The following is a 72089-nucleotide window of genomic DNA, read 5'->3' as shown; positions in this document are numbered from 1 at the left end:
TTTACATCTCCGATCACTAAATGCTGCCAAATTATGCCAAATAGATTTTCCTGCTATTATTGGGAAACTATTCATTGATATAGCTTATACCAACATTCCAGATTAACGGTGTGAAATGAACTTAAGAATGCAAATCCTTTTCCCAGGAACAAAAAGTAGACTAGGCCAATGGGTGAAGAAAACAAAGACAAATATAAACCTAATGTCAGTGTATTGTCATTGAGGTTTTGTACTCAGGCACCTCGCTGTAGACAAAAACAGAGACAGAAGTAAACACTGAGGCTCAGAGAAATAATCCTTATTCTTAGATGGACATCAACAGAGTTTGCCTTTCAGCGGGTACAGATTTATTCATACTTTATCCAGCAATGTAAAATATCTGAGCTGTGTCTTCAGGTGCACATTCATCCAGCTTCTAGCCACTCAACAACACACAAACACAGAACTAATACAACCTGCTAACGCCAATGGACACTATGGACACTCTCATGCACATCTACACTCACATCTGACCTCACATGGTCATGTTTACATCTGGACCCTTGCACAAAGTCACTTTAATAAGGCATCTTAAGGCACTTTTTTCATGCATACTTGCACACCATACTTCCTCCACCTAATTTCAATGTGAAAGAATTTCTATTGTACAGCACATTTCTATTTTTATTTCTATTATGTACAGTACACTTCTATTTTTATGTAAAGAATTCTCTTTTAGGTCACTGGCGGTCGTGTAAGCATTTCACTTCATATCGTACTGTGTACGACTGTGTATGTGACAAATAAAATTTGAATTTGAATTTATGCTTGTCAGGGTTTTGAGGTGCTGGAGTCCATCCCAAGAGGCACAGCACTGGAGGACAGGATGCAGGTCCACTTCTAGGCTATTAAAGGTACCACGCAGCCTGTGTACATGCCATTGGACTGCCAGAGGAAACCCACGCCACGGTCAGCAGAGGTGGAATTTTAACCCTTTTAACTTGACTGGTGAGGCAACAGTGTTACTGTTGCCTAGTTTATATACAGACGAAGATAGAGATGCTTTATTGTCATTGTAAGTACAATGAGATTTAGTTTGGAACACGCCAGCAGATGCACAGTAAACTTACATTTAAATAGAATCCGAGGCATAAAACAGAATCAGAAAATAAATGATGTACAGACACTGTACATGTATACAATCACACACACACACAATAAGGTGCTGGTAAGTTGGTGGGTGAGCAATTCACAGAAGTTGAGCTTATCAAGTGTTTTAAATGCACATAAATATGGATATTGCACATGTGGGGTATTGCATCAGAATGTTTGAGATCAGTGCTGTGAGTTCAGAAGTGTGATGGATGTGAGGTAAAAACTGTTCCTCAGCCAGTTTGTGTCTGCGTACAGGGTTCTGCAGCATCTACCAGATGGCAGAGGTGTAACAAGTTTGTGTCCAGGGTGGGTTGGGTCGAAATTGTATTGATTTTCTCAACTTTGTGGTATTTATGAGAGCATCGAACAGGATAGTGAAACCCAGCTCTGTAGTTACTGTGATACCACCCTAGGGGGCACTGTTGCACTGTTACCACTGTTACTGTATACAGAAAATTAAACTGCACTTGGAAGGAATGTTTTTATGGTTTTATATACTGCCACATGTCATTGCTAGCGGATGGGACAAAGACCTGCCGAGGTCACCCTTGACAAATATAGTGGCCTTCTGTTTTACAGGTAGATGGAGGCTTTCTGTTTAATAAATTGGGGGCAGTTCTTTGTTTTAGAGGCATGCAGGTAAAGGTTCTGTTTTAGAGGTAGATGGAGGCTCTCTGATTTATAGGAAGGCGGAGGATGTTTTATAAATGGATGGAGGCTCTCTGATTTATAGGAAGGCGGAGGCTCTGTTTTATAAATGGATGGAGGCTCCCCGTTTTAGACGCAGGTTGAGGCTCTCTGTCTCAGAACCTGACTCTCTTTTACCTGACAGTCACGCTGGCTTCCATCTCACCAGGAAGCAGAGTGACAGAGTGACACCCACTATATAAGTGACCCACAATCGGAGCCCGATGCCAGGGTGACACAGCCAAAAAGGGATGTGTCAGTAGAGGCAGAAATCAAATTAAAAATGAGCAAATTGTGTGCCGTGCGACACAGTGCTGCCGGCAAGCTTATGTTTCCGGTTTCATAGGAATTTTCATTTCTATTTATAAGCTTCATAATTATTTTGTGCTAGTCTAATACATCATACATAGACAGGTGCAGTAAAAGATGGTCTTAGAAACTCGATTAAGTGACAAACTTCTGATATTTGTTGATAAAAAAGTTTGTGAGAGAAAGCATTTTTTGTGCTTCCGGATCAAGGCGTCACTTAACTGTAATAAATCAACAAATATTTTAACCAGTAAGGTATAATTTAAAGCCGTATACGTAAATGTTAGTGAACACCTTAGTAACTGTTAATTAGGTAATACTTGCTGTTATATGTGTACAGTAGCTTTGTAGCTTGTGTAGCTGTACTTAGCTGTCCCAGTAAGATTACACAGTAAGACATGAATGTTCATGCGATGTTCCAGTGAAGTAAAAGGGCATCTTAATTTACGTAGCAAATTATTTTATACAAAATAACAGCTTTTTCTGAGTTAGCAAGGGCAGCCCGTCCCTGAGCAGTATGGGGTTAAGGGTGAAGTCATTTTGCCAGCAGTGAGAGTTGAACCAACAACCTTCTGATCACAGGCATAGCATCTTGACCCACTGAGGTGCACAGCAGCACACCCCTCGACGGTCACCTTTCACACCAAGAGTTTGTGCTGTGACTTCATATCACTGGAGGAAAATTGTCCCTCTGTTCTCCTCACTCTGAGATCTGAGATGTACGGTAATCACATGAAGCTCACTGCCGCTGTCCTCCTGACCCACCATTAATCAGCACACATAAGAAATTAGGAAAAAATGAGGATTTGCCTTTAAAAGGCTTGTGATGAGATACTATTTGACGGACAGATAATTGACAATAATGACTTTCAATGTCTTTTTTATTGATTTTGAAGACAAAAAAAATCTAGAATTTAATGTATTACCTCTTGCTCTATTTTCACACTGTACTCTCTCATATTGGCACATTAGTGATACACACACACAAACACTGTTTCCCGTTCCTTTTGAAGGTTACTTGATGTCTTCCTACGATTCATGAGAACCTGTCGGATAAGTTGACGGTCATCTCTGCCATTAGAATGTCGCTTCCGCCCTTTACCTGGCTGGTTTCTGGTCGTTCCCAGTGTCTCCTCAAATTGTTCCTGGGTACTGCTGTCTCAGAAATTTTGAACCTGGAAGCAACCTACTGCTCAGCGTAGCCAAATCACACAGATGTTACAGCACGTTCTTCGCCACTGCAACAGAAAGGAAAGTCCACTCACCTCTCTCGTGGCCCTTCTTGCCTTCAGAGTCAGTATTGAGTGATATGTCTGCTGTCTGAGGTTGGCCTTTTTGGGTTGCTGAGTAGTAAATACTTTGGAGGGCAGGGGGTGGTTTTTGTGTGTGGGGGTGGGGGAGCATACACATGATTCTGCAGTTTGAGTATGCTTCCCATCACAACGCCAACACTGTAATAAAGCTTACTGCCGTTACACTGCATTGATGTGATTGAGGAGCAGGGGGCCAGTGGGCATGGGGGAATTTATTTTTATCTGGCATTATTTGAAAATGAACCGCTGGCTTTAACTCAAAGCCCAGGGTTCCCTCGGAAAGTTCACAGAAAGCACAGTGTCTTTGTTGAGAGTTCAAGTCTAAGACTGGGTCTGTTTTAAGGACTAGTAACTCAGGTGGCTCAACTGCATTTTATTTATATATGTCTTAAAATATCACGTTTATATGTCTCTATTTATATTCTATTTATCATTCCATTTGCTCTATAACCAACGAGAACGATATTTCACCTCAGTGGATCATACAGCTGAAGAACAGAATAAAAATACTTTGCTGGGTGTTTGTTTTATCAATGACTGTAGTGACTGAAATCCCACTGTGGAGAGAAATGCAATCCTGAGGCCCCGCCCCCGATCATGTGACCCAGTAAAATCAGTTAAATGTGACTGAAATGTCAGGCCTAGTCACTGAAAACCTGTAAACTTTGACAGGTAATAGCACTGCTGCATTCGTGTGGCAACATTTGAAAAACCCATGAAAGCCACGTTTCGCTTTGACCTCACAGTAAGGCAGCTGGGGTCTCCATAATTACAACGTGAATGAAAAGTGACACCTCGACAGTGAATATTACACCTGTGCCATTCCGCAGGCTTCAGGCATCGTTCGTCTGAGAATAACAATGTCAGGTTTATGTGTCGTGTCAGAAGGGTGAAGCTTATAATGAAATGGAATATTAAATCCCTATGCTCTACTGTTTAACCTTCAGGCAGAAAGTGTGCAGCATCTATAAAATGTCTGAAATATGCGTTTGTGTAACGACCAAACAACAACAACAACAAAAGATCAGTTTATTGATAGCAAAAGTTTTTGCATATAATTAGCTTACATATAAATCCCATGGGGGCAGCATGCTGGTGTAGTGGTTAGCACTGTTGCCTCACACCTCTGGGACCCAGGTTCGAATCTCCACCTGGGTCACCTGTGTGTGGAGTTTGCATGTTCTCCCCATGTCGTTGTGGGGTTTCCTCCGGGTTCTCCGGTTTCCCCCCACAGTCCAAAGACATGCAGAGGCTGATTGGACTTACTAAATTGCCTGTAGGTGTGCGTGTGAGAGTGAATGGTGTGTGAGTGTGCCCTGAGATGGGCTGGTCCCCCCATCCTGGGTTGTTCCCTGCCTCGTGCCCATTGCTTCTGGGATAGGCTCCGGACCCCCCACGACCCAATGGGATAAGCAGTTTGGAAAATGGATGGATGGATAAAACCCATACTTATGGAATGATTAAAAGATGAGGTTCTGTATGTTTTCATTAGACTAATGCTGTTTGACTTTCCACACTTGGCAGCAGCCTTTGCAGGGAATATGCACACACTATCCTGGGCAAAGTGGAGACATCCTCACCATCATCACCATCACCATCAAAGGCTGTGTTTGAAATGTCCACTCGTCCACTATATAGTTAGTCATTTTGAAATGCTGCTCAAATTCTCAACTATATATTTCACCCACTTTACAGTGCACTGCAAAACAGTGTGAGGCACACCAAAATGCAGTGTATAGAAACTGTACCCTACGTCTGTCGACCATCATGCATTGTGGCCTGTCACGTGAGTGTTGAAACCATATTTGAGAAACTTTTCACGGTCTGAATTATAACCATTAACCGTTGTTAAGTAGCTTGCACATTAAATACTTGCATGTGTGCTTACATAGTGGTAGGGCTACCACTGCCTTAAAAACTCATTTTATTGTATTTGATTGCTTTACATGGGCAAAGCTAACACACAATAAATATAGTGTTGAATATTAATATAAAATACCATAGTTACAGCTGCAGTCCCCATCGTGCTTGTGTAGGTGGATACAGTGCAGTCAAGTACATTAATAACAGAGTTACATGTACAAATTTGCATTATAAAGTTTTGTTTTATTTTTACTTAAGCGTTGTGAATGAATGTCAATTACAATGAGGACTTGTCCAAAAATAGCAACGTTGGTGCCCATGTTCTGGTGTGTTTTGTATTACAATTAGTACAACTAGTACTATCACAAAATATATAACAAATCAACAAGTACATTTTTCAGCGTTGTAGTTTCACACTATATATTGGGATATTCTGGGATTTCTTTCTGTGACAGAGATAGCAATTACAAATTTCTGGTGCATAATTATGTAGCAAAATTACAAAATAACATCCCCCTAGTGTACGAAGTACATCCACCGTTATCTGCCTTTATCCTCTAGCGAATGTTCTATGTAGCGAAAACTATAGAGTGAGTGAATGAGCAAACAAGCGGACGTTTTGAACACAACCGAAGTCCAATTTGAGTATTTTCTGGAAAGAGGCTCTTGTAGTTCTTCTTGTTCTTTAAAGTGGATCATTAATTAAAATCATTTAGAAATTGTGTCTGACAATAACTCATTTTATTTAATGGCTCTCCCCCATGACATAGCTATGACATAAACACTGTCTTGCGGAGCATGACTCCCTGGACGGCCAAGGTGCATATTTTAGGTCCTGGAATGAGACACTGGGTACTTCACACATGACCATGGGGTCAATGCGTTGAATTGGGGAGGTGGGGGGTTAGACTTGGCCAAGTATAGGAAGAACAGAACAGAGATTCTTGTCATACCAGCCACTGTGTCACCAAGGAGGGTCGGGGTCAAGGGCCGTGAGTCTAGTACAGACATTGTCACCAGGCAAGTCGTTACAGCCAGTACTACACGCATGCAGCTGACACGCATGGCAATGGTTTGGGCTTGGTGGGGGGGGGGGGGGGGGGGCTTCTGTATATCAGAATCAGAAGGCTCAGGATTCGTAGCTCTGTTACATACAGTGTTCAAAAGTTTGGACACACCTCCTGTTCTTTGTTAATCAACAGGACAGTGACCCAAAACACGTCTCCTGGCTATGTGAGGAGAGTGATGGAACCAGCCAGCACAGTCACCTGGGCCAAACCCAGCTGACACAGTTTGGGATGAGCTGGATTGGAGAGGAAAGGAAAAGCATCCAAAGAGTGTCCAGAATGTTCTGGTGGCTGCCAATCCTGGGTTGTTCCCAGCCTCGTGCCCATTGCTTCTGGGATAGGCTCCGGACCCCCGGCGACCCAGTAGGATAAGTGGTTTGGAAAATGGATGGATGGTTCTGACTGACACCAGGTGAAGTGGGAGGTACGACCCACTTTGGTTTCAAATGAGACGGCAGAACGAGTGCAGACACAGACGGATGGATTTTTTTGGCCATTGTACCATTTTGGGTATGAACTGCTTTCCAATCACAGCTTGCTTTATATATGTATTTAGAACCCTGTTAAAAGTAAGACACTGAATTTATCACTGTTAAGTACTTGCTTACCTTTCACCAGTGATGCACATTTCTATCAATTAAATGAATGTTAGATTTAACAGACAATTTCATAAAAAGCGACATTTTTGAGAAAGCAGGGCCAAACAGTGCCTGGAGTAACGGGGGGTTAAGGGCCTTACGGAGGGGCCCAGTAGTGACATTGAACAGGTGACCTTCCCATCATAGACATAGCATCCAAACTCAATGAGCCAAACAGCGCCCCCACTGGATTGCTATGTGTTTTGCAGCTCAGGTGATTTTTTTTCCTACATGTTGATTTAAATGTGGCTGGTATTACTACACCATGAAGCTTCTCCTCTTCCTCAACACCCTCTTCATGGCATCAGGATGCTGGTTACCCATGGAGACCCTAGAAGTTTGGATCAGGAAGGAGGCAAAGGGCCAAGCATCCTATGGCATATGCAAATCACTGCGTGCAGTGTGCAGAGGTTAGGTGACACATACCATCCTGTAGCTCAGAGATGGAGGAAGGGAGACAGCTGTTTGGTCCTGGAGAGGAAATACATAAAACCTCACAGGAAGCAGGAGTATTTATCAGGGTCTCACAGCCTCATTCTGCCCTCCTAGACATGTCTATCTACCTGCCTGTCTGTCTGCTTGCCTGTCTATCTACCTTCCTGTCTCTCTATTTCTCTACCTGCTTGCCTGCCTGCCTCTCCATCTGTCTGTCTATCTATCTGCTTGCCAGTCAGTCTGTCTGTGTACCTGCCTGCCTGTTACACTGTGGACACCTGCTGCATTCACAGCCAGAGCGCAAATACCAGAGTAAACGACTTTAATATCTAAGAATGTTCCTTGCTGATCATGACTATTGACACAACATTGGATAGTGAAGTTGACTGAAGGGTAACAGCTTCCCGCTGTTACCCTTCAGTTACCAATAAGGGTACACTCACTCAGTGTGGTCTTTTCCAGTGCAGACCTCCTCACAAAATATATAAATAGATAGATTATCATAACTAAGACTGAAATAACAAAAAACCCATAAAATATTACAGTAAAACGAAAGTGATGGCGATGATGATGATGAAAACCCTTTATTGCTGTTGCAATATACCATGTCACTAGTCACGAGTACCAGCGAAAAACAGGCCATCAACCCGACCATACATATACACAAACATCACAGTAGGGGGTAGACAGGTCGGGAGACAGGGGCAAACAGAGAGAAGAAAAGAAACAGAATAACGTGAGGAGAGAGGAGGAGAATTAAAAAACAGCCCCCAGACTGTACTCCAGTGGGGAGGACATTGTAGGAACCGAAAAAAACACCTCAGCAACATAAGCACATGGTCACTACACCTTACAACATAAAATGACACAACTTGCAACAGGTGAGGGAAATGGGGAGGTGGAGGTAGTCCAGCACAGACAGACAGCCATCCGGTCCTGCAGCCACGAGGGCGCTGGTCACAGACCCGCCTGTTCACACTGGGGGTATGAAGCGGCGAAGGCGTCGGATGGGGGGGAGGGTGCAGTCAGTCCTTGGGATTGGGGGAGAGGAATGCAAGAGAGTCTCACTGTCTGGTTCTTCTGGGGGAGTTGTTAGTTCAGCAGCGGCCTTGGCCGAGGCCGGTGCTGATTGGGGGGAGCCAAAACCTGATAGAATAGGGTTGTTTGGGTTTCCGGGCGAGAAGCTGTAATTTCCAACTCCCCTAATGTCCACGCTGGTCTCCGCCATCCAATAATTTTTGCAAAGCTGTGAGCTTCTCCATGATGTTATCCAGTTTCACAGTCTGAGTGCTAACAGCTCTGCCCACTCCATCAATCATTCCGGCCAGCCTAGTGGGGCTTTGAGCGGCTGTCACCGTCTTCTTCAATCTTTGATAAACCAGGGCAATGCCTAATCCAATCAGCATAATACCTGTAATCATGGTTCCGAATAGGTAGATGTCTTCAATGTCCTCCACGGAAAGAGCTGCCAGGCACACGACCCTCCACCGCTCCCATCCGTCCATCGTGTAGCCAGCAGCATACGTTCCTGCCAGACAGGTTCCCCCGAACCTAGGCTTCTCATCGAGAAGATGGTGTCAATTGCGTTGAGAGACCAGCTGATCAAATCCATCGTTTTACGTAGTTTGGAGAGCAGGGCTGAGAGAGTCTCTCAAGTATACTAGACGAGACGAGAGGAGCGAAGCAGGGAAGATAAGGGGAGGGAGAAGGAGAGAAGTGCGACCGCCTCCGCTGAGAGCCATGCATGTTCTCCCCATGTCGCTGTGGGGTTTCCTCCAGGTACTCCGGTTTCCCCCCATAGTCCAAAAACATGCTGAGGCTAACTGCACTTGCTAAATTGCCCATAGGAATGCATGTGAGAGTGCATGGTGTGTGAGTGTGCCCTGCGATGGGCTGGCCCCCCATCCTGGGTTGTTCCCAGCCTCGTGCCCATTGCTTCCGGGATAGGCTCCGGACCTCCCGCGACCCAGTAGGATAAGCGGTTTGGAAAATGGATGGATGGATGGATGGAATGTGTATACATAATATTTAGTGTAGTAACTGCTTCTGGCCAACAGGGGGCCACAGGCAAACGTGTGATTTGAGTGGTGACAAATGCTGCTGCTACAGGTCATGGTCGGGCTCCTGCAATCATCCATCCATCCATGCATGGAGGAGAGCACCAACTTTTATGGAGGAATAAGAATCATTTCCTCTCTGCCCGCTTGACTGGGCTTGATAACTGGTCACTAGAACTGGCATTGAGGAGGTACCACGGCTCATCTGACATGCCCCTGCACCCTTCTGTGCCATCTGTGCAAGGCTGCGTTTTTTTATAACCTCTATGCAATATTTCTGAAGCCTAACCAAACCCCACTTCTTCCTTCCTACCACGGAATACAGTGCAGCACTACACACTGGACTACAGTCTATCAGGCAACACAGGGCACAAAGCTGGGTTCACCCGGGACCATCATGGGGCAAACCACCCTCCAGGCACTTTGGAGATACCCATCAGCCTCACTGTATGTCTTTGGACTGCAGGTGGAATCTAGAACTGCCAGATCCGTGCGTGAGAGAGAGAACATGCAAACTAGGAACACACAGGTCAGAAACAGGAACCAAGGTTCCTAAAATAAACTGGAGAAATGGCTCAGTGATTTCTTCCATCAGTAACTGGCATGCTGTATAGACAGTCCTCTGTATCGAAACTCAACCATAATCTGCGCCAAACATCCAGAAATATCCGCACTAATCACATCTCTTGTTTGCATCACTGACTGAGCTTGCAGGAGAGACCGCTGGAACGTACCAACTCCAATGAGGAACATAAAGTATGCTTCAGTTGTTAGTATGGCTATGGACTAGCTTCAAGTAGTTGCAACTTTTCCTCCTTAAGAGTAATATTTCTGGTCCTCACGCTGTGGGTGTCTTCAGGGAAGGATCTAAATCTATATTTTCTGGGGGTGCCACTGAATGTCCATAGCTGGACAAATAATCATGCAAAAGCATTTATTTCCTATTATGAAATTGCTCAGGTTTGTTTTATTAATGTATTTACGAAAATGAAATTGTGCAACTTTTAAAAGAATAAGGGCATACATACATGTGGTAGTAAATATTCAGTGATTCTCATTTAGCATTTTGAGTCCCAGCTGTGAGCCTCAGAGCCCCATGTGTCTCAGGGTAAAGCAGATGCTATAAATCCTTTGGCTGTACAGCTGTCATGTTCTATTTGTGAGAATAATGTGTACAAAGAAGAGTGGAGTCAAAATCAACAAGCATGCAATGACATTAAACACCCAGATTACCTGCTAATCGCATACAGAAATGCCTCAAATTTAACCAAGGACGACATGTTCCAGGTCATTTTTCTGTCTGAAGAAATGCATGTAGACGCATACACAGTACTGAAGAAAAGTCGTAGGCAGTCAAAGAAAATGTTTAAAGCTATTTATGTGGCTAGAAAGTGTAGTAAAATGCTCAGAAAAAAAAATAGTAAAACAAAAACTAACAAGAATTTGTTCTGTTCTCCAAAAAGTTACTGATATCTTGTTGGATGGCTAAATGGACACCACTTCAGTTCCTAAACCTCTATGAAGTTAAATTTTACCAGACAATTGAACGTTTGCGCCAGTACCTGTCCGATCCTGTCCTGTGTGTCTTGTGTCCTTTTGATCAGCAGGTGTCGCTCAGTGGGTTGAGTACATGGCTTAGAGGCTAAACCCCTCCAGTCATGAGTTCACCTCTTAAGGTTTTATTGGTTTTTGGTTTCCTTAGTATCTTTTGTCTCTCTTTGTTTCCCTGTTTAAGGTGTAACCTGCTTGTGCCTTGTCTAACTTTGTTCTGCTTAGACTCTTATTCCAAGTCTTCTCTAGCGTTATTAACCCTTAGTGTTTAAGGTTTCTTACTTTCGATCCTTGTTACGCCGTCTGCTTCTTGTTGTCCTGTGCTGATTGGTTATTTTAGTTGTTCCACACTGTTATGCCCTGGTACAGTGGAGATAAAAAATGTACACATCCCTGTTAACATGCCAGGTTTTCATGATGTAAAAAAAAAAAAATTGACCACAAGTCATTTCAAAACTTTTTCCACTTTTAACGTGACCTAAAATCTATACAATTCAACCGAAAAACAAAAATGTGTTTGGGGGGAAAAAATTTTAAACAAGAAAAGTACATAAGCTAGCTAAGTGCGCACACCCATAAACTAATATTATGTTGGAGCACCTTTTGATTTAATTACAGCATTCAGGCTTTTTGGGGACACACCTGCCATCAGTTAAGTGACTGATTAACCCCAAATAAAGCTCAGCTGTCCAGGTAGGTTCTCTCATGACCTTTACTCAGTTGTATCTTACACCAAAAGTCATATTTCACAGAAAGCTTAAAAAAAACATGAAAAGGATCATATTGCAGAAAGGTGTGTCAGCAGGAAGGGCAAGTTTCCACGGCCTTAGATACCATGAAACACACCGCAGAGTCACCAAGAACTGGAAGTCCCTCCAAGATTGATAAAAAGACAAGAACTGGTCAATATATGTTTTATTATAGCATCTGGTCCTTTCACTCAGTCATACTGTTTAATGAAATACCGAAATAAAATTATATACATTTATAAAGAACAAACCGTATCATTAAAAATATCTCGCGTTATCAGAATGAAGCACGTACTGTAATTGAAGGGACATTTGGATACTGAAACCAACTGTGCAACACAGAGACGGCTGTGCTTCAGGTACCACCAGACTTGTCTTTGAAATATTCCTGCACACACACACTATATTATATATACATACATATAAATACACACATACATAGATACTGTAATAGCTTGGATTCAACCACGAGAGGGCAGTAGTAGCATATAGTTATGGCAGCACAGGCGGGAAGTCGAAGGCGGCAACACAGTGAAGTTGAGTGTGTGTGCGTTAGACCCGGAGCTGAAGTTAATAAATATTGAACCTCTTGTCATCCCCTAATGTGTCTCGGCGCACACACATACATATACACAGACGAGATATAACAGAGGGAGCAGGATTATAAAACACACAGCAACATGAACACACAATGACCGAGTAAAAAGCTGAGCAGAGGCAGGCAGTTAAACAAGCCAACTGGGCTAATAAGAGGATCAAAGTGTGAGACATCAGACAATCGACCAATCACAGAGGGTGCAGGACAACGAGCAACGATTGGAACAATTACCAGGCACTGACCCTAGAAAACACAAACCACTAACTCTGAAGACTACACTGGGACAACAAGGAACAAAAATAAATGGAGCTAGACGAGAACAGCGGCCTGTACTACGAAGCGGAGTTACTGGCTTATCGGGGTATCTTGTCGAATTTGAGGTAGTCTGGGCAAAATGTAAGTGAACGAATATGAAGTCAATTTAAACTGCGGTACCTTAAATCCGACAAGTTACAGAAACTGCAGCTTGTGCAGTACATCTTAATGAAAGACTTCCAATTTCAGAGGGAATTAAACTGAAAATTGTAGTGACGTATCTTCAAATAATATCTGAGAAATCAAATACACAGCTCAGATTCCAAATTTAATTTAAAAGAACAAATTTCAGAGATAAGGAATACATTTATGGAGTCTTCAATTTCAATAGAAACCCTCTAGTGGATTCGGTCGAAACGGCATCCCCTTTTAAGGAGGCACGGATCCTGCGAAGAAGCCGGAGAATTAGAAGACAACTTCAGCCTTGTCGCGGTATAACAAAACTTTGGTTGATAAGGTTGAGTTGACACTGCAGGTTCATTTCATACAAGTTTAATATATTTTCCCTAAGAAAGCACCCTGGAATAGTACTAATGAGGTAATCAACGCACATTGTACATTCTTTTACGTTATAACAGTAACAAAATCTTTCGGCTATTGTGGCATTGCTCATCCCAAAAATCAATGACATACGCACCAGGCATTTTAAAGAACGTATGCATACAAATAAAAAGCTGTGATACTACAAGCTGGGGAGGCGGGATCCTGCACCCGATCAGCGAAAATCTAATTTACGGTTAGATTATTCAAATTGCGTCTCATTTTTAGGCTCTCCTCAATCCTGATTGTGAAGCTTTCCTGCAGTGTTGTATTTACAGAGAACACCACATTCTTTCATTCCGCAGTCAAGCTGTCCCTTAAGCAACGTCTTATGGGATTGTTCTGGAAGCACGCCTAGAAAAGTACACACGTGTTCTCGTTGTAAGGTTTACCTTTGAAGTCTTCGCAAGATGCTAAGAGTCACCGTTACCAGGAAACCCACCCAATAGACTGTAATGTCACAGCAATTTCCTTACGCTGCCACCGCCTCTTTTAACCGGTCAGGTCGTCGTCCCCAGATTCCTCACAAAAACCCACACAGAACACGGTAACAAATACACTTTCCTTTATTCTTTACTAAATATACTGTTCATAAAAGATACCAGGTTTAAGTGAATGCAGGCAGGAATACGGGTTATGCTATCTAACCTACGGAGCACCAAGCCAGCAGCTAGCGCCACCCACCATCATGCAGTGTTGCACACCCCCCAAAAGGTCTAAAGCAGGGATAGGTTAGACTTTAACATACCTCGTTATTATGCATAAATAAATGCTCAATACATAAAACACTCCCAATAAGCCACCCACTTTCCACGCTAAACCATAGTAAATATACCTCCCTAATCCCCCCTCTCTCTCTCTCTCTCTCTCTCACACACACACACACACTCACAGGATCTAAGATTAAAACAACCACCGAACTTCCCTCTGTCCAGTAGCCGCCAAGACCATCCCGTATGTCCGTAGATCAGTCTGTGGGTATCTGCGTCCCAAAAGCCCACCGAAAACGCACACAAAGTCTTTCCACACGTCCCTCGCTGGTCACTCCATCCGAAAGTCAATCCAACATGGCACAAAACATCCTTTCTTGTCAACTGAGCGTCCAACACCGTCCCTGCCTCACAAAACAACCCCGCCGTCTCTCTCCCCTTCTTGCTTCTAAACAAGGTTCTCTACCCTTAAAACTTCCTCCAGGTGTCATTCAGTCAAAATCAAGTCCAGCTAATCCTCTGAACCGCTAAACAGCCACCTGATGACATTTTCTCAATCACATGTCATCACAAGACTATGGGTGCGTTGGACTAACGACTTGGACTTACGTCTGTGTGCAGCTGACGGGACGTGGAGCGCCATCTGCCGGCGGCTGCAGGGGTGGAGTAAAAACTACTGCTCGAAGTGTGCGAGACCTGACTGCGATAGCAGCACTGCCAGAAGGGTGTAGATGAATCTATACAAATAACACCTGCATGCACATTAAATTTACAATAACCAAGTCCTGATACAAACTCTCAGCAGTGAAAAAAATTAACTATTGTATATAATGGCCCTGTATAAAAAGAGAGTTGCCAGGAAAAAGATCAAATACATTTATTCCAAGGATTAAGAGTTTATTGTCATGTACAAAATACATTGCAATTCGTACTTGAATGCCTTCCTCACAGACTAGACGATTAAACAAATAAAGCAGCACATTACAGTAACTAACAATAAATAAACCACTAACTTACGTGTACTATTAGAGCATTTATTTCATTTATTTAAACTTTATTTTTCCAGGTAAATTACCTGAAAGCCCGTTTTCACTGCTTTTTTTTACTCAAAGGAAAAGCCTATAGGAAAAATCTAAAACCTTTTAATTATACATGTACTTTATTTCTTTTTCCAAAGGTGATAAAACATTTGTCACAAAATACGCTCCGTGCATACATATGAACTAGTCCCTTAAAGTCCCTTTAAACATCGGTGTTACAAATTTTAACACAATTTTACAGAGCACCATGCAATACGTCTGCTCCATGTACCATTCATGAAAAGAATGGTATTTTAACTCAAATGAATTTACTAAACATCACATATATTGTTTTCTTACATTCAATGTTAGTTTTGTTTCTTTAGCAATGATTTGTCCCCGGCAATGAGCGTCTGTGATGACAGAAAGTTTCATAAATGCATAATTGTGTTAAATTAGAGTACAGGGCTAATAAGAAATATTTCTGAGCTAGTTATTAAGTGAACCACCTTAACTTTGGACATATAATGATAATAAAAATAATACTTAAAATTATTAGTATAATAATTATTATTATTATAGTAGTAGTATAAAAATATTGAAATGGGACCACGTCATTCAAAGGCAAACTAATATTGCAGGGGACTGCCCACAGATCCAAGTGAAAAATTTAATGGGGACCCACTGCCGCAAAAAAAAAAAATATTAAAGCCCTTTCTGTCCTGGTTCCTAGTTCTTAAGTACATATGTGATTATCTGTAGTGGAGGTTCCTCAACTTAAGAATTAGAAAATCCCTTGTTAACTTTGTCTGCAAACCCTATTTTTAATTAAATGACTCACATCTGTACTGTCCTTCAGGGCTCTGTTAACCGGTGACTGGAAGGATTCAGGAAAACGGGACTACCACTTCCCAGGCGTTTCCCCAGATACGATGCAGCAGATCATCGAGTACGCCTACGCGTACTCTGTGCTCGTCACGACTGACAACGTGGAGAACCTCCTGGCGGCCGCCGATCAGCTGAACATCCTGGGCATTGTGCAGCTCTGTAGCTCATTGGATTCTGGCCCGCTAGTACGGAAATTGGGGAACCCTGTCCTACACTATCCATTGCACATACTTCTATGTTTGTGTCACGGTGAACTTTATCTGTAAATCTCCTACCTTGTGCCATGTGCTTCCTGTGGTCGGCTCCAGCTTCACTACGACCCAGTACTTTCTGGATCTCCATCTCAATCATGTACATCATGACACTCATCACTTTTGAATTGGTTTTCTTAGATATATATCTGTGGCGGCTACAATGGAGCTGATACACATGCTACTGTGGAGTGCTATGACCCACTCACTGGCGAATGGACCATAATCGCTCTCATGAGCACTCGCCCACGTGGCCTTAGGGTCGCTGCTTATCACGGGAAAATTTATGTGGTGAGTGACTCCTTTCTTGCACCTTGAACCATAGGTGACAAGTTTCAAGTTTTACCTATCTGTCTTTGCTACTGTCATGGATTGTGATTCCCTTAAACCAAACAAAATGTTCACTGTCAGAATAACTCACTGTGAAGGCTTATCTGAATGCATGTACAAAATATATACCACCCTCTTTAGCCTCCCTGCATTCATTTCTGGGTTATAAACGAATATGTTGGGGGACTCTGCTACAAGCTCGGGTAGTAAAGTTTCGATTTCTGATCACAGTTTTATATTCTCTAGTTCCAGACATTATTGTTGTTTTTGTCAGTGTCTGTTTAACTACAAATGCCATTTTTAGTAATAATAATAATAAAAGCAAAATATATGAGCCTTATATAGGAGTCTTTTTTGAAGGCTCATGATTTTCCCCTAATTCTGCTGGTTTTCCCTCCACCCTAATCCCTGTCTTTGGTACAGTTAGGTTCACGTGTCTTTAACACAAATGAGTTATAAGCTTGTGAGACAATGGAAGCCTGCTTTCATAGGACTAAAATTCCTGAAAAGTTTGTGACTTTGGTAAAGCTGATATTTGCTTATCCTTTTGGTACCTGAGTGATCACTTGCTTTTGGTGTCTCCCCGGTGGGCGGTTCCAACGGGTCACATTACCTGCGGAGCGTCGAGGCCTATGACCCTGCGATGAACCACTGGCGTGCTGTGGCCCCCATGTTCACGGCACGAGGCCGTTTTGGCATCGCAGTGGTGGATGACCTCCTGTTTGTGATGGGCGGCTCTGATGACGTCTGGGTTACAACCAAGGTGGAGTGTTACGATGCGGGGACAGGCAGCTGGTTTAGCGCCCCGGACATGAGCAGAGTCAACAGAGACTTCAGCTGCTGCGTAGTGCCTGCGCACCCCCGCATCGTACAGCACGCTGCACCTCGGTAGTCCCATGGCCACCCAGGAGGAGATAAACCCACCTGCCTGGTGGGTAACCTCAAGTACACCCCCCCTCAAATTCTTTCCCTAAAATGTATAGTGCTTACAGAACACTGGGATACTTTCTTAGTTTTCTAAGAATGCTGCAATGTAACCACACAAAGGAAACATGTTCAGTCTAATAATTATGTGGGAGCTCATGCATATGCAACAGTGTCTCTATAGCTATTTGGTGAATGCTGGGCTGGGAGGCGGGAAGAGACTACTTGTCTGTCACCAGGAGTCCGAGTATCAGATGATGGACATTTGTTCCTGTCATTTTCTGCTGTTCTTTTCTGAGACCATGATACCAATAGACACTGCTGCACTTTACCATACAGAGACATCTGGAAGCTGGGGAGGGCATCTGTGCTCCTTCAGCCACAGACAGACTGAGGCAGACGACAGGCAGGAGGACTGGAATAACAACAATTTAATTCGTTTTTCATTGATCATTGTTGACACACCACGAAATGTGAACAACGAAACAACGTTAAACAATATCGCTGGATGATTAAAATATAAAATATATATAATCAGCTGTGCTATGGAATTTGTGTGTGTGTTTTTTAGCTAAAGGGTTAAACAAACACTTAATTATATTCATCATACCATATATGAGTAACCCAGCCTTTGATCAGTTCCTTCACTCTATTGTTACAGATTTTCAGAAAACTACATCAGGATTATTGTTGTGTTTTGCATTTCATGTAAGATATAAAATCGAATCTGTATGTATGAAGTCAACCATCACACAGCGAATCTCCTCGGGATCCTGGCCGGCGATCCCCCAGGCAAATACACGGTCCAGTTCTACCAATCCATCGGCCATCCATCTGCCACAGCTACAGTAGGTGTTACATGTACGTGGGCGTCCCCTTGGTCTGGTCCAGCCGCTTGGGTCCTCAGCAATGAGGATCCTGCGACCCGGATCACCCTCAGGGAAACGCGCCACATGGCCGTAGTGCCCTAACTGACAATCCCTCACAATGCAGGTAATGAGCCCCCATTACCTGGAGATGCATGGCTTCATTGATCAAACTATCAATCCTCACTCAAGTTGGCACATTTGGTCTGAACAAATAAAATTTGCAGGTGGGGGACGAGATTGATCGTGTAACCCAAAAACACGGAAGAAACAAACACAAAAGCACCAGACTCTCGGGTTGGGGGATGGGTGTTGATATTGGAGTGCAAAATTAACACAGATGGAAGATGGACAAGTACTTTTGATTTGTGTCCTATTCTCAGTGTATGACGAATTATAATGGCTGTTTGTTAGCTGTTTGCATACTATCTTATGCGAAAACCGGACGACAGAATTCTGTTGTAGTCTAGCTGACTTAGCAAAAAAAATCCCTTACACTATAAGGATTATTATTATTATTATTTTTTTATTATTTAGGAAAGTCACCTTAGTGTAATTACAGAGTAATGCATTGCTTCCAAACAGCGATGTTGTGATAGACTATTCAATTAAATGCTTGTTGTACATATAATTCTGAATATTTGATAAATTGGGCAAAATCATATGTTTGTTTTAAACATGAAAATGATGCATGCATGTATCAGAGTTTTCTAGTGGGTTTCTATTCAGGGGCACTTCTGAAACATTTTGGAGCACCCTCTGCCACTGCCACCGCCCAAGATGAGGAGCCGTCCACCTCCTCAGCCACATATGTGTCTCCACAAATGTCGGATCCCGAGGATGAAGAGCCAATAGCAGCCACTTCAGGTGTGATTGTGCGTAGCCTGAGTGTGTGGGTGTGTCGCAAAATATTTTGCAACGACTGTTCCGGCACGATGAATGCTGTGTATTCAAAATAACTTGTGTATACTAATGCAAATGTATGCTCATAGAAATGCCTGGAGCTCAACCCCCTGAGGATGAGCTCCTGCCTACAAAACCTGCAAACTGGCCTTCAGATATCACTGACAGCATTCGAATACAGCTGGTTTGCAAAGGACCAAGTAAGGTAGCACCTGACTTTGTTTTTCCTAGAAATGAGGGTGATGGAAGAAGTTGCCACCAGCAGTATTTTAAGAAAACACTAGTTAGCGGTGAAAAGATGCCTAAAAGCTGGCTAGTATATTCTGAGAAAAACAACAGCCTTTTTTGCTTTTTTTTGTTTTCTAAAAGACACATCAGTTTAACAAGTTCTGGGCTGATAGATTGGAAGCATGCCAGTTCTCTTCTCACCTCACGTGACAATAGTCCTGAACACCATAACTCCATGAAAGCATGGAAAGAGATGGTAGTGAGGATTAAAAATGGTGAAACAATTAACAAACAAGAGATGGCACTTCTGCAGGCTGAGAAAATAAGATGGAAAGCGGCGCTGACTCGTCTCACTGCTATCATTCAATTCTCTCGCAACTACAGGGCAACAGGCTTTGCATCTGCACAAATGTCAGCCAAGGATATGTGTGAGGACATGAACGTAGAGGCTGTTCTACAGCAGAAAAGACAGAGATCTACAAAGCGGCACTTCTCTCACAAATCATTTGATGAGCCATTGAGTGATGACTTAAAGAAGCTGGAGGTGACCTTTTTTAATGTTGTTGTTGATGCTGCAGTGTCTTCCATCCAAGAGAGATTCACCACATTGGAAAATGTGGGAGAGAAATCTGGAGGACTGACACATTTTCCAAATCTCTCAAATGATGACCTCACTGAACAGTGTAAGACCCTCGGTGCTACTTAGCTTTTTCAGGACCAATCAGACTTGGATGCCGGAGAGCTTGCACAGGAGATTAAGAATTCGTCTGACTTACCATCAAAATCTATGACCTGTCTTGAGCTGCTGAACTTTGTGCATGACAGTGAACTCAGAAATATACCCAAATTTATGCATTGCTCTGAGAATTGCAGTTACTCTACCTGTAACTGTGGCTTCAGCAGAGAGGAGCTTTTCAAAGCTGAAACTTGTGAAGACATATCTGAGGTCCACTATGTCTCAGGAACGCCTCACTGGCCTTGCCATCATCAGCATTAATCATGCAATTGCTGGCCAGATTTCATATGACATTATTGATGACTTTGCATCAAGGAAGGCAAGGAAGGTCCTGATTTAGATGACAATTATTTCATATCACTGTGTGTTGTGCGAAGTGCAATCATGTTAATTGTGTCATTTAGGAATGCCTCATTTTAATTGTATCTGCCTTTTATACTTATTTAATATAATAATTTGATATGTATGTCTTATTTTGACTTCTGTGCATGCTTGTTTTATATTTAAAGTTCTATTTGATGATGAGATGATGATGAGAACCCTTTATTGCTGTTGCAATACACCATGTCACTAGTCACAAGTACCGGTGAGAAACTGGCAATCAACCGACCATACATTTTATATGTATGTCATATTTTGACTTCTGTGTGTGCTTGTTTTATATATAAAGTTATATTTCTTCCAATTTATATGTTAGTTATTATGTTTGTTTGTGTGTGTATATATCTATATCCAGTTAAATTCAGTATGGTTCGGACAACAGTTTTTTTTACGATAAAATATGTTAATGTACAATCCTTAATATGTCTTGTGTGTGTGTGGGTGGGTAAAAATAATTAATTTACTTTGGGATTTTAGATACAGTAAGATATTATACACAGACCTAAATAATTACATAAACACAGTCGTTGCTGTTTCAGTTCTCTCCTACCATTTATATTGTCACAGTGAACTATATCCTAAGATGTACTTGTACAACGTTTGTATATAGTATAGCATGAAAAATAATAATAATAAAAAAACTCAGCCAGAGTAGAATTGTTTATATATATATAAATATATAAAACACTCGTGCGCTCTTGCGTTGTGTACACCCAAAATGACGATTCCACCATACACTGCGCTAGGCTATATCGAGTGTGATGTTAGTTGCAAAAGACGCAAGCTGATCCCAACTTCACTTTGCTACACGTCCACTGTAAAAGCAGGGCCACAAATAAAACACCAAATACGTCTCTGTGCTCAATTCAAACGGAAAATGTCGCCAAATCCATTCACCATTTCACTATGTGCTGGCTAGTCATGGCGCGAGCATTAGCGACGGACGCGAACAGCTTCAGCTTATCTTGCCACAATTCAGCTCGACTGTTTAAACTTCAGCCAAACACAACATTCTGTGTTAAGTGAGAATTCTAACGAGAAATAATAATTACTTACATCGTTCAATGGGTGCCCTCGGAATATCTGTCCTGCCGCTACTCCCATCCACTTCTAACTTAACTCGTCCATCTGTGTGGGGGTGCGCAAGAACGATGGGTGCCGTGAAGCTGCAGGAAAACAAACTTAAAAACCTGCACGGAAATATATTAAACTAAAGTTAGTCGGCAGAAGTGAGGAATTACAAAAAAAAAAAAAAAAAAAAACGATTTCTCAAGAAAAGATCATAAAACAGGAAAATGGTCAATAGCTCATGGAGTGATATTGCACACTGTACCTTGATTGTAACATAACTGCTCTATAATATATAATCGATTATATGCAATAGTGTTCAGGATTTGGGTGAAGTGTACTGTACACAGCACAATAATCATTGTGATAATTCCACACTTGCTGCAATATGTTTTCATGACTGTATTGGGGATATTTGCGGTCCGAAAAATACGTCCGCCTTGTGCTAAATGTGGACCAAAACAGACGGACTACGCAGCCCAATTTTCAAGGACCATTTTTGTTCTAAATAAAGGCCACAACGGGCCGACCAGATTTAGCCCATAAAATAATGTCCTGTGGACATTTGTTGCTCAGTGGCTTATGTTTAAGGTGGAAACTAGGGAATAAGATACGAACTTTAGCCTCGTTCCTGACAGTCATGTAAAGGACCTTTTTTGTTTTTCATTTTTAGAAACGTAGCCGAGGAGAAAAAATATGAAAACATTTTTTTATTAATTAAGGAACTATTTTATTTATTTCGGGAATTCGTGATTTGACAATTCACACATAATACAAAACGTAAATGCTTAGATAAGCACGGTATACATTTTCCAAAAGTGATGTTAAAAACATTTAACTTGTTCTTCTTGTACAGCTGATTGCGCATAGAAAATATTTTCCCCCCCAATCAATTTCGAATCTCAAATATAGATTTAAAAATAAACGTTACGGTATCTTAGAACACTGTGACGCAAAAGTGCGGTTTTTGCGTATTAGAACACGTCATTTCGAGTGGTATAAAAAGGAGAAAGAGACGAGACATCCACATTTTTGAATAATGATGGCACACGACATGGAGCGAGTACTGATGTCCCCGGCTTTCGAAGTGTTCAACAAGCTTCGGCTCGCAGGACAGCTTTGTGACGTGGTCCTCATCGCAGACGGTGTTCAGTTCAACGCCCATAGAGTGATTCTGTGTGGCTGTAGCTCCTACTTCCAGTAAGTTGCTGTGGCTCATATATGACGATGCCAAAACAGCAAGGAGTCCGTTTTTTTCTCTCGTTAGCAATGACTTCTCCTTGGCAATAAGGCTCTAGGATGACAGAAAGTTTATATTAATATATATTATATTAAATTATGTTAATGTAGGTCAGTGCTGATCAGAAATATTTTTAAGTATACAGTACCACCTTAACGTTTAACATATAATAATAATAATAATAATAATAATAATAATGGTATAAATATATAAAAAGGGGACCATGTCCATCAGGCAAAAACAAAGTATTCCGGGGCACTTGCCCACCAGCCCAAGTGAAAAATATTATAGGGGGAGCTAATGTTGGAAAAATAAGAGTTAAAGCCCCTGGTCCCTAGTTCTTAGATGCCTATGTGATCATCTGTAGCGGGGCGTCCTTATCTCTGGTTTATTTCCATTTGGGGGTCCCTGGTTCAGAAGATTTAGAAAACCCCTTATTTAACTTTGCCTGCAAAACCCATATTTATTAGCTGAGTCACTTCTGGGTTGTTTTCAGGGCTCTGTTCACCACCGGCTGGAGTGATTCAGGAAAGCGGGAGTACCAACTCCCAGGCATTTCCCCTGAAACATTGAGGCAGGTCATCGAGTACGCCTACACGTACTCTGTGGTCATCACATCTGACAATGTGGAGAACCTCCTGGCAGCTGCTGATTATCTCAGTGTCCTGGGCATCGTGCAGCGCTGCTGTGACTTCCTGCATGAGCATCTCTGCCTTGACAACTGTGTTGGGCTTGTCAAAATCGGAGATGTCTACTGCCTCAAGGAGCTGCACCAGTCTGCATTGAAATTCCTCCTGAAGAACTTCAAGGAGGTTGCCATCAACTCAAACGAGTTCCTAGAACTCACGCTCGAAGAACTTTGTGACATCATGGAGCGGGATGAACTGAATGTCAGAGAAGAGGATGTGGTGTTTCACGCCATCCTCCGGTGGATCGAGCACGATCCTGCCACCCGAGAGGCCCACATTTCAGTTCTGTTGCCCAAGGTGAGTATAGTTATACTATGTTCTCATTGACTTGTGTATATAACAATAGAATGCTCATTGAGTGAAGTCCTTATTACTGTAGCTAGAGACTGAACCTCCATTTTCATGTCCCATGAGTCTACAACCAAGGCTTCCAGGTATTACACCTGGGAGGAGAGTGTAACAAATAATGGAAAACAACACACTCAAATGTCTTACATGAAATAAGTGTTAGCTGACACATCTGAGACTTTCTATGTAAATGGCTTCAGCTAAAGAAATTAAAATTTGCACTTACTGCTGTATCCTTAATGTTAGGAATTGCTCATCTCCAGAGATTCACAGAAAGCACTAAGGAACTCATGGGAATTCTCTCATTCTTGTTTCCTGTGTAGGTTCGCATGGCTCGTATGGATCCAGAATATTTCATGAAGATCGTCAAAAAAAACGATCTAGTGAAGGCCAATGCGGCGTGCAGGCGAATTATCAGTGATGTCATGAAGGTCATCTATGATCTTGATGATGAAAGTCCACTCTCTGACTTTGAGAACCCGCTGATCCGCCCACGCTTGCCCTCTGACGTTTTGCTGGCTGTCGGTGGATGGAACATGGGCACTACTAACTGCATTGATGCGTATGACACACGGGCCGACCGCTGGGTGGATATCACGCAGGAGGAGCAGAGCAACTTAGCTGGTCATGGCATGGTGTACCATAATGGATTTGTGTACTGCATTGGGGGGTTTGATGGCCAACACTTCATTAATTCCGTGCGCAGATATGACCCGATAACACGAGAATGGCAGCAGATGGCCCCCATGCACTGGCATCGCTGTAATGTTAGTGTGGTTGTGCTCGATGGGTTCATCTACGCCATGGGTGGCCATATTGTTTTCAGGCCCCTCAATAAAGTAGAGCGGTACAACCCAGTAACCAACGAATGGACCCAGATCGAGCCCATGAATGAGAGGAGAAGCGATGCCAGTGCCACCACCCTGAATGGCAAGGTAGGGTAATGGGAGGGCGTCTGACTGTGTTTACCCTCATCTTCCCCTTGAAATTGAGTATTTTACACAGTCATGAGTTCTCTTTCTCTTCAGATTACTGAGTTTTTTTGGATAATTCATTTAGTTCATTTGGATAAATGCATTATTGGTCTCCATTAGGGGCATATTGGGTAGTGCTGTGGTGTCATATCCAAGACTTGTGAGATAGATGAAATGGTGTTCCCATGTCAGGTTTCCTTTATTCTGTTCCTAGGGGAGCAGAATTGAAAACTCTTTGCAGATTTCCCTTTTCAAACAGCCATACTAAACCTGAAAATTAGCTGATTATGGTGTGTTTGAGAAGGGAAATCTGCAAACTGTGTTCCGCCAGGACCGGAACTGGGGAACCCTGTCATACACTATGCATAGCACATACTTTTATTTTTGAGTCACAATGAACTTCATCTGTAACCTCCAAACCCCAGTCATATACAGTATAACGGTGTTCACAGTTAAATTGTTTTTCATAGATATACATCTGTGGGGGCCACAGTGGAACAGAGAGCCTTTCTACAGTGGAGTGCTTTGACCCACTCACTAACGAATGGAGCTTGATCACTCCAATGAGCACTCCCCGTCACAGCCTTGGAGTCACGGCGTATAAAGGGAAGATCTATGCGGTGAGTGATTCCTTTCTGTGTCAAATCTCACATTTTACCTGTAAGACTCATGGTTTTTTTGTCTTTGCTGCTGTGTCTTTCATTGTGATGCATTTAAACCAAACATAACAGTTAAATGCCAGAAATACCTGCTGCAAAGGCTTATCTTAATACACATAAAAACATATATGCTACCCTCTTTAGCCTCCCTGCATTCATTTCTGGGTTATAAATGGATCTGCTGGGGGTCTCTGCTACTAGCTCGGGCTGTAAAGTTTAGATTTTTTATTAATTATTTTCTCTAGTTCTAGATATAATTGGTCAGATTGTTGTTTTTTTCAGTGTCTGATTAGCTTCAAGTGTTCGTTTTAAGTAATAACAATAAAAAAGCAAAATATATTAGCATAAGGAGTCATTTTTGATGGCTCACAGTTTTCACCGAATCATACAAGTTTTCTGTTGCCCAAATCCATGTTTTCATTGCATATAGGTTGACATGTGTATATAAGCTTGTGTCATTTATAGACAATGGGAGGTTCTAAGGAGCCTGCTTTCATAGGGTGAAAATTGCTTAAGAGTTCATGACTTTGGGAAAGTTGATGTTTGCCCATCCTTTTGGCAAGCAAGTGATAATGAATCTTTGGCATCTCTCAGGTGGGCGGTATCAACAGGTCTGATCACCTGCAGACCATGGAGGTCTATGACCCTACCACAAACCGCTGGCATGCTGTGGCCCCCATGTCCACACCGCGCAGTGAATTTGGCATCGCAGTGGTGGACGACCTCCTATTTGTGATGGGCGGCCACGATGGGTTTAGGGTAACTAACAAGGTGGAGTGTTATGATGCGGGGACAGGCAGCTGGTTTCGTGCGCAGGACATGAGCAGACCCAGAAAACACTTCAGCTGCTGCGTAGTGCCTGCGCACCCCCGCATCATACAATACGCTTCACCTCGTTAGTCCCTGATGGCCACCAAGGAGGAAACCCATCTGCCCACAACAGCATGCCCAGTACGTAACCTCATTTACACCCCCCACCCCGAAGTCATTTTCCATGGCCTCGCTAAACTCCTCCCACACCTGAGTTTTTGCCTCGACGACCGCCGAAGCCGCATTCCATCATTTCATCACCGCTGTCCACCAGCAGGTTCGGGGAATGCCGCCACAACAGGCACCGACCACCTTACGACCACAGCTCCAGTCAGCCGCCTCCACAACGGAGGCATGGAACAAGGCCCATTCGGACTCAATGTCCCCTGCGTCCTCCAGGACATGGGAGAAGCTCTGCTGGAGGTCGGAGTTGAATCTTCTCCTGACATTGCATACTTAAAATAAAGTTTTCTCTTTTTCATATTATCTAGTTTGTGAAAGCGTCATAAATTTCCCATTTTGGATAAACGTTGTTCTCGTTTGACGGTTCTCTTCAGAAATTCCGCTGCAACCATCGGTGATTGCTAATTAAGCACTAAGGTTTTTCGTAATCAATTGAAATACTGGTTTAGTGCAACCCCTTCCCCTGGGACCTACAGTAAACATAGCCAGAAACTTGAATTTGGAGAAGTGATGTTACCTCTGCATTGATTACAGTATGTACTGTACACAATATTATTATATTGTGGGTGTCAGAGTTTGCGGGTGCGGACGGGCAGGCTGGCAGGAAGGAGGCAGGGAAGGACGAAGCAGGGAGGTAGAATACGGGGAAAACTGGGGTTTTATTAGGGGGAAGACGGCTATGGGCAGAACGGGACATGACAACAGCACTAACATCAATGACGGACATCGGACAGGGCAAGATGTGGACTGATATAGACAAAAGACATGGCAAAACGACAAGGTACAGCTAGGCATGATAGGGGAAGAACACGTGGATAATCAGGGGGCGTGGCACACAACGATCGTATGAGCCAGGCATGACAGTGGGTCTGTGTTCATAGTGGGGTACTGTAGGGTTCAATTTTAGGACCAGTACTGTTCCTAATTTACATTAATGATATTGACAGCAATACATACAGTAAACTGGCTACATTTGCAGACGACACCAGGGTGGGTGGCGTAGCAGATATTGATCTAGCAGCGGAGAGGCTACAACGGGATCTGGATTTAATTAGCGACTGCGCTGATACCTGTCAGATGAAATTTAACATACAGTAGATACATGTAAGATAATCATGCAGAGAGCAGAAATATAAAGTACTTGTATTTTATGGGTTCCACTGAAATAAAGGTAGCTGATTATGAGAAAGATCTCGATGTGTATCTTGATGCTTCTATGTCCCACTTTCGCCAGTGTGGGGAAGCAATAAAAAAGGCCAATAGGATGTTGGGTTACAAGTCTAGGTGTGTGGAGTTTAAGACAAGGGAAGTGATGCTACGATTATACACTGCTCAAAAAAATTTAAGGAACACTTTTTAATTAGAGTATAGCATCAAGTCTTTTAAACTTCTGGGATATTGATCTGGTCAGTTAAGTAGCGGAGGGGGTGATTAATCAGTTTCAGCTGCTTTGGTGTTAATGAAATTATGAACAGGTGAACTAGAGGGGTAACAATGGGACGACCCCCAAAACAGGAATGGTTTAACAGGTGGAGGCCACTGGCATTTTTTCTGACGGTTTTTTCACTAGTTTTGCATTTGGCGACGGTCAGTGTCACTACTGGTAGCATGAGGCGATACCTGGACCCTACAGAGGTTGCACAGGTAGTCCAACTCCTCCAGGATGGCACATCAATACGTGCCATTGCCAGAAAGTTTGCTGTGTCTCCCAGCACAGTCTCAAGGGTATGGAGGAGATCCCAGGAGACAGGCAGTTACTCTAGGAGAGGTGGACAGGATCATAGAAGGTCCTTAACCCATCAGCAGGACCGGGATCTGCTCCTTTGTGCAAGGAGGAACAGGATGAACACTGCTGGAGCCCTACAAAATGACCTTCATCAAGCCACTGGTGTGAATGTTTCTGATTGTTTGGAATTCATGAGGTTGGCTTGAGGGTCCAACATCCTCTAATGGGCCCTGTGCTCACTGCCCAGCACCATGGAGCTCGATTGGCATTTGCCATAGAATCATACCTGTCAAGTATCCCGTTTTGGCCGGGAAAGTCCCGTAATTTACCCTTCTTTCCCGCCGTCCTCCCGTATTAGTATTTTCCCGTAAATGTCCCGTATTTTAACCTGCGTTATTAAAAAAAAAAAGCGTTACCCCCCCCAAAATCTGAGCTCTGTCACTAGCCTCGCGATAACTACCACCTGCAGTAGCCTACTACGCGGGAAAAAAACATGGGAAAAAAAGAAGAAAACAGACAGATGATGGACGCCAGGACAGAGAAGGAAGGCACTCCTGCCAAAAAACCAAAACCCTCGTGTAAATACCGCGATCAATGGGACAACGAATTAATTTTTCTGAAGAAGAGCAGGGTGGGGGGCAGTCACGCGTTTTGTAAAATGTGTAACTGCGACTTTAGCATCGCACACGGGGGAAGGAATGATGTTGCCAGCATGACAAATCCGCCAAGCACAAGCGCGGGCTAAAGGCACAAAAACATGCCCAGGCGATGTCAGCATTCGTGACGAGAAATGCCACTGAGGCAGACCAGGTCACAAGTGCAGAGGTAAAAATGGCAATACTGTGTGCCAAAAACAACATTCCTTTCTCCTTCCATGATGACTTCAACAAGTGTGTAGCTGACATGTTCCCGGACTCTGCTATTGCACGAAAATACTCAACAGGAAAAACGAAGGCTCCTTTGTTTCCTGTCTGCCATTATTGGACAAACTGATCACCTGGATTAATTAGTTTGTCCAATAATGGCAGACAGGAAACAAAGGAGCTGCCTTTGAAGTTCAGGAAGTAGTGCAGCTGTGCATAAAGCCAGTTGTAGTTTATAAGTGGTTGACAAGTGGTGATTAGCTTTCTTGTCGCCTGTCTTAAAATGTAAGGGATACTGCAGCTTGGTTGGGGTGGTGGGACTGCTCGCGGCGGGCGCCGGAAAATTTCCCTTATTTTCAAATCCAAAACTTGACAGGTATGATAAGCACCCATTCTTAAAGCCAAATTGCCATAATATGTGAACTTTTCGTAGTTACTTGGCGTTTAGATGCACTGAAAAATGTTCCTATGTCCATTTTCCTTTTCTCTGTCATTTTATATAGTTTATGACACTGTAAGGCAAGGCGAGTTTATTTATGCTGTAGCCATTTTATACACAATGGTAATTAAAAGTGCTTTACATAAAGAAAGTAAAACTATCATAAAATAATCACAACAATAAAAACAAGGAATTAAAAAAGGTTTAAATTTGTATTTAAAATTAATTAAGACACTTAAGAACAGAATAGAAACTGATTATACAAAAAAATACAGTGGGGTCAGTTCGGACGTAGCACAGTGCTCATTTAGTAAATGCACAGCTAAACAATATGCTAACTGTGGCCGTTAATGTTAAGTTAATATTATGCCAAGTCGTCACAAATAAAACAATGCATTGGAAACGGCTCTGGCGCGTTAGTTGCAGTGCACTATGGAACAAGTTATTGTAAACAAGCGAACGTTAACTAAATAAGTAATATTTTAATCGCTAATATATCTGATTCATGGAAAATTACATCGGTAATCAGCATTTTTGCCGAAACTAATTTATGAATGAGTCTGCATTAACTACATTAAAGATAATCGCTTTATTTAAATTAAATAAAATACTCTACTTATTGGAGTTCAACGTTAATAGAGCCGCAGCCACACACCTGACTCGTGTGTGTAGAGTAGGTGAGATGAACTGGGAAAGCAGGCAGCGGGCCAAACCACTGTGAGGAAGGGGGGGGGGCGCAACTGTTTCTAAATGCATTATTTGGGTTTGTTTTATTTTCTACTTACACAGTTATTTTAGGTATACGTATATATATTTTTCACAATAGAGAGTGCGTTTTTTTTAATAATTTATTGGGGGGGGGGCATGTTCCCTCCGTCCCCCCCCCCCGCGATTTACGCCCATGATTATAATGAATAATTGTGGGGTTTATTGCTTCCGTAGGATAAGCGGTTTGGAAAATGGATGGATGGATGGATGGATGGATGGATGGATTATAATGAATAATTGTGGGGTTTATTGCTTTCGGGATAGGCTCCGGACACCCCGAGACCCAGTAAGATAAGCGGTTTGGAAAATGGAAATGGAAATTGTGGGGTTTATAGAAAAAAAACTGTGCTAGCGATTATAACTAACATGGAATAGGAAACAACAGCCCTCCACAAGTGAAAACCCAGATGAATGCTACTGAGAACTGTGTTAACACTGATAAAACTAAGAGTATTTTTTTAGTTCTGTGCAACATTGTTTTTTAAAAAATGTAATAGTCAGCTTGAAGCATTTACCTTATTACGAAAGCAATGCCCCAAATTACTTAAACATTTTAAGTAAACATTTTACCATCCATTACCGTAAGGATTCCCAGCCCCCGGTCAGTGTACCGGTACCGTCTGCGCTCAGTGCTCAGGGGGGCGGGCGGTGCCTACCGTCCCGTTTATTACGGGTTCGCGCCGTATTAAAAAGAAAACTGTCTGTATTGTTTAGTGCCGGATTTCCGTTCGCATAGCCAATCTCCCACCATTCCGCATATTTTATCGTGGACACCCCGGCAAATTACACCGCCGTTTTAGGGATCAGTGACATTTTTTGAAGTTTGGGAAGATTTTACTAACCAAATAGCTGTCTATCATCATCACTTCGATATAAGAACACCTCCAATAAAAATAAAGACCACAAGTTTTAATGACATTAAAAACATGCAATAATTTTATCGACATGTACTACATTAGTATAGTATAAAAGAGAAAATAATCAAAGTTGCATAATATAATTTGAAGAATAAAACGAAATTTTGGAGAGCTAACAAACTGCTCACCTCAGTGCCATTTTCATTCGTAGAGTTTGCTGTGCTGCAAACGGTAAAGAATATTTACGTTGTTTCTATGGAAACTACTCCCACTGTCCGCTTAACATTAGTGTAATAGTACGTACGTTGAAACTGGCTAATGAGCTGTATTACGCTACGTGCGTATTACGTCATAACTCGTGCGTAGAGTCAATTTTTCCGGGGAATGTCGAAGACGTACTATGTAGTTCAGATGTAGAAAGTTCTACTTTTCTTTTAAATGTTAAAGAAAGTTTCATAAAAACAAATTGTATAGCGAATGTTCAGTACAATAGGAAGCGTTATTTTGTTCAAGCAAATGGAGCCGAGGCATAATATTTAAAGGAATGTTATTCAAAGGTAATAAGCTTCCACCACACTGCAGCTTAAATACACGCGTAGAGGCAAAATACCGCTTTCTTAAATTAATTACATGATACGTGAATGTCCTGCTTTGTCTTCCAATAAGGTAAGCTCGGTGGCTATAAACACTCATACATTTAGCTGATACAAATTAATTTTGTACTTTGGAAAAAAAAGTAGCTGATTTTGGCTTGTTGAGGCTTCCACATATGACAAACCACAAGATGGCACTGCCTGAGCATGCTTTTAGAAATGTACTGGAGTGCCACTAGCAGGCAAGCAAGTTACTTTGCAACTTCTAGAGCACAGCAATGGTGTTTGACATTCTGTTAGCTATATACGCAGGGATGGATATAACTGGTAAGCATTCAGCATTCAGCAACTGGTAAGTACGCATTCACCTTCAAAAGCGATATGTGCAGCAATCGGTTGTTGTAACAGTGTGAATTCGTACGTACTTTATGTGCATTTGCGGCGATATGACAAGAAATTACCGTGCATTTTAACCTCTATTTTCCTTACTTCTTTATATTACGTTTTCTCTGCTTTATTTCAGTCAGTCTAACATATTGCGCCACAGCCTTCAACCCGAATTTTCATAGCAGACTTCAGTTAGGAGTACGCCTTAGTAATGATTAACCTGGGACTCACCAGGGAGGTGTGGGGGGATACTATTGTAAATTGCTTAGTTTTAACTATAACAGCCTTAATAATCCTATCAAACACAGTGAAATACTGCAATACCTTTATCGCTGAAGGTCTCGTATGATGCTCTTTCAAGAAACTCATTTTAAACCATCAGACGACAGGTGTGGATGGACAGATTACATCTATCATTCTACAATCTTTCTGCTGTAGAGCAAGGGATGTAACAATATTGTTGCATACATCTATTCCCTTTGTTCTTTGCATATCTGATGTGGATTCCCGATCCAAATGGGAGATCTGTCATAATTACTAGTTTATTGTTCATTACGCCTGTACTATTGGTTAACGCATGTGCTCCTAATTGTGATGATATTTTCTTTAAGCGTCTGTTCTCACTGGTACCTGATACCTCTAAATATCACCTTATCTTGGGGAGTGATTTAAATTGTCGCTTTAATCCGAAATTGGATCATCCATCCCCCAAGTTAGCTCTGCCTTCAAAATCTGTCGAAACGATCAATTCTTTTACCAACAAATTTAATGTGTCAGGTGTTTTCACAATTTTTTAATCCCACTCGAAAAGAGTATAGTTTTTTTCTCTGAGATTCATCACACGTTTACCCAAATTGACTATTTCTTAGTTGATAAGACTTCTTGCTCAATATCTGAGTAGCTATGATAAAATAGCTTTCTCAGATCATGCTCCAGTCTCCTCGAAAATTTTGTTAGAACATGGTGTCCTTGACGGTTCAACACTCAGTTGCTTTCCTTGTTGATTTTATTTCACAACAAATTGCCAATTTTCTTTCTTTAAATATATCTCCAGATGTATTTGTTTCCATATCGCTGGAAACCTTGCAGACTGATACCAGTGGGCAGATTATCTGATATGTAAGCAATGATAGAGAGCTGTGGAAGGAGAAGATGGCATATTTAACACAGTGTGAAGCAGATCTTGACAATTGATATGTTTCTCCCCATCTGCTGATGTTTATAAGGAGCACCTAACGATACAAGCAGAGTATGAATTTCTAGTGTCTCAACATACTGCTGAACTACTGATGCAAAAAAAGGTCTCATTATTACGAGCAAATCCTCTAGAAATGAATAATGCGTTCAAGCTTTTCTCCTCTCACTTGTTGTCTAGAGTTCAATAGTTTCTTTAGGGATTTAGCCATTCCTTCATATGAATGTGTGGCTGTGAATGATTTAGATGTCACTATCACTCTCACTGTAACTGAACTGACCACCATGGCGGCTGCTTCGCAAAGTGGTTAATGTCCCAGACCCGATGGCTTTCCTTCAGAGTTCTATAAAAAGTTATGGCCCCAGTTGTCCTCTCTCCTATTGGACATGTTCAACAACCTGAACCTCTTGCCCAAGCTAATATTTCTCATGCTAAAAAAGGGGAAAGATCCTCATTCTTACACCTCCTTTCACCTAAAGGCTTATTGAATACGGACTAAGATCCTGTCCAAAGCACTGGCCCTTCAGGCTTGTTTGACCAGATTGAGGTCCTTGTCAGAATTTTGTTGGTGGTTCCAGTGTCCTCATGTGAAGCTGAGAGGAGCTTCAGTGCATTGCGCAGACTAAAGACGTGGCTAAGGGCTACTATGGGCCAAGATGCACTTAACAGTCTGTTAGTCTGCAATATGCAGAAAGACGAGCTGGAGAACTTTAACATAAACAACATATGCCAAGAGTTTGTGGGGCCCAGTGATACCAGGAAAAACACATTTGGTACTTTTGTTTAGTGTCTATTCATTAATGTAAGTTTGCTTTAAATTGCAGATGTTTTTTTTTTTGCATAGAACAGTTACTGTAAATTGATTATTTAATTGTTGATTTTGATACAAAACATTACTTATTTTATATCTTTTTCACAATAATAGTCATGTTTAAATTTTATTGTATGTTGATGGCTTGACCGTAAACAACATAACAAAAAATGTAATAAATAGTTTTGAAGAAAAATCTGCTTTGTCATTGAACCTGAGAAAAACTTTGAAAATAAGCATAATGACACAGTCTCCATGCTACAATAATAATGACAGAAATAAAGTTTTTCACTGTGGGGACAAATCTTCATAAGTACAATTTGACTGTATTATTTGTGTCCCCTTCAAAAATTGCTTATGAGAAATTTTATATCTATTGTCCCCCCCCTACTGTTAAATAAAATTTATGCCCATGATTATAATAATTATAGCAACTGTATTTTGTGTATGGTTGAAGATCTGTCTGGTCTTTATTCATTTAATTATCACTGTAAATAGCTGGTTAGCTATCTATCATTTACTCCTCAGAAAGCAAATTCAGACAGCGGTTGCCTGGATCAACACCCAGTACTGGGATGCCTGGAACCTGTGTGACGAGGTGATCGACTGGGGAGACGGTGTGGAGGAGTGCTCACGAGCGACACCCCCACTGTCCAGGTTGGGGGGGATAAGGAGGGATTGGGAAGGGCTACTTGGGAAAATGTGGAGGTATCAGAAAGGGGCCTCCAATGGTGAGATGGAGGGGGCGGAGGCTGGTATGAATGTAATGCATATGGTAAATGGAGGTGAGGAGAATGGATGTGAGGTAAGAGTGAATGTGGAGGAGGTTAAGGGAGAAGGAGAGAAAAGTAGAGGGAATGCTTTGGGATCTATTGTGTCACAAGGAGGCAGATCATGGCTGGAAACCATTCAGGAAGAAGGATGTGAGGAAGAAGAAGAAACTGAGGTGGCGTTTCAGGAGGCACAAGACGCTGAAGTTGCCCAGTTGGACAGATGGTGTCCATGTGGCTGGTGTAAGGTGGGGTAGGAGGCTTCTGAACCATGTGTTAGGCCTAGTGCACTTATGGATTGTGCTTGTTTGTTGTAATGAAATAAGCTTATAAACTAAACATAATATATTTTAAAGGTACGTGTTTATATCAGTATCTACATGTAAAGGGAGCAGACACAGGAAAAAGGTATTGAAGACCCTTGATATGATATTGCTGTTTTTGTTTTAGATTCCAAAGTTAACCCTTTATTTAATTTATCCCTTTTCCCCAAGTAGAATAATGCATGTACTTGTAATCTGTATTATTTTGCTTTGGAGTCGGAAGTTCCAAAATCACCAGGCAAGTTATTCGATTGTATGTGTTTTAACTACTAGAAAGATGTAAATGATAAGCCTTAAGATTTATTTAAAATTAATTTATTGTTTTTTTGTAAATTAAAAACAGGAACCCTCATGGACCAAGACTTGAGGGCATTTGTACAATCCACCTGTACAACTTTAACTGGTTCTGCAGTCTTTTTCTCCCCACAGCCTCTGCTTGTTCCCTTCTTCTCTTTCTGTCTTCCCTCCAGGAGAGCTCCTCAGGCATCTCCTGCCTGTAATTCCTGGGAAATGCCACCTGCCACCCATCCTTGGAAGCGTCGCCCATTCTCAGGATCTCATGCGTCACCATTCATCACAGTCACAGCGCTTGCAGACATCTGGGTAAAAGGAAAAGCCCATTTTTTTTAAAACTTGCACGTTAAATTTTCCTCTAATTACCATTTTATTCTTTTAAATTTCATTATGTTTATTTACATTTAGTATGGATTAAGGCATCACCAGCCTGGCATCAGACTCTCCGGACAATGCCAGCCCAGAGGGGGCTGACCTGGAGGACATTCCCCCGGAGGACATGGAGTGGGAGCCTCCAGGTCTTGCCCTGAGTCCCACTCCGTGGTGTCAGCCCCGTGGCCAAAGTTTCCCCAGCCGAGGAGGCTATCGCCGCGACAACGGCAGGGTCAACGGAAATCCAGTCGTGAGCTGAGGTCCAGGAGGAAAAAACGAGGTTATACTACCCAGACCTGCCTCCTGATCCAGGCTTGGTCCAAGATGGTCTTTCAGGGTATCCCATTCAATGATTCCCAAAAGGAACCACATCCGGTCTCCTCATGGCGCTGGTACTGGCCTGTGCTTTTGTTTTGCAGGGTCCCTGGTTTGGTCCAGTTCCTGTCCTGCCTGCCCCTCGACACCCTCCGACTCTGCCAACCCCTCGCCGTCTACCGATGCTGTTCTTCCCTCGGCTGCCGCAGACGAGTGGAGCTTCTACAGACCCAGACAGGATTCCAAAGGCCCCCCTGGCCGTGACCCTTCTGCGGCACCCCGGAGCCCATCAGAGGCCCTGAACTGTTCACTTTACCTCCCATGCTACCTAGTGTCTTGCCCCTCCTAATACCTCAGTCTTTGGTCTGTAGTCTTGCTTCCCAGTGGCTCTCCCTGGTTTCACCTCTTAGCCCGATTTCACTGTTCCAGCCCCCACTCCAGTCACTCTTGCTTCCCGCTTTAGGTTCCCCTCTCCTGGCCATATTATTGTTGCACTGGTTCCATTGCTTGCCTGTCTTGTCTGGTTGTGTCCTGCCTTGTCTGTCCCTGTGCCATCTTTGGTCCTTTTGATGCCCAATCCCTCCCTTTTGTCTCCTTCTACTGTGTCCTTTGTTCCCACTTACCCACTGACACCCACTGTCTGTCTTTTGGTCCATAGTCAGCATCCCTGTTGGATTACCTGGCCTGTCATGAGTTGTGTCCTGGGGGTTAGTCTCCCCTGTTGTCCTTGGTTTTGCCCTGGTCTGTGTGTCCCCTTAATGATGCCCTTGTACCCGGAGGGCACAGGATTGGGAGGGGGGCGTTTACTGTCATGTCTTGCCCATTTAGTCAACCTTCCTCCCCTTCTGTCAGTCACTATCAGCTTCCTTGTGTTTTCCCATTCCTTAGTCTGGTAAAGTGCCCAGTCCTATCTTCTCCAGTTGTGTCCTTGTCTGTTTGCGTCTCTGTGCCCAAACCTGCCTGTCAATAAAACTCCCCACGAAGGGGATTCTGCCCTACAGCTTGCATTTGGGTCCTACTTCCCACCGGTGACGTGACAGAGGAATACATGCTTAGTGCCAGGCAGAAATCTTTGATTTTGCATCCATATGGTGACTTGGTGAAGTTAGCTGATAGTTCTCTTGATTCCAAAGACATATGATTCTTGTCTGTGCATTATGCATATCCAAAGTTAAGAGCTTCAGATTAATAGGTGCAAAAAACGCATTTTGCGTTTGTCGAGTTCGAAGGGTTAACTCACTGAATATTTATGTTACGCCAAACATGACTCATTGTCGTTTTGGACAGTAAGCACTTTATGTAATTCATCCATTGCTCCTTTTCCTTATGGTATACAGCCGCTTTATACATGTGGAGACTCACACATTTTTCACATTCCAGTACTTTCACACATTTTACTGTCATTGTACATCTCTTCTGATGTCACATTTATTTATTTGTTTATTGATTTATAACCTGGTAACTGCACACTGCACAAATACAAATAAATGATGAATTACCAAAACCTTAAATACTGTACAGAAGGATAAACTCAATTATTGCTGAAAAAGTCTACACAGATATAAAAATATAATATTCCCATCAAAATCACACATGCACAGCCAAAAATGTAGGCAGTAACTATATACTGCTTTGCCAAACAGGTACAGGTATCAGACACACAGAACATCAACTTGTTTAGTATACTCTTTGTTTATTAGAAAACTGGATACATCATCCAGCAGAAGGAAAAATAGGCCGACCATTTAAGACAGAATACATTCAGCAAACTGAATGTGACCTTCACTGCCAGACATGCAGCCTGTTAAAAGGTGCAGTGTTATACTGTACATAATATTTTAATTAAGGATATTCAAAGTTAATATAGTGTACTTTAGTGAACTTTTGTTACCTTCCTCGCACAAATATGTGAATTTGTCCCATACTGAATGAAATAACCCTTTATGCCCTCACCGATGTGAATTGGTACAAATTTCCACAGCTTTCTCACCATAGCCAGCCATTTTCTCCATAATCATAATCAATTCCAACTCCTGCTATTATTTCTTTCACTGCAGACAGAATGACGTGGCCTTTCATCCACTTCAGTCTCATTCATTCTGCAATATGGGTGCTTGTGGTTATTAAGCAAGCAAATGATCCATCTTCTTCTGCAGTATCAACACTTAAAGGAGAAAGTCAGTCTGTGAGAATAGCTGACTGCAGTGACTGTCCTTCCGTGCAATCAATGTGTGCAGGGAGTAAGACCAGAGTACAGACGCACAAAGCTTATATTTCTTGCTTTTACCAAAAACAAGCTGAAAAATAAATATGTCCAGCTCTTGCCTGAGAACCGCTGCGATGTTTCTATTTCAAATACAAGCTCGAAGCCATCCATCCATCCTATGTAACCGGGGGTCCGGCGTCGGCTGTCAGAGGGCTGAAACGGCAGACGCTGTCGGTAATCCAGGTCGGCTGATCGTAGATGGCAGTAAGCGCGCCAGGCATGACTCGGAGCCAAGGAGGCGAAGCAGAGATCGGTACACAGGAAGACAGGAACACAAGGAGGGGAAAAACGCTTGCACGCTGCATAAACCATGAAGATCTCGCGTCTGGCCAGAAATAAGAGACTGAGAAGGGGAAGGTTGACCACAGATGGGAGGGGCGGGGTTCCAAAGCGGAACCACACCTCCTCAGGCACTTCCATCTCCTGCCAACATTCCTCTGTCCTTTATTTCCCTTCACACTGCACTCCAATCATGCTCCACAACCATAAACCTCTGAAATCTCCTACACTCTCTGCACTCGACTGACTCCTTACCAGCTTCTCTCCTGCCGCTGCCTGCACTCCTTCATGTTCTGTCGGCACCCAAACCACCTACTTTGCTCGCCCCATCATTTCTCCCAGATCCAGCGTGGGCTGATTAAAAGCCACTGCTAAGGGGGGATCCTCCTCTGGTGTGTTGCACCATTCTCCCACTACTCCTGTCCTCCGTATCTGAATGGCTACTCCCTCAGGGCCTAATATTATCCAGTCTGCCGTCATGCGCATCCCGTCTTTCTCTCGGCAAGGCAGCGGATCTATCAGCCGATCCCACTCATCCCTCACTCCAGGATCACTGAAATCTCCCATCGCAACTAACAACTGTATTTATCCTATTTCCAATTTAGCACATTGCTATATTGTTCCTGTATAAATGGTCTCCACTGTTCTAGGATTTCCCAAACCTTTCCAATAACTTCTTCTAATCCGTATAAGCTATACTATCCCTGCTGGACAACAACCTTTGTTGCAGAAGGGTGAACTGTCCACTGAGTACCTCTACTCCCCCTTCGTACATTTTATGTCTATCTGCAGCTGACACAAAGCATCTCTGCCTAACAAATTCACTGGGATATGCTCTGATGTTAGTTTAGACATATTTACATTTTTGGCCCCTATCTGAATATCTACTAAACAAGATTCTGGAACATGCAGGTTGGACAGGTGTGTCCAGGCTGATCACAGCTCCAGCACACCAGCTGAATCAGCCTGTTCCCCAGTCTCTCCGTGTTCTAGGATCATCAAATTTGTGAGTAAATGGGTGCCCTCTGAGGAAACCCCCATCCATTGTATATACTCACTCTGTTCTAATTAGGGACCAGAGGCCAATTAGAGGCCTTGTTTTTTTGGCGGTGACTAACTCAATTTCTTCGTCAGCTCCCTCTCATGCTCTTCAGCAGAGTCCTCCTCCTCTCTGTACAAGTCAATAGCGTGGATCAGCTGCTCCTCAGGAATAGTAATAAGCCCCACCACTTGCCTTAGCCTGCTTCTCACTGGCTTTGGGAGCGTGTCCTGCAGTGCCCTCCGGTACAGACCTCTAAACACCGAATCCTGCAGGTCCTGCTCTGCCTCAGTGCTCCACCGCTTTTCTTGGGCTTGCAGATAGGCAGCTGGGCTCTCCCCCTCCTTTACGGGCTCCACCTTCATTTCAGCCACACTCAGTCACGGAGTCCCTGTCACCACTGCCAGCATTCTCTCCATTCCGTCTACCCCCAGGACACAAGCCTGAACCGCTTTTATGTCCCCCATCACCAAGAGCCGTCCCATAGTTTCCTCCTCAAATACTTTCATCCATTTTCCAGCTCCGTCTGCCAGGACTGTTCTGCCCATGACACATACTGTGTCTGTGCTCCTTTCACCACCAGGGGGAGCATCAGAGTGTCCCTATCGGGAGTCTCACAGCACCTCCTTCTTCCCACTGTTCTATGATCTGCATTATCCTCCTCTACTCCTTCCTCACTATCCGTTTCTATCTCCTTCTCCTGAAACTGACTCCATGCTCTACATGGAGGGTTAGGGCTGTCCATCAGATGCATCAGCCCTTCTGCAGCCCTTCCACTTGCTCCGCACCCCACCTTTATATCCCCCCCTTTTTTCTTAAACCCACATGCCTGGCCTTCTATTATTATATCACTCCTTCGCAGTCCTTCCTTCACGGTCTGCCGCTGCAGGTCGCTCACTTCCCTGTACCCATATAAACAACTTTCTTCATCCTTCTGTTTCTTCCCCTCTGAACTTTATCTTGCCCTCTATTACTGGAAAGTGGCCCTTAAATATCAGAGGTGGCCCTTCTACTAACAGATACAGTCCCTGATACAGAGGAAGTCGTAACTCCTCCTGCTCTGTTTCACCTTTGACTCCTGCCTGATTCTCACTCATCACTCTCTCATCACTTTCTGCTCTTTTCTCCAGGCCTCTCCCTTTGCCATAACCTCAGAACCTCCAGTTGCTCACTCCTTTTCTTGTTACACCTTTCTGTGTTCTTATTAGCCTTATGATACTTTATCAGAGTCTCCATCTCCTCACACACTGCCACATCCAGAAATATAGCAGAAATATAAAGTACAGATATTTTATGGGTTCCACTGAAATAAAGGTAGCTGATTATAAGAAAGATCTCAGTGTGTATGTTGATGCTTCCATGTCCCACTCTCGTCAGTGTGGGGAAGCAATAAAAAAGGCAAATAGAATGTTGGGTTACATCTCTAGCTGTGTGGAGTTTAAGTCAAAGGAAGTGATGCTACGATTATATAATTCCTTGGTAAGACCCCACCTAGAATATTGTGTACAGGTTTGGTCACCATACCTTAAGAAGGACATTGCTGCCTTGGAAAAGGTGCAACGTAGGGCTACGAGAATGATTCCTGGTTTTAGAGGAATGTCTTATGAGGACAGATTAGTTGAGCTGAATCTGTTCAGCCTCGAGCAAAGAAGACTAAGTGGGGGCATGATCCAGGTATATAAGATTCTAACAGGTCTGGATGGCGGTGACATGACATACTAGAACTCGTGGCCACAAGTGGAATTTAGCGGGAGAACATTTTAAAACGAATTTGAGGAAGCACTTCTTTACACAGCGTGTAGTTAGAGTATGGAATAGTCTTCCTACTAGTGTAGCGCAAGCTAAAACCCTGGGTTCCTTTAAATCAGAGCTAGATAAGATTTTACCAACTCTGAGCTGTAAGGTAAGTTTTCTCCAAAAGTACTTGATGGGCCGGATGGCTTCCTCTCGTTTGTAAATTTCTTATGTTCTTAAGGTTACTTTTCCTATAGAACAAGTCTATACATTGTCCTTTTAATAAACAAACTAAATAGCCTTATGCTATTTATCTTATTTACACAAAAGCTTGTCATTTTTGTCTCTACATGGTCGCACCTTTACAATTCTCCTCTGCTCTCTGTATTGCGCATGGCGGACTTCCGCCCCGATGCAGACAGGTGAGCACACTCCCACCAGCGGACAGAGAGCGCGCGTCGGAAAATATGTCACGTCAACCATCTGAAAAGCAGACAAAAATATCTGCTGTGCAATATATCTACGTATGACTCCTTCCAGCCCAGTCAAAAGTTTCACTAATTATCTACTTCTTCCCTTGCATGTTTAGTCCTATACTGAACTCCCTGATCGCTACACCTTACTGTTGCTTTAAGTTTAAGATTCGTCCAAATTTTACAGTAACCTACCCACACTTATACTACAGAGAATGTCTTTTGCATTAAAGCTCGCAAATATTAAATTTCGATTCCACAGTTATGGCTTTAGATACCTAGGGATCCTTGGTATATCATACTTATACAAAACTATTTATAGTAAATTACTATGTGAAATAAAGAATTATCTCCAAAGATGGGAAATCCTCCCTCTATCCTTATTGGGGAGAGTGGAGAGCATTAGAATGAACATACCACCTAGGCTTCTCTTTATGTTCCAGTCCCTGCCCATAGGGGTCCCTATATCCACATTCAAAACGCTCAATAAATGGTTATCCAAATTTACCTGGCAAAACAAAAGACCCAGGATTGAACTGAAAAGACTGTTAAACCCAAAAGAGAACGCGGGTCCTGACTTGCCTAATTAAAAAAATTATTACTTGGCAGCCAACTTATATCAGTAGTGGTATGGATAACCCAGGACAGGGAGGCTCAGTGGGTGGGAATGGAACAGAGTATCTGCCCAAATCTGCCGCTGGACATAGCAATTATTTTTAATCAAGATACACAGAAAGTAAATAAAATCAATAACATTTGGATAGGAAACACTCTGAAAAGTGAGAGAGAGGCTGGGACGCCCTTCATCAATATCAAGAGCAATGAAAATTGCACAGAATGTTGATTTTTCTACCATCTAAATTAGATACAGGGTTTAAGACATGGGGAGAAAAGAGGTTTAACCAGTTGGATCAGTTGTGTGATGGAGGAGATCTAATGTCCTTCGAACATCTTAGAAACAAATGTGGCCTCCCAGTGCCCAACTGTTTTAGATACCTACAGTCAACAAATATATTGTTTATATTAACAATTAAAGGATTGGTTAAAAAGAACATTATATCATATATTTATAAAATATTACAAAAAGAGTCAACAGTGTTGATATCAAAGAAAAATGAGAACTAGAGATGAATACTATCATTAACAATGAAGATTGGACTCATTCATGTAAAGAAGGACACAGAATAACAAACAGTCCTACATGGAGGAAATTTCATTGGAAAGTTAAGATGAGATACTTTAAGACTCCCCTTCTCACCTCTACGTTTGGCAACACCTCTAATCGGGGGTTTATTGGAGGGGTTGTGACCTGGTAGGAGACCACACCCACATTTTTTGGGATTGTCCAAAACTGTCAGAGTACTGGCAAAATATACAGGAAGAGATAAAAAAAATGTTTGAACATAAAATTACCACTTGAACCAGCTCATTTCATACTAGGAATTATGCCACAGAATATAGTGCATGAAAATAAGGTTGTATTACAGAGAGTTCTTCTTGTAATTGCCAGGAGGATGATAACGATCTCCTGGCTAAAACCCCAGCCCCCCACGGCAGTACAATGGAAACAAAGAGGAAAGAAAATGTATAATATGGAATTTATAACTGAAAAATTGTTAACGAGAACAGAGTGTTTTGTGGAAGAAATTTCTCGAAGTCCGATGTTTAAGTGTTTGACAGAACTTTATTATTCGATGAGCTCACAGGGAACAGACACTCAGCAATCATACGTCTTGTGTTCTGCTCCCCGAGCAACAAATTCATACATCTTTTATGGCCTAAAATGCGACAGTCATCTGACAAATCAAGGACAAATCGGATTTTTGGACGTTCCAGTTACTTCTGCCTTTCAAGGTCCAGGCAGTTCAAAGAAAGCTTGGCCATCTGGAGATACCAGTTTCTTCTACGTTTTCAAGGTCCACCTATCAGCTTAGAACAAGTCTATCTATTTGGGACTTTTCCTTTTGCTATATTATTCTAGGACTCGTTGTTCTCTTTTTCTACATTTTATATTATCCAATACCATGCATTCATTTTATAATATCTTCTGCAACAGCTTACTTCTCAGGTCATGCCTTTGCTTTGACCTGGGCCTCTTGCTGAACAAGCAATATATGGCAAACATGTTAGTTCCTCTATAGAAAATAGAAATTTCTTACTTAAGCAGATTTGCATTCTTGTTTCATACATTCAATTAATGACAAGTAAATTACATTGTTTCAACCACTATGTGTAAATCAACAACACATTGTAAACTCAATTGTTAATTACTGATTAGGTAATGCATTTTGCATAATCATCTATATTCCATTATTGATTACTGATTAGCATAATCAAGAATTTTCTATCACAGTTTCTTTATTAAAAGGTTTACAATCTGTAATTTTCTTTTTTCAACAAGACTTTTGCACAGTACTGTATATCTTATAACATAAGAAATTTACAAATGAGAGGAGCCCATTCGGCCCATCAAGCTCGTTTGGGAAGAACTTAACTAATAGCTCAGCGTTGTTAAAATCTTATCCAGCTCTGATTTAACCATCTCTCTCAATATAATATTGGGATCATTTATTCTCTTCAGAGGCCTCCATAGAATAATGCATCCATCCCCTCACTTATGTTTAGACAGACGTATCCTAAGGCACCAGGGCAACAACAGTCAGAATAACAACAGAATCATCAATTTCACAGCTAGTTTTAAAAATTGCTTTAATGCAGAGTGATTACAGAAAAAAAGATAAGCAAATTAGGTAATATTAACAAAATTATTAAAACATGTAGAGTAATAGACATATTTGTCTTTCAGACATATTGTGCTTTTTTAAGAGCAGAAGGGATACATTAAATCAGGATTATATTTTGTTTTTAATGATATATATATATATATATATATATATATATATATAATTTTTTTAAATTTACATCATTATAAATGAGAACTATAAGTGATTGCTAATTACTGTTAACTAATTTCCTGTATGATCTTTCTCCCCTTCAGTCTTAAAAATAATTATATGTCAGGGGGCCAATCAGTGGAGGCACACGGACACATTGGCCGGTTATCCTATTTGTTCAGCGCCAGCCCAACAAGTAGAGTATTCAGAACCATGGACAGTGACCAGTGTTACTGTGACATCTGGTTCCTTCATTGGCTCTATATAGTTTTCTAGAAATAACTAAATGCCTCTGTTGTACAAATTTCCAGCCATAGACTTGCTTCCTATATGACGAGAAAATTTTATTTTTACTCAGACTAAGAAGCTATAGATAATCAGCTCTGCATGCGATCTCCCCTTTACTGCTCGAGCAGGGCTCATGCACATCAACAAATGTCAAGGCAGCAAGTGCATACAAACAACTTCTCAGGACAGTTATAGGGCTTTCATGAGGAGTCAAGCTGCTGCGTCATTCAGAGATACCATTGTCTAATACTTGCACTAAATCATTCTAAGTACTTGGGCGTATTTAGTGTCAGAATCCATCCCTGCCTTGTCCTGTTCTCTCTTTTTTGTTCCTATTTGGCCAGCACATGTCACTGGCCATCCTATTCTCTCCTCTGTCTAGTAGCTCCTTAGCTCGTAGTGTGTTTGCCTGCTGCTCGGGCCGCCATGTGGCTTAGTTTGACATGTGATCAAAATTTAGAGTAAACTAATACATGATAGCTTGCCTTAAAAAAAGATCAATGGCAGAACAGGGGCTCTGAACACAGTTTGCATTAATAAGGAATTAACCATTTGTCTCAATATAAAATTGGGATAATTATTCTCTTCAGAGGCCTCCATAGAATAATGCATCCATCCCCTCACTCATGTGTACAGAGGCATATCCTAAGGCTCCGGCAACATCTTTCAGATCAACAAAAGCATCAACAATTTCACAGCTAGATTCAAAACATACTTTAATGTACAGTGATTGCAGTAAATGATAAATAAATTAGGCAATATTAATTCAATTATTGAAATGTGCAGATTAATAGTCAGAAAAGGTTTTATAATTTTACATCATGATAAATGAGAACTATGCGTGATTACTAATTACTGTTACCTAATTTCCTGTCTCGACTTTTCCCCCCTCATTGTTAAAGGTAATTATATGGTAATTATATTTTCTGCACTTGAACCGAATTTCAAAATAAATGACACCTGGGTGACCCGGGTTCGAGTCTCTGCCTGGGTCACATGTGTGTGGAGTTTGCATGTTCTCTCCATGTCGTCGTGGGGTTTTCTCCGGGTACTCCGGTTTCCCCCCCACAGTCCAAAAACATGCTGAGGCTAATTGGAGTTGCTAAATTGCCCCTAGGTGTGCATGTGTGAGTGAATGGTGTGTGAGTGTGCCTCGTGCCCATTGCTTCTGGGATAGGCTCCGGACCCCCCACGACCCAGTATGATTAGTGGTTTGGAAAATGGATGGATGGATACACCTGGGTCTATTAAAAGAAGGTGATGCTGCCTGAACCACCAACCAAGGCTGGGAGGAAAGGGAGGAACACTAGTCAAATGAAGGAAGAAAAGGCCACAGTATCTCATGGTCATGAATACAAAAGTCAGGGAGTGTTATGAAGAAGGCACCACACTTAAGACCATTGGTTTTATGCAGTGAATTACACCAGAGAGAGTTTTTGCATTTTAGCTGTGTTATGTAACATTCCTCAGACTTCATTTTAATGTTTTCTTCAACACAACAAATTCCCACGGTAACAAAAGCGCTGAGGTCTGGATCGTTAATTGCAATGTGGGGAGTGCAGACCAGCTGGGGTGGGGGATCGTGCTCAGTCACGGTAAAAGGCAAATGGGTAAATTGTGAATACGCCCTTAATCTAACTACAGTTTAACGTTGTTCCACATACCAATATCACTACGTATCGGTATCGCAAAACAAAATTTAAAATGTTAAGATTCTGTCATTCTGAAAATCTGAGTATTTAAGACATTATGTTCCATAGCGATTTGTGGAGATAAATACCCTCGGACAGTAGCGTTCATTTCACAATTAAGTCTCTTTAAGTCATTGTTTTTTGTTAAGCAGGATGAATGTGTGATTTTTAATTAATAAACCTTTAAGGGTTATATGCTTATGCTGTTGTATACTGTTCTCGGTGTTCTAATTATAGAATAATATATAGAATAATTATAAAAGAGCTATAATTATTATGATGTTATTATTTAATTGTGTGGGCCGTGTTGCTTGATTACATTTGACTCCTCGGCACGTGGGACGCTGCCGGTTTGAAAGACGCGGCTTCACTTGTTTTCTGCACCAAGGTGGGTTGCCATTCTGCTCCCATTTTATCGGATAATTTATCTTATTGTTTAGTATTTTTTCAAATTTGCATGTATATTAAAATATGTTTGATGAGTAAAGTCAGTATATTGCTTTTAAATAAAGTGATTTTGTTCCGGGCTACTATGTTAATTATGTTAAAATTTTATGCGCAAAGTGTAGTTGACATTTAACTTTTCCGCGTGCGCTTTCCTGCGTTTAAGTACATTATTGCGCTTGCTAGTAAGTAAATTAGTTCATTTCTTTTAAATAAAGTGAACATTGTTGTGGGGTGCTGTGTTGGTTAAATTTAAATTTCGTGTGCAAGTCGGCTAGTTTCCTGTGCCGCAAAGTCTAGGTGATATTTCACTTTTCCGCGTGCGCTTTCATGTTGCATTCTACTGCGGATGCGGGTGGTTGCGCTCGGTGCTGCCTACAGCAATGATATTCCAGCAGACCAGGAGAGGGCACATGTATTGCAAGAAACACAAATAAAAGTAGTGAAGCAAGTCCTGTAAAGTTTGTTTGGTGACTAAAATCAGTATATTGCCATTTAGTAAAATTTTAAATTGTTCCAGGCTTCTGTTTTGATTATATCTAAATTTTATGTGAAAGTTAACTAGTTTCATATGCTATAATGCAATTGTTCATTGCGGAGGTGTCAGTGCAGAACTGTATTCCATGTGCCAGGAGTGACTGACAGCTCCATTGTATTGCCTGTATGTTGTTTTTCCTCATTCAGATACAGATGAATTGCAAAAGCTGTCAGCTGGAGCAATGCTGAACAGGAGAAGCGGTTTCAGAAAATGGATGAATGTCCCCAGAGGTGTGAGGCAACAGTTTTAACCACTGCATCACTGTACCATGCCCCTGTATAGGATATGTAGAAGAACCTGTTGCAGTTATCTGGTGTGTGTGTTTTTGACTTTCCCTGCCGGCCCCTGGAGGTTTGGGCTTCCCCTTTAAGTCTGGTGCCTCCCAAGGTTTCTTCCTTCAAGGGAGTTTTTCCTTGCCACTGTCGCCTATGGCTTACTCACTGGGGACTTTGGGTGGGGATGCTGTAAAGCGCTTTCACACAATGTAATGTTGTGAGAACGTGCTATACTTTGTTGTGTAATTTTGTATTTACTCACGCAAATAAAAAATTGTTTGATAACAAAAAACACTTGTTTCATTCTTTTTCCCTGCGAACATATCAGTCACTTCCCTCCTGCTCCTGCATTCAAAAATGAAAGTTTGTCCTGCACTGCACTTTATTGCTGTGGGTTCCACAGGAATGCAGACCTCTACTTTGGTGTAATCCTGCTGTTGTTGTAGATGGTCTGCTCGCACGCTTTCACATTGTGCACAAGCAGTTCTGTTTCTGTATCTCTGTAGAGAAGCATTCTTTTCTTCTGCCTGGCAAATCCATCATTATAATAGCAATCCACCTAGCGCACCTAGCTCTTAAAGAAAATGTTTGAAAAAATTAGTTTATAGCATGTTTACACCATAAAAACAGCAGTGAATGAGTACAACCCTTGTGGACCAGGCGCCTGGCTTTGACTATTTTTCTGCCATTAAACTAGCAAACGTGGGTTGGCCATGACGTAAAATAACTTGTGCCTTTAAATTGTTAAAAAAAAGTCTTGTGTGTTGTAAAGTGAGGTATGAAACAGATACCAGGCCGCTTCAGTGAGGGTCAGCGTAAGTTTTATTAATGTGATTTTGCGGTTTAAACTGTTTCATTGGAATCAATCCAACCAGCAGCATGAAGACTGCAAGCCAAAGAAGTGGGACGATGCATGAGAAGAACAACTCAGTCAATCCTCACGTCTCCTCTCTCCTCAGGCGATTGATGGACTCTGAGCATGAGACATGTACAAAAGATGAGGACTCTTCTCCACTATTCAAATGGAAATTGTTCTTAATCTTTTATTTATACCTTTTGCTTATACCGTAAGATTTAGGAACACACTGAAAAAGATCAACTTTAATACATTTGAAGGTTGAAGTTATTGGAATTTGTTACGGCTGATTTAGTGGAATATGATTTTGGACCAAACTGTCAAAAAATGTGGAATGAAAATGCAGTTTAATGGTTGAATCCGTGGCTTGCCTAACTTGTTATAAATTGCACACACATCCAGCATTAAAGTGACAGGGAGGTATTAGACCAGAGTTGTTGCATTACATTAACACAGACCAGCAAAAAATATAACATTATTCTAACATTAATGTAATGTTGTTCTGAATAGATTTCTATGTCCAGTCCTGATTTCAAATTGGGCCTTTAAGCCTAGAATATGGTCAGTTTTAAAAATACTTGACTTTGTTGCAACTCTGACTAAGTTGAATTCCATCAAGTGGTTAACGGGTGTGAAGATTATCCTGAAATTTTCAAGTTAATGTCATTCCAGTTAATGTGAGTTTGTTCTGTGTGGGTCTCTGTCTCAGGCTGTCATTTTAGTCTTAGTCTCATTTAAACCACTTAACAATATGCATAGATTGCATAGCTGCAAATGTAAAATACAAAAATTAACTTGGAAAGCATTCTACAACAACATTCAGTACTGTGGAGTATTAGTATTTATTGCCAATTCCAGTTGCTAGGTAACTTCTATATTTTGAATAGAATACAAGATAATATTTTAAACTAGATTACAGTTAATTGTTATTTTTCTGTTTAAAAAAGACAATTGCTGTAATTTACATAGGACAAAACCTGTAAAAGACATTTTGTAATTATTTTCTAAATGAAATGAAGATGCTTTGTTACTCCCCTTGGGGAAATTCTCTTTTCACCTACCCCATCTTGCTCTACTTGACACACGGGCACAGACAAAGGTAACAGCAAACCTGGCAGCAAAGGGCAGCCACCTGTAGGGACACCCATGGAGCTGGGGGTTTTACGGTGATTAACAGCAATTTTGCAATACTTTTCTGGCAGCTTTTTTTTTTGCTAGGAATTTACAGTAAATTCCACAGTCAGTTCTACACTAGAAGAGACATCATTCCTAAGCGCAGCATGGACTGCTTCCGGACACAGTATCAAATGTGAGTTCCAGAGTCACTTGAGTAAGCTGGAGATGATTCATCCCCGGGTAAGAGAGCCTGCAGTAGGCAGTCTACCAAAAGAAGGCCTTTCCTGTTCCCTTGGTGAATTAGAACACCAGTGGAGAGAGCTCTCCTGTTGCAGTTTTACAGAGATGAACAACATAGAGAACTTTGGATTGAGGTTTTGCAGTAAGAGGGTGCTGAAGGAAAAAGGAGTTTCAAAGACATTGGTCTGCCTGTACTGCCGATTTTGTCTCTGCCCATTTCAGATGTCCAGATGTTTACTAATGTGACATTCCTTAAATACAACCACCGAAACAGAACGGTTGTAAATTTGTTGCCAAGTTTGGTAGATGTACAACTTGGACTGCAAAGAGGCGGAGCTGAGGATAGGCCTGGGTGGGATTGACAGCTGGACCTACCCAGTCAGATTAATGAAATGACATTTTTTATATATAAATTACCGGCTTCTAACTCTGTTCCTATACATCACTGTTGTTACTGTGGCAAGTACGACAGAATGTGTGAGCTCCCTCTAGTGGTGCTCTAGGTAGAACACCACAGTCGTGGGTGTATTATTGTTGCAGTCACCATGTTGTAAATATATAAGCCAATTTAAGAAAATTTGGTGTAATGAGCTTCATTCAGACCCTCCCAAATTTAATACAAGTCCATCCATCAGCCACTTTACCGTATTTAAATGCTGCAGGAGGATGCTCACATGAAAAAAATAAGCCTAATTCATTTCTTTATCCAAAACTCCTCATTCATTAAAACGAAAAGAGCTATAACTTGTGCGTGCATTGCTTCATTTTAAGCAGCATTATGGAGTGTCGTTGAACATAAATTTTTCTATGAAGGGTCTGATTTTCTGCATCTTTTACTCCTGGTTTGGGCTATAAAATTGGAAGGAGTTGCCAAACCTGACTGTGCAGGGTCTGCGCTGTTCTCATCTGTGGACAGTGTGTGGGTTTGTGGGTCAGGCATAAATTTGGGGGGCGGGGGGGGGCTCCCTCTAGCATTAAAATAGGGAGATATATAATTCTTCATATTCTAAAAAGTACAGATAAAATGAATCAATCTCAACAGTTCATTTAAAGTGTTTTCACCCCAAACACACCTATCCTTACTGAAAATGGTTTAGTCTAAAGTCCTGCTCTGGGGTACGTTTCCTATACCACAATGCACATTAGCAAAAGACAAATATATGTCAGGAAAATATATAGCAAGAGATCAAAGAAAATTGATAAATTCTGTGGGCCATGTCTGCTGCCGCATGGCAGAGGGTGTGAGGGGGAAGTGCAGGGACGATGTCGGCATCACCAAAAGGAGGGCTACAGCTCTTTGGAGGGAGCCGGTGAGGAGGGCTGGGGGGAGCCAGTCTGCATCCTCACACTCCTGGGGAGGACCGAGTATTGGCCATCCTAGATCTGAGAGGCACTTGAGGGAATCCCGGGGTGCATAAATCTCTGTAGTCTACCCACCTCCAAGACATCTATGCTTTCTACTCCCCAGCCACTTCCTCTTGGCCCACCAACATTTGGCCCCCTGTAGTGTGATCACCAGGGTTCCTCAATATGTGGCACCTCCACACCTGGCTCCTCTACATCAGCCATCCCTTGTCTGGGCCCCTCTACATCAGGCCCCCTCTGACGTGGCCCTCAGTCCCTCAGGGCGACACTGTCCCCTGAGTCCCCAGAATCCCTTTCAGTCTGGGAGATCACCTAACCCACCCATCCTGCTGCCTAATGCCGGTGTCGTGCTGTAAACTGTCCCCCTGCCACGGAATGTAATCTCTCATTTTAAAGGCAATGTCGCTTCGCTTCTCCTGCGCGGCAGCAGCGTCCGCTCGCTGTAACATCGGTTGTCTTGTTTAAGCAGACTAAAAACTCATATTTCTTGTTTATTATGATATTTTACAGTCAAAGTTAAGATAAACATCCTCCTGTAAAATATCGCAAATGTGACACTTACTACTATTTCATTTAAACGCGACAATAATGCATTTCTTTTCGACGCTCGTTTGTGCAAATACAGTCGCCTTCAGTCTCAAGAAGCGATTCATCTACTTGAGTAATATTTTTAATACTTTGTTGAATTAATTCTGCCTCAATTTCTTTGCTATTCTGTCTTCTTTACATAACTATAATGCAGCGATTAGCTTCATACTGGGCACCGACACACCTGGAAATGACGTAACATCGAACCAAATGCCAAAAGTAATCAGAAGTCAGCAGCCTGCCCAGAACGCACAGATAACAAGCTACACTGCAAGTCGTCCAGCCACGACGTCACCCAGCCACTCGTCTTCCATCTAAAATACAGATAAATTACATGTGCTCCGTATTTCTGCAGTTGATATTATTTTGAACTGGACCATAAAGAAAATATTCTTGGCCTGGAGGGAGGAGTGCTGGGCTATTTTATAGGAGGCTACTCTTTCTTAATAACCCCATTTTTAATTCTGAACAGTAAGATTAATAGGATGGGGCGACATGCTGGTGCAGTGGTTAGCACTGTTGCCTCACACCTCTGGGACCCGGGTTCAAGTCTCCGCCTGGGTCAGATGTGTGTGGAGTTTGCATGTTCTCCCCATGTCGTCGTGCGGTTTCCTCTGGGTTTTCCGGTTCTCCCCCACAGTCTAAAAACATGCTGAGACTAATTGGAGTTGCTAAATTGCCCGTAAGTGTGCATGTGTGAGTGAATGGTGTGTGAGTGTGCCCTGCAATGCGCTTCCCCCCATTCAGGGTTGTTCCCTGCCTCATGCCCATTGCTTCTGGGATGGGCTCCCGACCCCCGTGACCCAGAAGGATAAGAGGTTTGGAAAACGGATAAAACTGAAGAGCGATTTAAAATAGGTGATTGTCCAGTAAGAGGATTTAACTTTAGCTACAGTGTTTTTTGTTATACAGGTATATTTGGTTTTACAAAAACAACATTTACTTCTACACTATACGTAAGGAATAATTGACGACGGACCGTTGAATTATTAGAAAATAATGCACACCCGAGGTGGTAATGCGGCCACGACGCGAAGCGGAGTCAATTATTCCGGTCCGGAGTCAATTATTCCGCTTATACTACGGTTGCCACACCTCAAGACATCGATCAGATGATATATTTCAAGGGATTCGTCCGGTTTATCTACTTAAATCGTTATTGTGAGTAGGATTATTTCTTCCGCATCTCATCCAACGACTCTTTTGCTAGTTCCAAAACGTCATTTTAAAGCTGGCAATGGAGGCTTGAGCCGTTGATAGCAGACTAATGCAGTTAATAATGAAGTTATTAGAAAGAGAGCGAGAGAGACAGAGACACAGGGAAAGAGAAACAGAGAGAGAGAGAGAGAGAGAGAGCTTGTATGAATTAGGCTACCTCTGTGTGTCCCTCATCAGTGTTCTGAAGCACCGTCTCTAAACTGTAAGTCTGCTTTAAGATGCAGCGCTGTTATTACCTCGCTAGTGAGAAATGTCATGTGTAGCCTTTAAGTTGGTACACTAGGCTAACTAATACTGCTGCAGCCCAATTGTTGAAAGTTTCATATTCACCGTAAATATTAAAATTTACTTTCGGAAAATCGTCTGTCATGTTGTTGTTTTTGTTAGTCCTGTGTGCTGTATAGGTACTGTATGCTAATTTCCGTTATTACAGTTAACTATGCGAAGTGATATGGAACTGTAATGCGGTCAAGAGAGCTACCTGGAACTACGTTCGCCGTGCGTTTATCTGAAAATAATTGCACACCTCAGAACGTTCGTCAGCCAATCAGATTCAAGCATTCAACGGTCCCGTAGTATACGGTCAATTAAAGTACCTTCTGCATCCTGGAGATGGTCATTACCTTCTGGAGAGTCTATTTCCTCAGCAACTCTCTTGTTGCTACCTTCTGGAGACAGATGAATGCTGAAAAGATCTTCCATCTGGTCAGCAATCATTGTGATTGGCTCAAAGCAGAACAGGGGGCGCAGAATGTAGACAGTGTTTATAACTCACTTATGAATTATCAATGTGTTACTGGTTACTTTATTAGTTTATATTCAAAGAAATAATAGCAACTTGATCCATGTTGGTCAAAGGATAAAATTCTGATCCTAACTAACGTGCATGTAAACAGAACACAGAATACCTCTGAAATGGACCCTGACCCCTGTGGATGACCTGAAACATGACAATGTCATGTTCCAGCAGATTCCTGTCTCTTATTGACCGGATAGGCCTCAGACAACCTGCATTGGCCATGAAGTCAAGCAGAGGTGTCTTTCACTTCTCAAGGTCCTCCAGAGTTGTACTTTCAGATACCTGCCATCAAAATGTACTGTTATTGAGGCTACTTGAATTATAACTTTTTAGTAAGAACCCACACACCCATATCATGTTTGAAGCCTTTCAATTGCAGCATTAAAATTAGGCAGCATTCGACAGGTAAAGGAGCAATATTTGCTGGCAGGCACATGGGACGATTAATCTGCGCAGTAGGGACAACGTGAAGAGAGGAAAATTTGCTGTAAAAAAACTCAATTTGTTCGCCATAATATCTTGCTGACCTCCTTCCCAGGGCTTAAACTGCCCACAATGCTTTTCCACCCTCTATGCATATTTAGTATTTCCCTGATATATCAGACGCTGATATGGGCAGTACGGTATGCGCTCCGTCTTGTTAGATGTGGGCCTGCACCTGACACAGACTCTTCCAGAATCTCATAATCCTCTCCATTTCTTATTCTTCACACTGTTTATTAGTGTATGGGAACGGAACTACCCTAACTGAAGGGTCAAGACTTGCACACAACACACACCCCTCCTGCCCTAATGAAGCGGCGGTATACTTAGCCCATTTATACCACCAATTTCCAAGCGTACGTTTTGCTAACCCATCCAGGTCTACTTCATCCTGGGCATCCTTCTAAAATTTGCTCACTCTCCTCACTCCTATATCTCCCCCCATTTCTCTATCCGCTTTCGCTCTTTGTAATCTGAGAGGTTATTCAGCATCAAAGGACCAGGCTGAGTCAGTGAAGTCAGTTGTCCTGTGCTCACCTGACCTGTGGTCCTGCTGTGCACCCAGACCTGAAGGGCCTGATAAATCATTAGCATCACTAACATCGTTGCTGTCAGCCGTACCAGAACCCACAGCTTCGTGTCCTGTCTGGAGTGGCTGGTCTGCTTGCGATGCTCCCTCTTGGCCCTCACTCTGCTCTGATCCTGACTCCACCCCAAGCTGTGGAGCTCCTCTGGGAGCTCCATCAGGGCCATCTGAGTCAAGGGCAGCTGCATCCTCTGTGTTGTTTTCAGTGACTCTGTCTTTCGTGCGGTACTCTAGTGCAGTGGTTCAAATGGTACCACGTATTACTCCCTTCTACCTGCACCGCTGTTGCTGTGGCTCGTGTCACCTTGAAGGGTCCCTCTCGTCGGGGCTCGTGCCACTTTCACTGGAACACTTGCAGGTAGACTTTATCTCCTGGAAAGATGACTGGCTCCTCCTGGTCTGTGTCTTCTTTCTGTGCTTTCTCCTTTTCCTGTTTGGAAATAGTTTTGTGTATTTTGGTTAAAGTCCTCATGTACAACTTTAATTCATCCCCCAGCTGATCTAGGCTGGGTCCCTTATACGCCCCCTCCAAGTCGATCCAGGCATTGGTTTCCCTGTCAGCATTTCATGCGGAGACAAATGCGTCACCCTGTGCGTTTCCATCCGATACGCCATCAAGGCTGTTGGCAGTGCATCCACCCAGTTCATTTTCATGGTGGCGCAAATCTTATTCAGCTTCTGCTTAAGTGTGCCATTCACTCTCTCCACCATACCCTGCAACTGAGGGTGATACACACATGCCAACTTTTGTTTTATTCTCAGCTGTTAAACCACTAACTTTTAACTTTCCCCACAAAGGCAGCTCCATTATCAGAGCTTATTTCAGTTGGTATCCCAAACCTCGGACTCTCTGATCAGGAATTTCACCACTGTCATCGCCCCCATGTCCTTGGACGGTATTGTCTCCACCCATCTGCTGAACCTGTCCACAATTACAAGCATATATCGCTTTCCATATGCTGTTTTTCCCATGTCCACATAGTCCATCACCAAGTGTCTGAACGGTCCCTCAGGCACTGGAATGTGCCCTACTGGGGCCGTGATTGCTTTGCGTACATTGTTCTTAATGCACACCTCATATTCACATTCTGACAACCTTGCATCCATCATTACTTGCAGCTTGTTGTGTAATTTTCCTTAACTCCTCCCCCCTTGCGCAATGGTCAAGACCATGCGCATCCGTTATCAAAATGTTCACCAGAGACAGAGGTGCAGCCAAAAGTCCCTCATGGTTGCGATACAGACCATTAGCATCCTTAGAGGCCCCCCTTTTTAGCCACACTGAGGCCTCATAGGGGCCCGCCCGCTCCTGCAGGGCCACCAGATCAGAAACCTGCTCTGTACTCACCATAGGTAAAAGATCAGCAGTACTCACCTGCGCAGCCGCCCTGGCTGCCGCATCAGAGGCTGCATTTCCTTGAATAACAAAATCACGACCTTTGCGGTGGGCCTGACACTTAACAACAGCCAAACGCTTGGGACGCATCATTGTGTGTAGCAACTCCAAAATCTGATTATAATGCTGAATGGGGGAGCCGTCACTTTTGCGAAACCCCCTTTGCTTCCAGACTGCTCCAAACTGATGGCATACACCGTGTGCGTATGCAGAGTCTGTGTAGATAGTAACTGTCTTATGTTGTCCTCGCCGGCACGCTGTAGTCAAAGCCTTTATCTCCGCTAATTGAGCGGAACAGGGTTGTGCCACTGGCTCTGAAACGAGAGTGTGAAAATCATCACCCTGTGCCTGGACTACAGCAAACCCAGCCTTCAAGGCATCCCCATCTCTCCAACATGAGCCATCCACAAACAAAACCATCTCGCTATTTTCAGTGGGAGAGCTCTCCAAGTCTGCTCTCAGTTTAGTGTAAACCAAAGACTCTGCCACACACTCATGTGGCTGCCCCTCATCCTCCAGGGGAATGCTGTCTGCAGGGTTTACTGTAGTGGAGCGCTTTATTGTCACATCCGGGTAAGTGAGAAATGCAAAGTACGCTAGCTGCCTTGTTGGGGTCAACACAAATTTGCCTTTGTCAATAAGGTCCACCATCTTATGTGAAGTATAAAGTGTTTTTGCATTCTAGCTGTGTTACAGTATGTAACACAGCCTTCAACTTTTTTTCCCCACACAATGCAGGACATGCAGGGGTGCCAAACAAAACAGTGGAGCTGCAGTGTAGCCAATTATTTCTTTCAGTAGTTTTAAAATCATTTCTGAGGCTGTGTATTAGAGATGGAGGTGAGCAACACTGAGGCATCTCAGGGAACCATGTTGCCCATATTAAAAAACACACACGCATGCAACTCAGGCAATCCAGCATTTCTTATTTCAGTTATATATGACACTGCATGGGGGCGGCATGGTGGTGTAGTGGTTAGCACTGTTGCCTCACACCTCTGGGACCCGGGTTCGTGTCTCCGCCTGGATCACATGTGTGCGGAGTTTGCATGTTCTCCCCATGTCGTCGTGGGGTTTCCTCCAGGTACTCCGGTTTCCCCCCACAGTCCAAAAACATGCTGAGACTAATTGGAGTCGCTAAATTAACCATAGGTGTGCATGTGTGAGTGAGCCCTGTGATGGGCTGGCCCCCCATCCTGGGTTGTTCCCTGCCTCCGGACCCCCCGTGACCCAATAGGATAAGCGGTTTGAAAAATGGATAGATGACACTGCATGTTGTTGTTTTACATGTTCACTACAAGTCAGTGTTTTTTTCATTGTATGATTAATGCCACATTCATACCAAAAAACACACTAGACATACTGTACAAGGCAATCAAGGGAAAAACCTTCTCAGAATACAAAGTGAATGTATCAACCGAAGAAGGATGTTTCCTTTTCAGAATATTCATTTTTTTACCATGTGGAACCACTGTCCATGATTCAATTGAGTGCATTCAAAGAATGATACATCAAGACTAATAGTGACAAAATATTCATTTAATATGCATTGTACATGAATGTAGGACTTAGATGTTGATGAATTTCTCATCAGTGAAGGGCATATACACTCAGGGAAAAAAAAGTTGAAAACCCAGAACTATCCAATTTAGATGTAATTTGGTACACGTGCAGACCAGTGATGGATATGTAAATGATTAGAATTGCAAGGAGTTGGCATGTTTAATTACCAGACACAGGATGCCTCGTAGTCACATTAGACAATGTTAACAGCACTTGACGGAGTTTGATAGGGTTGCATTGCGGGTTTGCATGAAGCCAGGTGGTCATATGGTGCAACTGCATGTGGGCCATGCGGATATCACAGTCGCCTGATATTGAAACCAATGGGCACGTGAGGCATCCACACACGTCGTGAAGTTTCTGGTCATCCAAGACAGACCACGCCAAGGAAGGATCGTTGGATTGTGCTCCAAGCATCACAGATCCCCATGACACCTGCGCCTGATATATGGACACAGCTACTGGACTCTCTACAACACCCTATATCATCGTGTCGCGATGACTGGCATCAGCTGGACTACGGGTTCACCGTCCCATGCATAGGCTGCCGTTCACAATAGCACAGAAACGGTTGCGTTTGGAGTGGTGTAGTCACTGGGAGGCATGGACTGATGACGACTGGCGTCCTACCATGTTCAGCGATACATCTCAGTTCTGCAGTACCACAGATGACCGTCGTGTGCGTATGGTGGCGCCGCAGGGAGAAGAGCAATCCTGCCAACACTGTGGAGTGACACACCACACTCTGACGGCACAGTGGTACACCAGTGACATCCTAGTGGTATCCGGGCCCAGGGGTGTGCTATACCCTACTGACATGGGACCAGCAGTGTGGCCATACCGCCAACTCCGTTTGATCTGATATTATAATCATCGCGATACAGTCACATGCCCTTTCATCACATGCAGATTTCATTTTCACAACTTAGTCTGTTGTGCTTCACTTTTTTGCCACCGAGTTTGTGTTCTGACACCAAGTTGATGGGAATTGATTATTTGAGCGTCATCTAAAGAGCTTATATTACTTTAGATGGTATTTAGACTCACATGGTATTTTGAAAAGATTCCCATATGCGCTGATTAGCTGGGGTTGATCCGAGCAGCTGTGCACTTTTCTCCTGTAACACAAAAGTTTGCTTTTAGGACAGAAAACAAGGTTAAGACCATATTATGTGGTTTACATCTATCAAAATAAAACCAAAGTCACTGTTACCAAAAGAGTAACCATGTGTTGTCAAATTCCCTAACATTTTGCTTCATCTTACTTTGGATGTCCATGGTTAGGAGAGAAGCAGAAATCTGCTCAATCATTAGAAAGACTTTACTCGATACAGGGAGTGAGATCTTGTTGCAGGTGACAAGGCAGGATAGAGTGTATTTAGAAAAATAATGAAGAGGGAATGTGAGTGTGAGCTATTGTGGCATCTGTGTATAACCCAATATGGCGGCATCCTTCTGAATGTAAACAACATAGCCAGCTTAATTAGCTTAGTCAAGTGTAATTGAACTAAGAAAAACTTAGCAATATACGTTCCCTGCTTGGTGTGATAAATACAGCAGCAGCTGCTGGTGGACGGGCTACAAACAGACATCAAGAAGAAATCCCACCTCACAACCATTTACTGTACCAAACCCCTTAATGTAACTTGTAAAGATGTAGGTATTGGAGTATTCACATATTCATTTGCAGTGTCCACTTCCTGTCCAGTAAATTTGGCAGGACGAAATTTGAATAACCTAGGCCTGACTCGTGTATGCGGCTGAAGGAGTAAAGGTAGAATGGGTGGAGAATCCTGGGCTGAGCTGCATGGTGGCCTGGGGGACAATCATGAAAACACAGACCCTGTGATATCCTCAAAACCCACAACTAAAAGGGGAGTCAGGAACCACTTGACCCGTTAAGCCACATGGTGGCCCTATGAGCAGGCAAACACAGTATGGGCTAAGGGGTACAAGACAGAGGAGAGAATAGGATGGCCAGTGACATGTGAACAGGACAAGGCAGGGATGGATTCTGACACAGGTGCCATACTACTTTGTTTAAATATGCCCAAGTGCTCAGAATGTTTTAGTGCAAGTCTTAGACAATGGTATCTCTGAATGAGGCAGCAGTTTGGTTCCTCCTGAAGGCCCTATAACTGTCCTGAGAAGTTGTTTGTATGCACTTACTACCTTGACGCTTGTTGATGTACATGTGCTCTGCTCGAGCAGTAAAAGATCACATGCAGAGATGATTTTCTGTAGCCTCTCAGTCCGAGTAAAAATAAAATATCCTTGTCATATAGGAACCAAGTCTCTGGCTGGAAATTTCTACAACAGAACCAATTAGTCATCTCTATAAATATATACAGATGTAGCCGCTTGAATTTTCCCCAGTTTCCATGATGGGACCTTGGCTGGTCCTTGGCTGATCCTTGGCTGGCCCCTGCTGGGATCTGGGTGGGACCTTGACTGTAATGAGATCCCCCACTATGATGTAATGAATAAGTGGGCCGGCTCTTGCTGACACCCACTGTTCGAGAAATATGTACTTTTACTATTGTCATTTTGCTAGATGCCATTTCTTAGACATAACACCCTGCAGCAGCTTGATCTTAATTTAGCAATCACCCTTCTTAAGAACTGTCGCTTGAATATTTCCACCCCATACATGGTGATAAACAATGTTAAATGTTATTTGCATATCCTGTTTGTGTACCTCAGTAAAAGATACTGCGAGGGGAGTTCCTCTTTCGAAGTTGGCTGAGTTCGACTGAGAGGCTGACACCTCGAAGTCAGGACCGGACTTCCCTTGCAGCAAGTAAAAAGTCATCACAGCTGTCTGTGTTGTTCTGTGTTCAGAGATTGGTTGGTTTTCAGCGTATATTTAGGGGAAAAAACCCAACACCCAACAGAACAAAATCAACACAGTAACACAGAGGTGTAGCTAAAAATTCTGGGCCCCTGACAGAAGGTCACCTTGCGCCCCTCTGTCGAATTTTACATACTGTGAAAGAGATTTGTTGAGCCATCTTCTAATCCAGTGCAATCCAGCTTTATTTGAAAAGCACTTTAAACAATCATATGGACCAAAGTGCTGCACAGAGGAATAAATAAAAACATTCATATACTTAAAAACGAAGTAAAATAAATTTAATAAAAACCAGAACACAAATTAAATGAGAGTAAAAGGCCATTAATAAAATAAAAACAAAAAATTACATTAATTAATAAAGAAAAGGCTAAGATTAAAATAAAATTTACTATTAAAGTCAACATCTCACAACATGCCAAAGGCCAAAGAGAAAGGATGAGTTTTAAGAAGAGATTTAAAAACGGACAGAGAAGAGGCCTCTCTAATGTGAAAAGGCAAGTCATTCCACATTTTAGGAGCTGCGACTGCAAAAGCTCGATCCCCTCTAAGCTCACGCTGAGTCTTAGGAACCGTCAGGAACAGCTGATCAGCTGACCTGAGAGAGCGGGTGGGGGTGTAAGGGTGAAGCAGCTCACAGAGGTCAGGTGGAGCAAGACCCTTGAGGGCTTTAAAAGCAAATAACAGAATTTTAAAATGAATCCTAAAATGTACGGGCAGCCAGTGGAGTGAGGCTAAAATGGGGGAGACATGCTCATATTTCCATGTGCGGCAGCATTTTGAACCTTCTGGAGGTGAACAATAGTGGAGCCTCTAACCCCAACATAGAGGGCGTTACAGTGGTCCAGACTAGTAGTGACAAAAGAGTGGATTACTGTCTCAAAGTGCTGCCTAGAAAGAATTGGCTTTATTTTGGCCAACTGCTTCAATTGTAAAAAGCTTGACTTGACAACTGACCTTATCTGAGTGTAAGAGCAAAGGAAACTGAATCCACTACTGTATGTTCTGTCCTGTACATTTTTATTACAGTTTTTCTCAATTGCTTTGGCTCAGTTCTCAAATGATTTTTTTATTTCCCAAAACATTAAGTTCAGATCTCTGAACAATTCGCATCTTTTTCACATCAGATTGGAATTTCTTATTGATTTGAGCAAATTGCAAATGTTTTGGCACATGTGTGCAAAGAGTACATACAACTGTCTGCAGTTTGGACAACAAATAATTGCAAATGGCTTGTTGATCAAAACTGATGACTCGATTCTCACTTACACTGTCAAACACTTCAGAACTTCTCAGACATTTTTTATTGTGTAAGCCATCACATTCAAAACGATCTATTCAATTATCATAATTAGTATTCATGAATGTATATTCTAAAATATATCTAACATTGACATTGTTTGTAATGTCTGCTACATTGGCACATGCCCTGTAATTGCAATCGCAATCTAATTGCAAAGTACCTCTAATATGACTCAACCATTTAACCATTTAACCAATCAACTTTGGGAGTATATATATGTAGATTGCCCACAGCACAATCACTGCTGTAGAATGTTTTGAGAATGGAGGACGTTCACAACGCTGAACTGCAGCAACATGCTCGTGGAAGAGCAATTGGAAGGCGTGTAAGAATACGTGGTGGTGGTAGAGGAAGAAATAATCGAGGAAGAGGTGGAAATAGAAGAGTCAGAGTCTCTGATGAAATCAGAGCCACACTTGTGGATCATGTCATAAATCATGGTTTTACAATGGAAGAGGCTGGTCGAAGAGTACAGCCTAATGTAAACAGGTCCACAGTGTCATCAATTGTGCAAACCTTTCGTAGGGAAAACAGGTACATATGTATTTTTTTGTTTTACAGTATGTAAAGTATTTTTACAGTATAAACAACAATATTGTAAAGGTAAATGCAAGTCTATTTGTTCATTCTATAGAACTGCACGACAACCTCGCGCTGGTGGCAGAGCAGCAGTATTTAACCAACTGCAAGAACAAGAAATTTGCAACATGGTCATAGCCAACAATTCCATCAGGCTAAGAGAGATTCAAAGTGCAATCATAAATGACAATGAGGTCTTTGCAAATATTAATTCTGTCAGCATTTCCACCATAGACAGAGTTTTAGAAAGACATCAGATGACTATGAAACAGCTCTATAAGGTGCCATTTGAGAGGAACAGTGAAAGAGTCAAGGCATCGCGGTACCAGTATGTCCAGGTAAACCACTGGTGTGCACTTAGTGAGTTTTCCTGTATTTCTAAGATGCCTGTATTACTTTACTGTAAGTTTCAGAAACCCATAAGAAAATACGTTTACTGTTACATTTTTTCCTGTGTTCCTTCATAGAGAATCATGGAGTTAGAACTACATGAAACGACCCACATTCTTGTTTTTGCGGACGAGGCTGGGTTTAATCTGTCCAAAGGCCGGAGACGTGGTCGCAATCTCATTGGACACCGAGCCACAATTGACACACCAGGCCAACGTGGGGCCAATATTACAATGTGTGCTGCCATTTCAGAGAACGGTGTGAGCACACATATTCCACACATTGGGCCCTATAATACCCAACTTCTCCTGGCCTTCCTAAATGCACTTTACAGAGACCTGATTCCAGAACAAGAAAGAGGTTTGGTTAGACCACATTTGCCTAATTATGTTGTTGTCTGGGATAATGTCAGCTTCCACCGAACCAACAGTGTTAGTGACTGGTTTGCTGCACATGAAAGGATAACAGTGGAATTCCTTCCACCATACTCTCCGTTCCTAAATCCAATAGAAGAGTTTTTTTCAGCATGGAGGTGGAAAGTGTATGATCATAGACCACAAAATCAGATGTCTTTGTTGGATGCCATGAATGCTGCATGTGAGGACATCACAGCTGACCATTGCAGGGGATGGGTGCGGCATTCAAGGAGATTTTTTCCACGGTGTGTGGCAATGGAAAACATCAGATGTGATGTTGATGAAAATCTTTGGCCTGACCAACGTGAGCGACAAGATGTCCACCAAGAATATATATATATATATTTTTTTCCCCAAGAATGTTATTTGTTGTTTTTGTGTATTTGTGGTAATACACAAATATGAAATGTAAAGTGAAATCTTGTTACTCTTGTCAGTTACTTTACATGTACAGTAATACACTTGTATTGTGTATATACACGTGAAGTACAAAAATAAACACTGTACAAATACAAATGTTCATAGATTTTTTCTTTTCTTTTCTACATACTATTGACTTTTCTCAACAAATATGAGATTTTTGTTTAAACCCTTAATTTTCATGGTTCACTGTTGTGGTGAAAAAACAACTAAACATTTTGACCAGTGTGGCTCACACAATGACAAAAATACTTTAGATTTTGGTGGCCTTGGCCAAATTATTGACACAAAAACTAGGTTTTGAAGCATGAATTAAATGTTTTGGGTGAGTAACTACATTTTGCAGACATGCTATAAAGTTTTGAAGTTCCTGCAAACAGTTGTGACATTTGCACTCACAGTTTAGAGAATGTTAAGACTGTTTCGAAAAATGTGCCAAAGCAATTGAGAAAAACTGTAAACAACACACGACACACATACGAGTCCTGTTTTAACTTTCAGGGCTGATGGTCTGCAGCCTGGCTTGCGATCTACAGTGCAGCGCAGGCGCAGTTGTGGTAGAAAAATTTAGAATATAACACTTATATATACTTATTATAAAAGTCGGACCTCTCAGTTTGATGAGGTAAAGGAAAACCTCTTTTATTTCAGCAACTCAGCAAAGCGCTCTCATCACACTGTGGCATTCGGTACCAAGATCTTTTTTAGCTCTCCGAGCAACCAGTTGATATACCATAACTCCCACTTCACAGTAAGTGTCTAAATCCTGATTGGTCACAACACACCAATGAACCAAGCTTAAACGTATAACAAACACAATTCTCGAATTCTATTGGTTCACCTTGGTGGCAAGGTAAAGTCCACCCATTCTACTCAGTCTACCAGAACATGTCTCGACTGCTAGGCTCCTACTGGAGATATGAATATAGATATTGATTACATGACATTGAATCACTGTAAATACTCAGTTGTCCTTTGATTAATGATTAACGTATTGACGTATTGTCATTGAATCACTGCCAATACATGGTTAACATATGATTAGTATGATTAACAATTACTTATACATTTGCACTACCGCATAGCTTGCTATATATTGTTTGCCACAACTATTCTATAAAGCTATAACTCGCTGTGCACCAGTTGGGGCAGCTTCGAATCTCTCCCTGCAGGTGGTTTCTCCCCCCCCTTTGTTCCGCTGTCTGCCTCTCCAAGGCCCGAGCTTTCCTCAGGGTCTGCGGAACTTACTGCAGGCAGCTATCTCGAAGCGAGGTAACACAGTATTCAAAACAATCTCTTCTTGCCTAAGGCCTAAAGACACACACAGTTCCAATATGCCAACCTCCCGGGCCTACCGATGTCCAATTTTAATTCCACACAGTCACTGTGTTGAGCCCGGCGTTATATTAATGATGCAGCCTTTCACACTGACCAGTGAGAAATAACCTTGAAAATGACTGTGCTCTTTGTGGTTCTCCTTTTGGAAACATCTTACCACCAAGCAACAGATTAAACGTATCTTCTACTTATCAGTTAATCAGAAATGTCATGCAGTAAACAGAGGTTAGACAGCAAAAATTACTTTTGTATTTTTATCTTTTATCTTGGAGCAAACAGTTTTAATTGATGTACATGAGAGTAAGTGGTGAATCAGTTTGTTTGCTTTCTAGCACTTGGCTACGCAACCATTCATCAGTATGAGAGCACTGCCATCTGGCTTTAAAGAGTAAGTCAACTGTAATACTATTATTACAGTAGTATTATTAGTATTATTATCAGCTTATTGTGAGAGTGGGGTGTGGGAAAAATGTCTCAAATGCAGACTGGTTACGGTGATCAGGAGCTTACTAATGAAAATGAGAAGAGCAAAGGGTTTGAAAATCATAGTGGTTCCACTTGTTTTGAATCAGCCAGTGAGAAACTGACAAAGGGACCGGAAACAGGGAGGTACATGCTACAGAGCAGGCTGATCTGATTGGCTGTTCACACAGGTTTGCACGGCACTGCAGTGATTTACATTTTAATTTTTCTGGGTGTCTGTTAGCTTAACCCTAATAAATCAGTTTCACTTGTTGGATTTCCACTTATTTCCAGCATGGTGGTGCAATGGTTAGCATTATTGCCTCACACTTCTGGGAGCTGGGTTTGAGTTGCGGCCATAACACCATGCGTGTGAAGTTTGCATGTTTTTCCTGTGTTGTTGTGGGGTTCCCCCCGAATCCAAAAACATACTGAGGCTAATTGGAGTTACCAAATTGCCTGTAGGTGTGACTGGTATCTGTGCCCTGCGATATGTTGGTGGCCCATGCTGGGTTGTTCCTTGCCTCACACCCATATCCTCCAGGACAATGTACGCTACTGTAATGCAGAATTGAGATCTTGCAAGTACGAGTACATTGGAGGGCACGTCAGAGGCGGAAATGCTGTAGGTGACGTCAGATGCCGGAGACTTGGTGGAAAATCTGAATGAACAGCGAGGGGAATTTGGAATCTCTTGAGGAATATATCGACTGGTACTTCAACATTATAGTCATGAAGAAGAACGCAAACGCATCTTCTCCAGCCAAAATCGAGACGCCGTCCTCCAAAAGAAGTTGCCCGGCAGACTCCCCTGGCACAGCATCGCCGACTCGTAAAAACTTTGCCGACATCCTGGATTCAATCGACAAACGATTGTACAGTTTCGACGCGAGGTTGGCTCTGCTCGAGATTCTACATCAGGAATTCAAATCCCTGAGGGAATCTTTGGAATTCAACCAGCAGCAGGTGGAAACACTCGCTGCTGAAAACGCCTCACTACGGGACTCGGTTAAGTGTCTAACTGAAAATGTGACCCATCTAAAGGAAGAAAATAAAAAAATAAAAGAGACTGTCGTCGATCTACAGGCCTGTAGCATGAGAAATAACCTGGTGTTTTCAGGCATCCCAGAATTACCGTCAAAACCTTTATCAAGAACCACCTGAAGCTTTCGGAGGACACTGTGAAAAACATCTGCTTTGAGAGAGTCCATCGGCTGGGAGCCAAGAGGCCTGGTGCATTGAGACCGCGTCCTATTGTGGCTAAATTTGGATATTTTAAGCAGAAGGAGCAGGTGAAGAGCCACGGTAGGGAGCTGAAAGGAACGGACTTTGGCGTAAACGACCAGTTCCCCAGAAATCCTGGAGCGACGCAAAGTTCTGCTCCCAATCCGACGCAACTTTATTTAGAAGGGCTCCCGAGTTGTCATCGCCGTAGACCAGCTGTACGTGGATGGGCAGCTGTACCGCGACCCCAGTACCACTCCCTGGTTATATTAACACCAGTCCAGATAAGAACCCGTTATATATTTTTCTTATTTCCTCTAATCATCTTCCATTAACATCTCTCTAGCTTATACATGTTAATCTGCTAATTGAACATGATGTCATATCAAATACATTACCGTCAGTCTCCACAGCGCTACAGTGCTAACAATGTTTCCGCTTCTCTCTTGTCCTCACGTATACCCTCACCAACTTGCCCCTTTGTATGTCTCTCTCACTTCCCCCTTCTTTCACTGCATCGATCACCTGCTTTTATACTCTGTCACACACAAAACCCTCAATCATTACGCATCTGCACAGCACAACCACGTACATATGCAGTCAGCGTCAACACAACCACTCCGACCTCATAGCGCACACAGACACATAGGGCACACACAAGCGCGTACAAGCTCGTTCAAACCTCATTCATTTGCATGTGCTACATTAGCTACACACACATGTCTAAGGACACACTAAGGATTGTCTCAAGGAATGGGCATGGAGCTGGCTCCAGAAAGAAGAGGTTAAAAATATTTAGCCAGCTTAAAAAACTACAGGCAGACGTTGTTTTATTACAAGAGACTCATAGACCTGCCAAATGATGAACTTAAAACACCTGAGTTTCCTAATGTGTTCTCAGCCTGCTATAACTTTAGGCAAAGACGGGTAGCAATTCTAATACATCCATCCATCCATTTTCCAAAGCGCTTATCCTACTGGGTCGTGGGGGGTCCGTAGCCAGTCCCGGAAGCAATGGGCTCGAGGCAGAGAACAACCCAGGATGGGGGGCCAGCCCATCGCAGGACACACTCACACACTATTCACTCTCACCCTAAGGGCAATTTAGCAACTCCAAATAGCCTCAGCATGTTTTTGGACTGTGGAGGGAAACCGGAGTACCTGGAGGAAACCCCACGACGACATGGGGAGAACATGCTCACTCCACACACATGTGACCCAGGCGGAGACTCGAACACGGGTCCCAGAGGTGCGAGGCAACAGTGCTAACCACTGCACCACCATGCCTCCCCATTCTAATACATAAAAATGTCAATTTCACAGTACTCAACACAATTATAGATCCACAGGGTAGATTTATAATCATTAAATTATCTATACTTAACAAAAAGTTATGTTGATAACCCCTAGATTTAAATAAAATTATTAATAGAAAAACTTTGCTGGCAAAATTATGAACATGGTAACAAATCAGGTCATTTTTAGCTAATCAGTTAAAAATAAATATGGAAAAAACAACTATATGTGCTGTTAAAGACTGACATGGGGATACAGTATATGACCCTGACAGAAAAAACAGCACTTTCAGGGACTTTTACAAATCTTTATATTCACCACAGATAAACGCATCTAAAGACGAAATTTATCAGTTTCTTGATAGTATAACCCTTCCGAAATTATCAGACAATCAAGCGATGGCACTGGATTCTCCGCTGACACCAGGTGAACTCCAGGAAGCCCTGAACGGTATGCCCAATAAAACGGCTCCAGGTCCAGATGGATTTCCAGCAGAATTCTATAAAGAATTCTGGACAATTCTGGCATCAACATTCTGCAGAATGTTGCAAGAAACCAGGGAAAATGGTCGGCTACCACCAAATATGAATTCTGCCAACATTAGTCTCTTGCTAAAACCAGGCAAAGATCCTACAGTATCTACCAGCTATCGTCCAATATCCCTTATAAACGTTGACCTTAAAATAATCTGCAAAGCTCTCTCAAAAAGAATAGAGAAGTTAACCCCTCTCATAATTCATCCTGACCAAACTGGTTTCATAAAAGGAGGCACTCATCAACAAATACACGTAGATTACTTAATCTAGACATAGACTATTCATGCAATAAAAACCTTCAAATTACAATATTATCTCTAGATGCAGAAAAAGCATTCGATAGAGTTACAGTAACTGGAATTTTTTATTTGCAGCTTTATGCAAATTTGGTTTCGGAAACTCTTTCATAAACTGGTTAAAAATATTACATCGTTCCCCAACAGCATGTGTCAGGACGAAAGAAACTGGAGGATGTTTGGTCAGTCTGAAGAGGGGCACCAGGCAGGGATGTCCTCTATCCCCCTCAGTGTCTGCGATTTTTATTGAACCACTAGCAGCAGCAATTAGACAGGCTACAGTGATTAAAGGCATTAAACGCAGGAATGTAGAACATAAGGTAAGTCTTTATGTGGATGATGTGTTACTTTTTCTCCAGCATTCACAAACCACTCTTTCTGAGGTGATTACATTAATAAACTCTTTCTCAAGAGTCTCAGATTATTCGATAAATTGGTTGAAATCTACAGTTCTTCCAATTAATTGCTCCTTCCAGAATAATTCTCCCACTCCACTGCCGTCTGGAGATATAAAATATTTAGGTATTAATGTTACACCTAGGCTGGCAGATTTAACTAAACTAAACCATTTCCCACTTTTAAATAAAGTAGCGGATGATCTGGTCAGGTGGAAGTCCGTACCCATATAACTTATGGGAAGGGTCACCTCAATAAAAATGATGGCTTTGCCAAGAACTAATTATTTATTTGCAACGATCCCGAGTAAACCATCACCTGACTGGTTTAGATCTCTGGACTCCGCCATCTCTAAATTCCTCTGGAAAGATAAACGCCCACGTATTAGCTTAGAAACACTGCAAAGGACTAAGGACAAAGGAGGAATAGATCGGCCTAATTTTCACCACTATTTCTTAGCCAACAGGCTCCAAAACATCTCAGGGTGGTTAAAACATACCCTCTTAGATGAGCCTTGGCCAGACGTAGAACAGGCATTATGCAATAAGATAGAGATTTCGGATCTACCATTCATTAGCTCAAACATCAAAACGACAGGAATGCTTCAAAAGCATCAGTATCAGCTCTTTTCTGACAGCGTAGTGGGAGTTTCTAAAAATGACTCAGTCTTCATTAATCCCATGCAAGCGTACTCCCATCTGGAACAACCCTGATGTACTACTAAACAATAATTGATAAACTTCCCAGATTGGAGTTGTAAAGGTATTAAATACTTGGAACATATATTTGAAGGAATATACTTTATTCCCTTTGACATATTAGTTAAACGATATGGGATTAGCAAGAATAGATTTTTAGAATATCAACAAGTTAAATCTATAGTAAAAAAAAATTAAGGTCTAATCAAATCAAATTACAAATACCACAAAGTGTGGCAGAATTCCTTAATCTAAAACCCCCCAAATTACTGTCTAAAATATACAGGACACTTTCTAAAATGGATGAATCATTGCAAAATGGGAGGCAGATCTATCAGTCAGCTGGGACCACAATTTCTGGTCTAAGATATGTTTAAAAACCTGATTAGAACTGATTAGAAATTCCAGTTTACAGTTAATACAATACAAAATCCTGCATAGAGTGCACTATACAGGGCATCGGATGTTCAGGATGGGTTTTACGTCTTCTAACATCTGCTCACACTGTCAAGGCGATACACCTGACAGTTACATCCATGCTTTTTGGTTCTGTCCACCTACTCAGATGTTCTGGCGCTGGATCTGTGAAGACTTAAAATGTCTGAAATGTACCATTCCAGCCTCTCCTTCAGTCTGCTTGTTGGGTGACCTAGATGGCGTCAGTACAGATTTTAACACAATCCACATGGCTTTCACCGCCTTATGCATTGCCTAGAAGACTGTCCTTATGAACTGGAAAAAAATAAAAAATTTTAATATCGACCAATATAGAGACAGTTTGTTGAACCATATTAGTCTTGATACAGCTTCTGCTGCCACACTAGATCAATCTCTCTGTGCTCCTTTGATCAGCTCCATCACCTAGTGGGGGTGGGGGGTCACGGTTCTGTCCCGCTTTGGTCATTGTCGTTGTACGTGGGGGGCATATTGTCTCGGGCCGTCTGGGGGTTCCCTGGGGGTGGGTTGCTGGGGGGTTCGGCACTGCGACTGCGATCCTGGCCTGGGTGTAGCTTTGGCGGCTCTTGGGTGGGGTCCTTCTGGTGGCTGCAGGCGGAGCTGCTGGGGGAGCCTGTGCCGGCGGACGTAGGTTACCGGCCTGGCAGCAGCGCTGCTCCTTGGTGAATCCGGGGCGGGCTTGGGGTTCTGGGGGCGCTCTGCCTCCGGGCTGGGGTTCTGGCTGGGCCGGGGGGGCTGAGCTAACACCAGCTGTTGGTTGGCAGGGGGTAGTTAGCGCCATGCCCTTCCCGTTTTAAAAGCACTTTAGAACATGCACCAACACCACATCTGAGTGGGCGAAGGGGGGGCATAGGGTCTTTTCACACCCCCGTTGTCTGTTCGACATTTGGAGCTGGGGGCTGAGAGGAAGAGCTGGCCGTCCGGTCGGGGTCTGGGCTGGTGGGCTTCTCGGCTGCTCCGGAGTGGTCTTCTGGTCTCCTCGCCAGAGGAAAAAATAGGGGTCCACATAGAGTATATATGGGGAGTGAGAGTATGTGTACATCTCTCTATGTTGGGTGAATGTGTAAATATTTGTTTATGTGTGCATGAGGGTGGGAACGTATGCTTGTGTATGTGTGCGC

The 72089-nt window shown here is 42.4% G+C and overlaps 1 protein-coding gene and 1 long non-coding RNA gene across 6 annotated transcripts; both read left to right on the top strand.

Annotated features, from left to right (window-relative positions):
• The first annotated feature begins 22614 nt into the window (after nt 1–22614).
• LOC125722340 (kelch-like protein 10) lies at nt 22615–26766 on the top strand. 4 transcript variants are annotated; one of them, XR_007386311.1, is made up of 6 exons: nt 22615–22760; nt 23297–23786; nt 24161–24772; nt 25282–25431; nt 26065–26421; nt 26558–26766. XR_007386311.1 is itself a non-coding variant. In XM_048998487.1 (5 exons), the coding sequence occupies exons 1-5, from the start codon at nt 22615–22617 to the stop codon at nt 26738–26740; spliced, it is 1581 nt and encodes a 526-aa protein (XP_048854444.1). In that variant the 3' UTR covers nt 26741–26766. The 4 variants fall into 4 exon arrangements, 2 of the variants coding, with proteins under 2 accessions (XP_048854444.1, XP_048854443.1); XR_007386312.1 differs by having other exon boundaries at nt 26555–26766; XM_048998487.1 differs by lacking the exon at nt 26065–26421.
• A 4718-nt stretch (nt 26767–31484) lies between these two features.
• LOC125722355 (uncharacterized) lies at nt 31485–37174 on the top strand. 2 transcript variants are annotated; one of them, XR_007386321.1, is made up of 5 exons: nt 31485–31673; nt 34631–34700; nt 34987–35798; nt 35898–36198; nt 36281–37174. It is a non-coding gene; the product is annotated as an uncharacterized LOC125722355 (long non-coding RNA). The 2 variants fall into 2 exon arrangements; XR_007386320.1 differs by lacking the exons at nt 31485–31673; nt 34631–34700 and having other exon boundaries at nt 34710–35798.
• Nucleotides 37175–72089: the final 34915 nt, after the last annotated feature.

Source organism: Brienomyrus brachyistius, unplaced genomic scaffold (genome assembly GCF_023856365.1).
Source record: "Brienomyrus brachyistius isolate T26 unplaced genomic scaffold, BBRACH_0.4 scaffold38, whole genome shotgun sequence".
NCBI lineage: Eukaryota > Metazoa > Chordata > Actinopteri > Osteoglossiformes > Mormyridae > Brienomyrus > Brienomyrus brachyistius.
This window is presented reverse-complemented; position numbering and strand designations above follow the sequence as displayed.

Excerpts from the sequence above, each read along its gene's own strand:
- LOC125722340 (XM_048998486.1), top strand. The coding sequence starts at position 22,615 with ATGGAGCGAGTACTGATGTCCCCGGCTTTCGAAGTGTTCAACAAGCTT. Across the intron at positions 23,787-24,160 it reads TTTCAGTTCTGTTGCCCAAG|GTTCGCATGGCTCGTATGGA; the intron begins GTGAGTATAGTT and ends TTTCCTGTGTAG. Across the intron at positions 24,773-25,281 it reads CCACCACCCTGAATGGCAAG|ATATACATCTGTGGGGGCCA; the intron begins GTAGGGTAATGG and ends TGTTTTTCATAG.